At 47.4% G+C, this 72,089-nt stretch overlaps 1 protein-coding gene and 1 long non-coding RNA gene across 2 annotated transcripts; both read left to right on the plus strand.

The window, feature by feature from the left end:
• Positions 1–22,369: 22,369 nt before the first annotated feature.
• Positions 22,370–49,336, plus strand: LOC141234830 (uncharacterized). Its single transcript, XR_012300711.1, has 6 exons — positions 22,370–22,901; positions 47,080–47,181; positions 47,333–47,402; positions 47,977–48,044; positions 48,237–48,322; positions 49,151–49,336. It is a non-coding gene; the product is annotated as an uncharacterized lncRNA (long non-coding RNA).
• A 1,588-nt stretch (positions 49,337–50,924) lies between these two features.
• Positions 50,925–55,708, plus strand: LOC141234829 (microtubule-associated serine/threonine-protein kinase 3-like). Its single transcript, XM_073668047.1, has 10 exons — positions 50,925–50,970; positions 51,297–51,435; positions 51,525–51,657; positions 52,959–53,124; positions 53,231–53,329; positions 53,572–53,694; positions 53,839–53,948; positions 54,050–54,141; positions 54,538–54,674; positions 55,701–55,708. The coding sequence occupies exons 1-10, from the start codon at positions 50,925–50,927 to the stop codon at positions 55,706–55,708; spliced, it is 1,053 nt and encodes a 350-aa protein (XP_073524148.1).
• Positions 55,709–72,089: the final 16,381 nt, after the last annotated feature.

The raw sequence follows: 72,089 nt of genomic DNA on the forward strand, positions 1-72,089 counted from the left end.
GCCTCCTGGACCGGCTGCTCTTCCATCTCTACCTGTTGCTCCGTAGGCACTTGGGATGCTGGTTGGAGGAACGTGAGGACGAGTACCACAACTGCACCATTGACTTGAGTCCAGGATCGAGGGAAGTCTCCGAGCACAGTACTAACCATATCTTCCCTTTCCTCTACGGGTCGAGGGTCTTCTTGCTCTCCTTCTGGGTTCCGTAGCTGTTCGGGACACTTCTTCAGGTGATCCCGGGATACAATGGCTGTGGTTTCCCCTCCGTCTTTACTGATGGTACAAACCTTTGGGTTGTCGTGGCTTGAGGGCAGTACGGTGTACGGGTCCTTCTCCCACTGGTCGTCCAACTTGTGGAGCCGTCTCTTCCTCTTCAAGACCTGCTCTCCGGGTACCAGGGGAACAGCGGGAGCATACTGGTTGTAATTTTTCTCTTGTCTTTCCCTAGCGAGACAGAGACTTCGCTCCACGCTCTCTTGTACTTTCCGGTACTGCTGCTGCCTCTCTGTGTCCCAGTCTGTTTCCGGTGAAGTGTCCTCGGGTGTCAGGACTCCCATTTCCAGGTCTACAGGTAACTTACCAGGTCTCGCCCTCATTAGGTAAGCCGGGGTACAGTTGGTGGAACCTACCGGGATGTGGTTGTATAGGTCCACCAGATCGGGCAGCTTCTCAGGCCACAGACTGCGTTCTTCCAGGGGCAACGTTTTCAGGAGATCCATTAGCACCTGGTTCATTTTCTCACAAAGTCCATTAGTTTGCGGATGATAGGGTGTCGTCCTTATCTTCCGGCAGCCATACAGATTGCAGAATTCTTGGAAGATCTCCGCTTCAAAGGCAGGTCCCTGGTCCGTCAGCACTTGGTCCGGGTATCCGTGTGGACGGCAGAAGTGCTGCTGGAAGGCTCTAGCTGCTGTTTGAGCCGTTAAGTCCTTAACGGGGACGACAACCAAGAACCGGGAGTAATGATCCACAATGGTTAACGCGTAGACGTAGCCACTTCTGCTTGGGGTCAGTTTTACATGATCCAAGGCTACCAGTTCCAACGGCTGCCGGGTGACGATGGACTGCAGGGGAGTCTTCTGGCTGGCACGGTCCTTCCTTCTTAGGTTGCACGGGCCACAGTCTCTGCACCACCTCTCGATGGTTCCCCTCATGCCTACCCAGTGGAACCGCCCACGCAGCAGGAACTCCAGTTTCTTCCATCCGAAGTGTCCAGCCCCGTCGTGGTATGCCTCTGTGGCACCCCAGGGGTCTGGTTTTCCACAGTAATGTAATGTTATGTCTGAGAGCAGGTGGGAGGTCCTTTGGTCAGGGATCCTGTGCATGCCACACCTCCTGCCCAGTCTTGGGAGGGGAAGAACTTCCCCTGTATAAACCCGGGGCTGAGGCAGGGTGAGTCAGACAAGTGGAGTAGAGACAAGAAGCAGCATAGGAAACAGCAGAGTTACAAGGAGTCAGGGGCTGGCAGCTGCAGAGCTCGCCCTGACTAAGAAGACTTCTTTCCGGACCCGGAGTCCGAGGCTGTGGGGACTAACTCCTACCCAGCAGCAGAATCCGTCAGGCAGGGGATTTCAGGTCCTCTGGCCCAGAAGCCCGAAGGCACGGTCACACGCGTGGGACCAGCACCGCCATCGTGGAGCGGAAGCCATTAGAAGGCCCCGAGTCACCGGCCATACGGGTGAGCACCACACGGTACACTCAGGGACGTGGGCTACTTACATCAGCTTCTAGCAAGGTAGCCAGAAGAGTACAGTCAGTTTGGGAGGCCTACAACTACGCCTGGCCAGGGGAGATCCCATCTGCTCAAGGACTGACCAGGCCCCATTCGCTAGCAAGTACTCCGGGAGGGTCTATCGTTGTTACCAGTAAAGACCCTGAACTACACCGTACCGTCTCTGAGTGGTTCCTGCTACCCCCATCATCCACGTCGGCTGCCCTGAGACCATACCCCTCCCGTTGGGGGTTATACTATCACGCTGCATAATCCTACCATCGGCCTCACTGGTCTGCCCCGCAGCAGCAGCTCCCTGGCTGCACTCAACGGGTGGCGTAGTCATCAACTATTTACTACTAGTAGACTGCCGTCCAGTTTGACTCCCTGGGCACGGACCGGGTCACCGCCACGAGACTACAACCCTCCACGGATCCGGCTCCGGGTAAGCCCCCGCGTGCGCACCGCAGCGCGACACAGGCCCAGGGGCGCGTCAATTTTGGCGTAGTCGGCAGGATTTCGTGCCCGCAACCACCGGGTACTGAGTGCCTGAAAAGCAAAGACTGTTCAAACTTACCAGTGGTGAAGATTCCCGCTATCCGTGGAGGTTTCCCGCCATCCGGCGCCATCTTCTACCTTCTTCCCGCCATCCGCGAAGTTTTCCCGCCATCCGGCGCCATCTTCGACCTTCTTCCCGCCATCCGTGGAGTTTTCCCGCCATTGGACGCCATCTTGAGGACGCCGCGCGGGAAGAAGAGGGGCGTGGACTCCGAAAGCGCGCGAGAACTGAAGCCCCGCCTCACGTCCGGACGTTGCGTAAGGTCCTGGAAGGAGCCCAGCAGACGCCGACGTCACAGGAGCGCGACGGAAGGTCCTCAACCCTGACGATCCACTGCGGAGCCGCGGCCTACGGAAGAGGATCATCGCAAGGTAGGCCACGGTCCACTAGGGGGGAGGAAGATGTCGGATACGGAGGAGAGCTTCACTGCCTCAACCCCCGCCAGCGCTACCGCTGCTGCAGTTATGCCCTTCACCATGCCCTATATCCCGGGAGCAGCTTGGCTACCCCAGTACTCAGGGGAGTCACATACCCTGCATGACTTTAGAGAAAAGCTGGATAGCCTCTTCCAGGTGTACCCCCTCACAGAAGAGCAAAAAGTGAGCATCCTGGTGGCCCAACTAACAGGGGCAGCCAAAAGGGAAGTAAAATCCTGGCCACCTGGGAGGAAGACTGTCGCAGGGATACTAACCCGGCTGAAGGACACCTTTGATACCCGCACCTCAGCCGAGATTAAGCTTAGATTCTACGGGTGCAAGCAGCGAGCGCATGAGAGTATAAGGGACTATGCACTAAACCTACAAGAGGCCCTGAGGGCCATAAAGCAGACCGACCCTGATGGGGTGGGAAACGAGGACAGGCTGTTGACTGAACAATTTATAGAGGGTTTATATTGCAATGCCCACCGAACCCAGTTGCGGGCAATGGCCTTACAGGATCCCCATCTGGACTTTGCACAGTTCAAGGACAGAGCCATCCGGGTGCTCCGAGAACCGGCACCGGGTGGCGTTGTGACCCACAGGCGCCCAGCTATCACTTACCACCAGGAGGCGGCGCCCTTGTCGGCAGGGCCTGTGGGAGCTGATGCGCAGGCTTTGGACAATGACCCGGCTCCAGACCTACGCCATCAGGTCCAAGAGCTAGCTAAGAGCGTTGCTGCGCTAACCCGAACTGTGCAGTCTTTACAGGTTTCCACCCCAGGGAAGATCCAGCTGGCATCCGGACCGGAGGACATCCCGTGGCGTCGACCAAGGAGGACCCCACCGGCCAGAGGAAGACCCAGTGACCGATACAGCGAGGACGGACGACCCATCTGCCGCCGCTGCAATCAACCCGGACATATGGAAAGGTACTGTTCTTTAAACGGGCACAACCTGGGGTAGAGGGCCAACCCCCAGGAAAAAGATCACCAGGCCCATCGAACTGGCGCGACAGATATGTGGGAGGACGTCCAGTCTTGCCTGTGGTACTGGATGGCATTCCCATGAGTGCCCTACTGGACACCGGGTCACAGGTCACCACTATCCCGTACGTGCTCTTTAAGCAGTACTGGAATGACTCGGATATTACCCGCTACCCTGACGACGACTTGAGTATCATCGCCAGCAATGGCCAGCCCGTGCCACAGATCGGATTTAAAGAGGTGACCATCAAAATCGGTAGAGTCGAACTGGCAGCACAGGGACTGATCATTGTAGACATTGACAAACATGAGAGCCACCCAAAAATAACTCTAGGAACTAATGTAATTGAGAATTGTCTTGCAGAGGTGATTTTCCTTCTACAGCAGGTTGCCAAGAACGCCAGCTCCGGCGAGCAGCGAGTGCTCCAGAAAGAGATCCGGGCACTGATGCGACGGCAACAGGTGGAACTCTCCGGCGGTGAGATTGGTAGCGTAAGAATGTGTGACCCTTTCCCTATTGCCATGCCCCCAAAAAGTGAAATGATGATTTGGTGCCGGGCAGCTATTGGTCTGAGAGGTAGAGATTACCAGGCAATGGTAGAACCAGTTTACTCAGACAGTAGGCCCACCATTTTGACAGCACGGGGGGTCGTCAATGTACGCCATGGGAGGGTGCCCGTTCGCATAATAAATATCGGGGAGAGGGAAGTGTACCTGCCCCGGTATGCCACGCTAGCCAAATTATATATCACTAATCAAAATTCTATACAATCTGTGGAACCCTTGCCTCCATCTCACCCGGAGGAAGGTAACGGCTCTAAGAAAGACATGGAGGACTGGTGTCAGCAACTACATCTGGGTACTGACTCCACTCCCTCACATCAGAAACAAGGAGTCTATCGGGTGGTTCAAGAGTATGAGAGAGTGTTTAGTAAACACCCGTTAGACTTCGGGCGAGTCAAGGGGGTAGAACATCGCATCCCCACGGGAGATCATCCTCCCATAAAAGAGAGGTATCGACCCGTACCCCCTGCACATTACCAACACGCCAAGGGGATGCTTAGAGACATGAAGGAGGCTGGGGTAATCCGGGATAGTTGTAGCCCCTGGGCAGCCCCATTAGTTTTAGTCAAAAAGAAAGACAACACCATGAGGATGTGTGTAGATTACCGGAAAATCAACCGTATCACACACAAGGATGCGTACCCCTTACCAAGGATAGAGGAGTCATTGGCTGCTTTAAGATCTGCTAACTTCTTCTCTACCTTGGATCTCACTAGCGGGTACTGGCAGGTTCCTGTAGCAGAGGCGGACCGGGAGAAGACCGCATTCACCACCCCGATGGGACTTAGCGAGTTCACCTGCATGCCGTTCGGACTCTGCAACGCACCAGGAACCTTCCAACGCCTAATGGAGTGTTGTCTGGGCCACAGAAACTTCGAGACGGTCCTGTTGTACCTGGACGATGTCATCGTATATTCCAAGACGTATGAGGACCACCTGAAACACCTGGCGGAAGTGTTCGAGGCTCTGGCGAGTTACGGCCTAAAGGTGAAACCCTCCAAGTGTCACCTCCTGAAACCAAAGGTGCAGTACCTGGGACACGTAGTGAGCGCTGACGGAGTGGCTCCCGACCCTGATAAAATCACCGCAATTAAGGAATGGCCAAGCCCCTCCAGCGTAAAGGAAGTGCGGCAGTTCCTCGGGTTGGTAGGCTACTACCGAAGGTTTATTCCCGGTTTCACCAAAAAGGCAGCACCTATGCAGGACCTCCTGATAGGCCAGTCCCGGAAGGCCAAGAACCAGAAGCCGCCCTTCAAATGGGAAGAGCTGGAAGAAGAGTCCTTCCGCCAGCTGAAGATGGCCCTCACGGGGGACGAAATCCTGGCGTACCCGGATTATAGCCAGCCCTTTATCCTCTACACCGACGCCAGTAACATCGGGCTAGGAGCCGTACTGTCCCAGATCCAGCAGGGGAAGGAACGAGTAATCGCCTACGCCAGCCGAAAACTGCGACCCACCGAAAGGAACCCCGAGAATTACAGCTCATTTAAGTTAGAGTTCCTGGCCGTAGTATGGGCAATCACTGAGCGCTTTAAGCATTACCTCGCTTCTTCCCGGTTCACCGTGTACACGGATAACAACCCGCTGACACACCTGGACACGGCAAGACTCGGTGCCCTGGAGCAGAGGTGGATGGCCCGTCTGTCCAACTACGAGTTCACAATTAAATACCGGGCAGGACGCTCCAATACCAACGCGGACGCCCTGTCCAGGATGCCCAACCTGCCGGACGGAGGAGAAGATCCGGAGGGACTGGAAGAAGTTGAACTCCCTGCGTTCCACCGTCATGGGACTATTCAGTATTCCCACCGGGTAAGGAGTAAGCAGGCTGCTACGTTGAACCCTTTACCCCACTACAACTGGGCGGAAACGCAAGACAGCGACCCTGCCGTCCGACTGGTGAAGGAGATGCTGACTCGGCCGGAGGCTCGCCTTGAACCAGACGCTCCGGAGGAAGCCAAACAACTGTGGGCAGAGAAGAGTCGACTGTTCCTTTACAAAGGGAAGTTGTGCCGCAGAATGGTTAACTCCCGGACGCATGAATTACTCTGGCAAGGAGTGGTGCCACGAAGAGACGCAGCCATGGTGATGGAGGCATACCACGACGGAGCTGGACACTTTGGGTGGAAAAAGCTGGAGTTCCTGCTGCGCGAGCGGTTCCACTGGGTAGGCATGAGGGGAACCATCGAGAAGTGGTGCAGAGATTGTGGCCCGTGCAACCTGAGAAGGAAGGACCGAGCCAGCCAGAAGACTCCCCTGCAGTCCATCGTCACCCGGCAACCGTTGGAACTGGTAGCCTTGGATCATGTAAAACTGACCCCAAGCAGAAGTGGCTACGTCTACGCGTTAACCATCGTGGATCATTACTCCCGGTTCTTGGTTGTCGTCCCCGTCAAGGACTTAACGGCTCAAACAGCAGCTAGAGCCTTCCAGCAGCACTTCTGCCGTCCACACGGGTACCCGGACCAAGTGCTGACGGACCAGGGACCTGCCTTTGAAGCGGAGGTCTTTCAGGAATTCTGCAATCTGTATGGCTGCCGGAAGATAAGGACGACACCCTACCATCCGCAGACTAATGGACTTTGTGAAAAAATGAACCAGGTGGTAATGGATCTTCTAAAAACGTTGCCCCTGGAAGAACGCAGTCTGTGGCCTGAAAAGTTGCCCGATCTGGTGGACCTATACAACCACATCCCGGTAGGTTCCACCAACTGTACCCCGGCTTACCTAATGAGGGCAAGACCTGGTAAGTTACCTGTTGACCTGGAAATGGGAGTCCTGACCCCCGAGGACACTTCACAAGAAACAGACTGGGACACAGAGAGGCAGCAGCAGTACCGGAGAGTACAGGAGAGCGTGGAGCGAAGTCTCTGTCAGGCTAGGGAAAGACAAGAGAAAACTTACAACCAGTATGCTCCCGCTGTTCCCCTGGTACCCGGAGAGCAGGTCTTGAAGAGGAAGAGACGGCTCCACAAGTTGGACGACCAGTGGGAGAAGGACCCGTACACCGTACTGCCCTCAAGCCACGAGAACCCGAAGGTCTGTACCATCAGTAAAGACGGAGGGGAAACCACAGCCATTGTATCCCGGGACCACCTGAAGAAGTGTCCCGAACAACTGAGGAACCCTGAAGAGGAACAAGAAGACCATCGACCCGTGGAAGAAAGGGAAGATATGGTTAGTACCGTGCTCGGGGACTTCCCTCAGTCTTGGACTCAAGTCAATGGTGCAGTTGTGGTACCCGTACTCACCTTCCTCCAACCATCATCCCAAGAACCTACGGAGCAACGGGTAGAGCTGGAAGAACAGCCGGTCCAGGAGGCAGAAGACTCCACACAAGCAGAACAGGAGAATCAACCCTCTGCTTATAGTGAGCCTGCCGTACCCCTAGTGAGACAAAGAGCCGGTAGACAGCTGCCCAGTTTACCCTTGACAGCTCCTACACCCTGTAGTTCAGGGCCAGACAGTCAGCTCCGTAGGTCCACTCGGGCCACTAGAGGCCAGTTACCCGCACGCTGGAGAATTTAAAGTGTATAAATTGTTTTATTTATGTTTTTCTGTGTCTTGTTGCTTGTGTATAATTTTGTGTTTCTAGTTATTTTTAGGAATCCTTGGTGGATTTACCGGGAATCCTTGTACATAGTTGGAGCGTAACCCAGGATGGACTAGAGACTGTTAAGGACTCGGGGTAGGACAGACCCCTACCTGGTTACGTCTCCCTGTGTTGGTGAAATGGACACCTTGCTCTCTTCAGAGAATGCACCCGGTTGCGGACACGCCGTAACCATCTTTATATGTTTTCTTATTGTATTATTAATGTTTTTGCCTTGTTATGTTTTTCTAAATGTGTTTAGTCCCGGAGTACTAAATTTCACTAGGGGGGAATGTGGCACCCCAGGGGTCTGGTTTTCCACAGTAATGTAATGTTATGTCTGAGAGCAGGTGGGAGGTCCTTTGGTCAGGGATCCTGTGCATGCCACACCTCCTGCCCAGTCTTGGGAGGGGAAGAACTTCCCCTGTATAAACCCGGGGCTGAGGCAGGGTGAGTCAGACAAGTGGAGTAGAGACAAGAAGCAGCATAGGAAACAGCAGAGTTACAAGGAGTCAGGGGCTGGCAGCTGCAGAGCTCGCCCTGACTAAGAAGACTTCTTTCCGGACCCGGAGTCCGAGGCTGTGGGGACTAACTCCTACCCAGCAGCAGAATCCGTCAGGCAGGGGATTTCAGGTCCTCTGGCCCAGAAGCCCAAAGGCACGGTCACACGCGTGGGACCAGCACCGCCATCGTGGAGCGGAAGCCATTAGAAGGCCCCGAGTCACCGGCCATACGGGTGAGCACCACACGGTACACTCAGGGACGTGGGCTACTTACATCAGCTTCTAGCAAGGTAGCCAGAAGAGTACAGTCAGTTTGGGAGGCCTACAACTACGCCTGGCCAGGGGAGATCCCATCTGCTCAAGGACTGACCAGGCCCCGTTCGCTAGCAAGTACTCCAGGAGGGTCTATCGTTGTTACCAGTAAAGACCCTGAACTACACCGTACCGTCTCTGAGTGGTTCCTGCTACCCCCATCATCCACGTCGGCTACCCTGAGACCATACCCCTCCCGTTGGGGGTTATACTATCACGCTGCATAATCCTACCATCGGCCTCAGCGGTCTGCCCCGCAGCAGCAGCTCCCTGGCTGCACTCAACGGGTGGCGTAGTCATCAACTATTTACTACTAGTAGACTGCCGTCCAGTTTGACTCCCTGGGCACGGACCGGGTCACCGCCACGAGACTACAACCCTCCACGGATCCGGCTCCGGGTAAGCTCCCGCGTGCGCACCGCAGCGCGACACAGGCCCAGGGGCTCGTCACCTCCATCACCATGGCTGCGTCTCTCCGTGGCACCACTACTTGCCAGATTAGTTCATGCGTCCGGGAGTTAACCATTCTGCGGCACAACTTCCCCTTGTAAAGGAACAGTCGACTCTTCTCAGCCCACAGTTGCTTGGCTTCCTCCGGAGCGTCTGGGTCAAGGCGAGCCTCTGGCCGAGTCAGCATCTCCTTTACCAGCCGGACGGCAGGGTCAATGTCTTGCGTTTCCTCCCAATTGTAGTGAGGCAAGGGGTTAAACGTAGCGGCTTGCTTACTCCTTACCCGATGGGAATATTGGATAGTCCCATGACGGTGGAACGCGGGGAGTTCGACTTCTTCCAGTCCCTCTGGATCTTCTCCTACGTCCGGTAGGTTTGGCATCCTGGACAGGGCGTCCGCGTTGGTATTGGAGCGTCCTGCCCGGTATTTGATTGTGAACTCGTAGTTGGACAGACGGGCCATCCATCTCTGCTCTAGGGCACCGAGTCTTGCCGTGTCCAGGTGTGTCAACGGGTTGTTATCCGTGTACACGGTGAACCGGGAAGAAGCGAGGTAGTGCTTAAAGCGTTCGGTGACTGCCCACACCACTGCCAGGAACTCTAGCTTAAATGAGCTGTAATTCTCAGGGTTTCTTTCGGTGGGTCGCAGTTTTCGGCTAGCGTAAGCGATTACTCGTTCTTTCCCCTGCTGGACCTGGGACAGTACGGCTCCTAGCCCGATGTTACTTGCGTCGGTGTAGAGGATAAAGGGCTGGCTGTAATCAGGGTACGCCAGGATTTCATCCCCCGTGAGGGCCATCTTCAGCTGGCGGAAGGGCTCTTCTTCTAACTTCTCCCATTTGAAGGGCGGCTTCTGGTTCTTGGCCTTCCGGGACTGGCCTATCAGGAGGTCCAGCATAGGAGCTGCCTTTTTGGTGAAACCGGGGATGAATCTGCGGTAATAGCCTACCAACCCGAGGAACTGCCGCACTTCCTTTACACTGGAGGGACTTGGCCATTCCTTAATTGAGGTGATCTTATCAGTGTCGGGAGCCACTCCGTCAGCGCTCACCACGTGTCCCAGGTACTGCACCTTTGGTTTCAAGAGGTGACACTTGGAGGGTTTTACCTTTAAGCCGTAGCTTGCCAGAGCTTCGAACACTTCCGCCAGGTGTTTCAGGTGGTCCTCATAAGTCTTGGAATATACGATGACATCGTCCAGGTACAACAGGACCGTCTCAAAGTTTCTGTGGCCCAGACAGCACTCAATTAATCGTTGGAAGGTTCCCGGTGCGTTGCAGAGTCCGAACGGCATACAGGTAAACTCGCTAAGTCCCATCGGGGTGGTGAATGCGGTCTTCTCCCGGTCCGCCTCTGCTACAGGAACCTGCCAGTACCCGCTAGTGAGATCCAAGGTAGAGAAGAAGTTAGCAGATCTTAAAGCAGCCAAAGACTCCTCTATCCTTGGTAAGGGGTACGCATCCTTGTGTGTGATACGGTTAATTTTCCGGTAATCTACACACATCCTCATGGTGTTGTCTTTCTTTTTAACTAAGACTAGTGGAGCTGCCCAGGGGCTACAGCTATCCCTGATCACCCCAGCCTCCTTCATGTCCCTAAGCATCCCCTTGGCGTGTTGGTAGTGTGCAGGGTGTACGGGTCGATACCTCTCTTTTATGGGAAGATGGTCTCCCGTGGGGATGTGGTGTTCCACCCCTTTGACTCGCCCGAAGTCTAACGGGTGTTTACTAAACACTCTCTCGTACTCTTGAACCACCCGATAGACTCCCTGTTTCTGGTGTGAGGGAGTGGAGTCAGTACCCAAATGTAGTTGCTGACACCAGTCCTCCATGGTTTCCTTAGAGCCGTTACCTTCCTCCGGGGAAGATGGAGGCAAGGGTTCTACGGACTGTATGGAATTTTGATTGATGGTATACAATTTGGCTAGCGTGGCATACCGGGGCAGGTACACTTCCCTCTTCCCGATATTTATTATGCGAACGGGCACCCTCCCATGGCGTACATTGACCACCCCCCGTGCTGTCAAAATGTTGGGCCTACTGTCTGAGTAAACTGGTTCTACCATTGCCTGGTAATCTCTACCTCTCAGACCAATAGCTGCCCGGCACCAAATCATCATTTCACTTTTTGGGGGCATGGCAATAGGGAAAGGGTCACACATTCTTACGCTACCAATCTCACCACCGGAGAGTTCTATCTGTTGCCGTCGCATCAGTGCCCGGATCTCTTTCTGGAGCACTCGCTGCTGGCCGGAGCTGGCGTTCTTGGCAACCTGTTGTAAAAGGAAAATCACCTCTGCAAGACAATTTTCAATTACATTAGTTCCTAGAGTTATCTTTGGGTGACTCTCGTGTTTGTCAATGTCTACAATGATCAGTCCCTGTGCTGCCAGTTCGACTCTACCGATTTTAATGGTCACCTCTTTAAATCCAATCTGTGGCACGGGCTGACCATTGCTGGCGATGATACTCAAGTCGTCGTCAGGGTAGCGGGTGATATCCGAGTCATTCCAGTACTGCTTGAAGAGCACGTACGGGATAGTGGTGACCTGTGACCCGGTGTCCAATAGGGCACTCATAGGGATGCCATCCAGTACCACAGGCAAGACTGGACGTCCTCCCACATATCTGTCGCGCCAGTTCGATGGGCCTGATGATCTTTTTCCTGGGGGTTGGCCCTCTACCCCAGGTTGTGCCAGTTTAAAGGACAGTACCTTGCCATATGTCCGGGTTGATTGCAGCGGCGGCAGATGGATCGTCCGTCCTCGTTGTATCGGTCGCTGGGTCTTCCTCTGGCCGGTGGGGTCCTCCTTGGTCGACGCCACGGGATGTCCTCCGGTCCGGATGCCAGCTGGATCTTCCCTGGAGTGGAAACCTGTAAAGACTGCACAGTTCGGGTTAGCGCAGCAATGCTTTTAGCTAGCTCTTGGACCTGATGGTGCAGGTCTGGAGCCGGGTCATTGTTCAAAGCCTGCGCATCAGCTCCCACAGGCCCTGCCGACAAGGGCGCCGCCTCCTGGTGGTAAGTGGTAGTGGGGCGTCTGTGGGTCACAACGCCACCTGGTGCTGGTTCTCGGAGCACCCGGATGGCTCTGTCCTTGAACTGTGCAAATCCCAGATGAGGGTCCTGTAAGGCCATTGCCCGCAACTGGGTTCGGTGGGCATTGCAATATAAACCCTCTATAAATTGTTCAGTCAACAGCCTGTCCTCGTCTCCCACGCCGTCAGGGTCGGTCTGCTTAATGGCTCTCAGGGCCTCTTGTAGGTTCAGGGCATAGTCCCTTATACTCTCATGTGCCCGCTGTTTGCACCCGTAGAATCTAAGCTTGATCTCGGCTGAGGTGCGGGTATCAAAGGTGTCCCTCAGCCGGGTTAGTATCCCTGCGACAGTCCTCCCCCCAGGTGGCCAGGACTTTACCTCCCTTTGGGCTGCCCCGGTTAATTGGGCCACCAGGATGCTCACTTTTTGCCCCTCTGTGAGGGGGTACACCTGGAAGAGGCTATCCAGCTTTTCTCTAAAGTCATGCAGGGTATGTGACTCCCCTGAGTACTGGGGTAGCCAGGCTGCCCCCGGGATATAGGGCATGGTGAAAGGCATGACCGCAACAGCGGTGGCGCTGGCGGGGGTTGAAGCGGTGAAGCTCTCCTCCGTATCCGACATCCTTCTCCCCCCTAGTGGACCGTGGCCTACCTTGCGATGATCCTCTTCCGTAGGCCGCGGCTCCGCAGTGGATCGTCAGGGTTGAGGACCTTCCGTCGCGCTCCTGTGACGTCGGCGTCTGCTGGGCTCCTTCCAGGACCTTACGCAACGTCCGGACGTGAGGCGGGGCTTCAGTTCTCACGCGCTTTCGGAGTCCACGCCCCTCTTCTTCCCGCGCGGCGTCTTCAAGATGGCGTCCAACGGCGGGAAAACTCCACGGAAGGCGGGAAGAAGGCTGAAAATGGCGCCGGATGGCGGGAATCTTCACCACTGGTAAGTTTGAACAGTCTTTTTCAGGCACGCAGTACCCGGTGGTTGCGGGCACGAAATCCTGCCGACTACGCCAAAAGTTGACGCGCCCCTGGGCCTACTTGGTGTAGCGTTGCGTTGCGCACGCGGGAGCTTACCCGGAGCCGGATCTCTTGAGGGTTGTAGTCTCGTGGCGGTGATCCGATCCGTGCCCAGGGAGTCAGACTAAGTGGCGCTGTATCAGCGGTAGATGATGGACGACTACGCCACCCGTTGAATGCAGCTATGGAGCTGCCGCTGCAGGGCAGACCGCTGAGGCCGGTGGAAGGATGGTGCAGCGTGGATGGTATAACCCCCAACGGGAGGGGTATGGCCTCAGGGCAGCCGACGTGGATGATGGGGGTAGCAGGAACCACTCAGACGATGCGGTGTAGTTCAGGGTCTTTACTGGTGACAAAGATAGACCCTCCCGGAGTACTGGCTAGCGGTTGGGGCCTGGTCAGTCCTTGAGCAGATGGGATCTACCCTGGCCAGGCGGAGTTGTAGGCCTCCCAAACTAACGATACTCTTCTGGCTACCTTGCTAGAAGCGAGTATAAGTAGCCCACGTCCCTGAGTGTACCGTGTGGTGCTCACCCGTATGGCCGGTGACTCGGGGCCTTCTAGTAGCTTCCGCTCCACGACGGCGGTGCTGGTCCCATGCGTGTGACCGTGCCTTCGGGTTTCTTGGCCAGAGGACCTGAAATCCCCTGCCGGGCGGTTTCTGCTGCTGGGTAAAGATTAGTCCCCACAGCCTCGGACTCCGGGTCCGGTAAGAAATCTTCTCAGTCAGGGCGAGCTCTGCAGCTGCCAGCCCCTGACTCTTTGTAACACTGCTCCCACAGAGCTCCTGTTGTTTCTTCCTATGCTGCTTCTCTTCTCTACTTCTGGCATGGCCCAGGAGCTGGGCCCAGCCGGAGCCACAGCTCCCTGTCAGCCCTCCTGGCTGAACTCTCCCTCTGAACTCCCTAACCCTGCCTCAGCCCCAGGTTTATATAGGGGAAGTCCTTCCCCTCCCAGGACTGGGCAGGAGGTGTGGCATGCATAGGATTCCTGACCAAGAGACCTCCCACCTGCTCTCAGACATAACATTGCATTACTGTGGAAACCAGACCCCTGGGGTGCCACATTTGCACCGTACTGTGTATAAGGACGTCCTCTGTACAGTAACTTCAGTCTAGTTGTCTTAGTAAAGAGGTGACTAGATCAGAGTTGCTGTACTGAGATTCATAGTTTGTGTGCACTGTACTGTGTATAAGGACGTCCTCTGTACAGTAACTTCAGTCTAGTTGTCTTAGTAAAGAGGTGACTAGATCAGAGTTGCTGTACTGAGATTCATAGTTTGTGTGCACTGTACTGTGTATAAGGACGTCCTCTGTACAGTAACCTCAATCTAGATGTCTCAGTACAGAGGTGACTAGATCAGAGTTGCTGCAGTAAGTTTCATGATTTCTGTGCACTGTACTGTGTATAAGGACGTCCTCTGTGCAGTAACTTCAGTCTAGATGTCTCAGTACAGAGGTGACTAGATCAGAGTTGCTGTACTGAGATTCATAGTTTGTGTGCACCGTACTGTGTATAAGGACGTCCTCTGTGCAGTAACTTCAGTCTAGATGTCTCAGTACAGAGGTGACTAGATCAGAGTTGCTGTAGTGAGATTCATAGTTTGTGTGCACCGTACTTTGTATAAGGACGTCCTCTGTACAGTAACCTCAATCTAGATGTCTCAGTACAGAGGTGACTAGATCAGAGTTGCTGCAGTAAGGTTCATGATCTCTGTGCACTGTACTGTGTATAAGGACGTCCTCTGTACAGTAACTTCAGTCTAGTTGTCTCAGTACAGAGGTAACTAGATCAGAGTTGCTGTACTGAGATTCATAGTTTGTGTGCACCGTACTGTGTATAAGGACGTCCTCTGTACAGTAACTTCAGTCAAGTTGTCTCATTACAGAGGTAACAAGATCAGAGTTGCTGTACTGAGATTCATAGTTTGTGTGCACCGTACTGTGTATAAGGACGTCCTCTATACAGTAACTTCAGTATAGATGTCTCAGTACAGAGGTAGCAAGATCAGAGTTGCTGTACTGAGATTCATAGTTTGTGTGCACCTTACTGTGTATAAGGACGTCCTCTGTACAGTAACTTCAGTCTAGATGTCTCAGTACAGAGGTGACTAGATCAGAGTTGCTGTAGTGAGATTCATAGTTTGTGTGCACTGTACTGTGTATAAGGACGTCCTCTGTACAGTAACCTCAATCTAGATGTCTCAGTACAGAGGTGACTAGATCAGAGTTGCAGCACTGAGGTCTATGATCTCTGTGCACTGTACTGTGTATAAGGACGTCCACTGTACGGTAACTTCAATTTAGATGTCTCAGTACAGAGGTGACTAGATCAGAGTTGCTGTACTGAGATTCATAGTTTGTGTGCACTGTACTGTGTATAAGGACGTCCTCTGTACAGTAACTTCAGTCTAGTTGTCTCAGTACAGAGGTAACTAGATCAGAGTTGCTGTACTGAGACTCATAGTTTGTGTGCACCGTACTGTGTATAAGGACGTCCTCTGTACAGTAACTTCAGTATAGATGTCTCAGTACAGAGGTAGCAAGATCAGAGTTGCTGTACTGAGATTCATAGTTTGTGTGCACCTTACTGTGTATAAGGACGTCCTCTGTACAGTAACTTCAGTCTAGATGTCTCAGTACAGAGGTGACTAGATCAGAGTTGCTGTAGTGAGATTCATAGTTTGTGTGCACTGTACTGTGTATAAGGACGTCCTCTGTACAGTAACCTCAATCTAGATGTCTCAGTACAGAGGTGACTAGATCAGAGTTGCAGCACTGAGGTCTATGATCTCTGTGCACTGTACTGTGTATAAGGACGTCCACTGTACGGTAACTTCAATTTAGATGTCTCAGTACAGAGGTGACTAGATCAGAGTTGCTGTACTGAGATTCATAGTTTGTGTGCACTGTACTGTGTATAAGGACGTCCTCTGTACAGTAACTTCAGTCTAGTTGTCTCAGTACAGAGGTAACTAGATCAGAGTTGCTGTACTGAGACTCATAGTTTGTGTGCACCGTACTGTGTATAAGGACGTCCTCTGTACAGTAACTCCATTCTAGATGTCTCAGTACAGAGGTGACTAGATCAGAGTTGCTGCAGTAAGTTTCATGATTTCTGTGCACTGTACTGTGTATAAGGACGTCCTCTGTACGGTAACTTCAATTTAGATGTCTCAGTACAGAGGTGACTAGATCAGAGTTGCTGCACTGAGGTCCATGATTTCTGTGCACTGTACTGTGTATAAGGACGTCCTCTATACAGTAACTTCAGTCTAGTTGTCTCAGTACAGAGGTGGCTAGATCAGAGTTGCTGTACTGAGATTCATAGTTTGTGTGCACCGTACTGTGTATAAGGACGTCCTCTGTACAGTAACTTCAGTATAGATGTCTCAGTACAGAGGTGACTAGATCAGAGTTGCTGTATTGAGATTCATAGTTTGTGTGCACCGTACTGTGTATAAGGACGTCCTCTGTACAATAACCTCAATCTAGATGTCTCAGTACAGAGGTGACTAGATCAGAGTTGCTGTAGTGAGATTCATAGTTTGTGTGCACCGTACTGTGTATAAGGACGTCCTCTATACAGTAACTTCAGTATAGATGTCTCAGTACAGAGGTGACTAGATCAGAGTTGCTGTACTAAGATTCATAGTTTGTTTGCACCGTACTGTGTATAAGGACGTCCTCTGTACAATAACCTCAATCTAGATGTCTCAGTACAGAGGTGACTAGATCAGAGTTGCTGTAGTGAGATTCATAGTTTGTGTGCACCGTACTGTGTATAAGGACGTCCTCTGTACAGTAACCTTAGTCTAGATGTCTCAGTACAGAGGTGACTAGATCAGAGTTGCTGTAGTGAGATTCATAGTTTGTGTGCACCGTACTTTGTATAAGGACGTCCTCTGTACAGTAACTTCAATTTAGATGTCTCAGTACAGAGGTGACTAGATCGGAGTTGCAGCACTGAGGTCCATGATCTCTGTGCACTGTACTGTGTATAAGGACGTCCTCTGTACAGTAACTTCAATTTAGATGTCTCAGTACAGAGGTGACTAGATCAGAGTTGCTGTAGTGAGATTCATAGTTTGTGTGCACCGTACTTTGTATAAGGACGTTCTCTGTACAGTAACCTCAATCTAGATGTCTCAGTACAGAGGTGACTAGATCAGAGTTGCTGTAGTGAGATTCATAGTTTGTGTGCACCGTACTTTGTATAAGGACGTCCTCTGTACAGTAACTTCAATTTAGATGTCTCAGTACAGAGGTGACTAGATCGGAGTTGCAGCACTGAGGTCCATGATCTCTGTGCACTTTACTGTGTATAAGGACGTCCTCTGTACAGTAATTTCAGTCTAGTTGTCTCAGTACAGAGGTGGCTAGATCAGAGTTGCTGTACTGAGATTCATAGTTTGTGTGCACTGTACTGTGTATAAGGACGTCCTCTGTACAGTAACTTCAGTCAAGTTGTCTCAGTACAGAGGTAACAAGATCAGAGTTGCTGTACTGAGATTCATAGTTTGTGTGCACCGTACTGTGTATAAGGACGTCCTCTATACAGTAACTTCAGTATAGATGTCTCAGTACAGAGGTAACAAGATCAGAGTTGCTGTACTGAGATTCATAGTTTCTGTGCACCGTACTGTGTATAAGGACGTCCTCTGTACAGTAACCTTAGTCTAGATGTCTCAGTACAGAGGTGACTGGATCGGAGTTTCAGCACTAAGGTCCATGATCTCTGTGCACTGTACTGTGTATAAGGACGTCCTCTGTACAGTAACTTCAATTTAGATGTCTCAGTACAGAGGTGACTAGATCAGAGTTGCAGCACTGAGGTCCATGATCTCTGTGCACTTTACTGTGTATAAGGACGTCCTCTGTACGGTAACTTCAATTTAGATGTCTCAGTACAGAGGTGACTAGATCAGAGTTGCTGTAGTGAGATTCATAGTTTGTGTGCACCGTACTGTGTATAAGGACGTCCTCTGTACAGTAACTTCAGTCTAGATGTCTCAGTACAGAGGTGACTAATTGGAAGTTGCTGTACTGAGATTCATAGTTTGTGTGCACCGTACTGTGTATAAGGACGTCCTCTGTACAGTAACCTCAATCTAGATGTCTCAGTACAGAGGTGACTAGATCAGAGTTGCTGCACTGAGGTTCATGATTTCTGTGCACTGTACTGTGCATAAGGACGTCCTCTATACAGTAACTTCAGTCTAGTTGTCTCAGTACAGAGGTAACTAGATCAGAGTTGCTGCAGTAAGGTTCATGATCTCTGTGCACTGTACTGTGTATAAGGACGTCCTCTGTATGGTAACCTCAATCTAGATGTCTCAGTACAGAGGTGACTAGATGGGAGTTGCTGTAGTGAGATTCATAGTTTCTGTGCACTGTACTGTGTATAAGGACATCCTCTGTACAGTAACTTCAGTCTAGTTGTTTCAGTACAGAGGTAACTAGATCAGAGTTGCTGTACTGAGGTCCATGATTTCTGTGCACTGTACTATGTATAAGGACGTCCTCTATACAGTAACTTCAGTCTAGATGTCTCAGTACAGAGGTAACTAGATCAGAGTTGCTGTACTGAGATTCATAGTTTGTGTGCACCGTACTGTGTATAAGGACGTCCTCTGTACAGTATCTTCAGTATAGATGTCTCAGTACAGAGGTGACTAGATCGGAGTTGCAGCACTGAGGTCCATGATCTCTGTGCACTGTACTGTGTATAAGGACATCCTCTGTACAGTAACTCCATTCTAGATGTCTCAGTACAGAGGTAACTAGATCAGAGTTGCTGTACTGAGATTCCTAGTTTGTGTGCACCGTACTCTGTATAAGGACGTCCTCTGTACGGTAACTTCAATTTAGATGTCTCAGTACAGAGGTGACTAGATCAGAGTTGCTGTAGTGAGATTCATAGTTTGTGTGCACTGTACTGTGTATAAGGACGTCCTCTGTACAGTAACTTCAGTCTAGTTGTCTCAGTACAGAGGTAAGTAGATCAGAGTTGCTGTATTGAGATTCATAGTTTGTGTGCACCGTACTGTGTATAAGGACGTCCTCTGTACAGTAACTTCAGTCTAGATGTCTCAGTACAGAGGTAACTAGATCAGAGTTGCTGCAGTAAGGTCCATGATTTCTGTGCACTGTACTGTGTATAAGGACGTCCTCTGTACAGTAACTTCAGTCTAGTTGTCTCAGTACAGAGGTGACTAGATCAGAGTTGCTGCAGTAAGGTCCATGATTTCTGTGCACTGTACTGTGTATAAGGACGTCCTCTGTACAGTAACTTCAGTCTAGATGTCTCAGTACAGAGGTGACTAATTGGGAGTTGCTGTACTGAGATTCATAGTTTGTGTGCACTGTACTGTGTATAAGGACGTCCTCTGTACAGTAACCTCAATCTAGATGTCTCAGTACAGAGGTGACTAATTGGGAGTTGCTGCAGTGAGGTCCATGATTTCTGTGCACTGTACTGTGCATAAGGACGTCCTCTATACAGTAACTTCAGTCTAGTTGTCTCAGTACAGAGGTAACTAGATCAGAGTTGCTGCAGTAAGGTTCATGATCTCTGTGCACTGTACTGTGTATAAGGACGTCCTCTGTATGGTAACCTCAATCTAGATGTCTCAGTACAGAGGTGACTAGATGGGAGTTGCTGTAGTGAGATTCATAGTTTCTGTGCACTGTACTGTGTATAAGGACATCCTCTGTACAGTAACTTCAGTCTAGTTGTTTCAGTACAGAGGTAACTAGATCAGAGTTGCTGTACTGAGGTCCATGATTTCTGTGCACTGTACTATGTATAAGGACGTCCTCTATACAGTAACTTCAGTCTAGATGTCTCAGTACAGAGGTAACTAGATCAGAGTTGCTGTACTGAGATTCATAGTTTGTGTGCACCGTACTGTGTATAAGGACGTCCTCTGTACAGTATCTTCAGTATAGATGTCTCAGTACAGAGGTGACTAGATCAGAGTTGCTGCAGTAAGGTTCATGATCTCTGTGCACTGTACTGTGTATAAGGACGTCCTCTGTACAGTAACTTCAGTCTAGATGTCTCAGTACAGAGGTGACTAGATCAGAGTTGCTGTAGTGAGATTCATAGTTTGTGTGCACCGTACTGTGTATAAGGACGTCCTCTGTACAGTATCTTCAGTATAGATGTCTCAGTACAGAGGTGACTAGATCGGAGTTGCAGCACTGAGGTCCATGATCTCTGTGCACTGTACTGTGTATAAGGACATCCTCTGTACAGTAACTCCATTCTAGATGTCTCAGTACAGAGGTAACTAGATCAGAGTTGCTGTACTGAGATTCCTAGTTTGTGTGCACCGTACTCTGTATAAGGACGTCCTCTGTACGGTAACTTCAATTTAGATGTCTCAGTACAGAGGTGACTAGATCAGAGTTGCTGTAGTGAGATTCATAGTTTGTGTGCACTGTACTGTGTATAAGGACGTCCTCTGTACAGTAACTTCAGTCTAGTTGTCTCAGTACAGAGGTAAGTAGATCAGAGTTGCTGTATTGAGATTCATAGTTTGTGTGCACCGTACTGTGTATAAGGACGTCCTCTGTACAGTAACTTCAGTCTAGATGTCTCAGTACAGAGGTAACTAGATCAGAGTTGCTGCAGTAAGGTCCATGATTTCTGTGCACTGTACTGTGTATAAGGACGTCCTCTGTACAGTAACTTCAGTCTAGTTGTCTCAGTACAGAGGTAAGTAGATCAGAGTTGCTGTATTGAGATTCATAGTTTGTGTGCACCGTACTGTGTATAAGGACGTCCTCTGTACAGTAACTTCAGTCTAGATGTCTCAGTACAGAGGTAACTAGATCAGAGTTGCTGCAGTAAGGTCCATGATTTCTGTGCACTGTACTGTGTATAAGGACGTCCTCTGTACAGTAACTTCAGTCTAGTTGTCTCAGTACAGAGGTGACTAGATCAGAGTTGCTGCAGTAAGGTCCATGATTTCTGTGCACTGTACTGTGTATAAGGACGTCCTCTGTACAGTAACTTCAGTCTAGATGTCTCAGTACAGAGGTGACTAATTGGGAGTTGCTATACTGAGATTCATAGTTTGTGTGCACCGTACTGTGTATAAGGACGTCCTCTGTACAGTAACCTCAATCTAGATGTCTCAGTACAGAGGTGACTAGATCAGAGTTGCTGCACTGAGGTCCATGATTTCTGTGCACTGTACTGTGCATAAGGACGTCCTCTATACAGTAACTTCAGTCTAGTTGTCTCAGTACAGAGGTAACTAGATCAGAGTTGCTGCAGTAAGGTTCATGATCTCTGTGCACTGTACTGTGTATAAGGACGTCCTCTGTACAGTAACTTCAGTCTAGTTGTCTCAGTACAGAGGTAAGTAGATCAGAGTTGCTGTATTGAGATTCATAGTTTCTGTGCACCGTACTGTGTATAAGGACGTCCTCTGTACAGTAACTTCAGTATAGATGTCTCAGTACAGAGGTGACTAGATCAGAGTTGCTGCAGTAAGGTTCATGATCTCTGTGCAATGTACTGTGTATAAGGACGTCCTCTGTACAGTAACTTCAGTCTAGATGTCTCAGTACAGAGGTAACTAGATCAGAGTTGCTGCAGTAAGGTCCATGATTTCTGTGCACTGTACTGTGTATAAGGACGTCCTCTGTACAGTAACTTCAGTCTAGTTGTCTCAGTACAGAGGCGACTAGATCAGAGTTGCTGCAGTAAGGTCCATGATTTCTGTGCACTGTACTGTGTATAAGGACGTCCTCTGTACAGTAACTTCAGTCTAGTTGTCTCAGTACAGAGGTAGCTAGATCAGAGTTGCTGTACTGAGATTCATAGTTTGTGTGCACTGTACTGTGTATAAGGACGTCCTCTGTACAGTAACCTCAGTCTAGTTGTCTCAGTACAGAGGTGACTAGATCAGAGTTGCTGCACTGAGGTTCATGATCTCTGTGCACTGTACTGTGTATAAGGACGTCCTCTGTACAGTAACTTTGTTAAATGGTTAATTATGGAAATTCATTTGGAATGTTAATTAATAATCGATATTCATTTTTCTTAAATCTGAGTTCTATGCCTCAGCCATTGTGTCTAGTTGACATGCGCTATTTGTGTGTGTATTTTTGGTTTACTACCATATGTAGAACAGGTGTCCATACGACTGGCTATAAAAGCCCATGGTACAGAAAGGGGGGACTCTCTTGCTCTTCCCACCACACAAAAGAATCTTCATGCTGAGAAGCAGATGACATGTAGGCCTGGACACGTGCTGGACAAAGACATGATTTACCAGCCAGGATCCAAGGAAAGATGGGTGAATCTCAACAATTAAGCTAATTATGGACAATTACTTTATAACTAATTATTATATGTACCTGCTGCAATCTGATTCTTTTTAATGGACAATCCAAGAATAAATAGATACATTTTTTTATAAGAATATCGTGATATTGATACTTTGAGAAGTCCTCAGTAGAAAAAATAATACAGAGAAGAGTATTATTTTACAATGGTGAGCCAGCCAGCCCTGTTTTTTCGTTTTTTTAAATTAAGTAAGTGAATTTCTTCCCGTGAACAAGGGGGGAAGTCCTGACGAGCTGAACAGCTGTTGTTCACGTGTCAGTAAATTCACTAATTTGTCACGAGAAGCAGAAAGGAGCCTACAGACTGAGGACTAACGGGAAGCAGAGGTACTAACAAGGAACAGAATCAGACGAACTGAAGACAGGACGTGCTGATAAAGAAAAGCTAAGGAATCTTAAGGTAAGCAAAATATGGATATAATTTCTTCTTTTGCTAAACAAAGTAATATTAATTTTCAAATTAATGTAGGAAATGACTTAGACGTTTTGTGGCTCAGTTTATACAAAGAATGTGAATTGCAGAATTTACAGTTAACTTCTAAATTGGTAAATAGAGACAAACAGAAATTGAGAAATATTCTACATTTGGTAGATTTTTTTCATAGTCTTGTGTCAGAGATTTTTAAGCAGAAAAATAGTGCAGAAGTGTCAGATGGTGACAATGATTCTGACTGTAATGTGGAAAATGAACAAGAAGTGAGACACGTGTCTGTAACTGAAGGAGACCTTGGGTCTGACCAAGAGACGGACATACAGAAACCTGACATGGGAGGAGACATGACTGACATACGAGAAACTGACATACTAGGTGATGTGGGAGTAGACGTGAGTGACGTAGGAGGAGCGGACGTACAAGAGCCACTAAAAATATCAGAGAATTCAGGAATTACCCAGGCTCAACTGCAAATTAAAAGGAGGAAAAATTTGCTGAAATTATACAAAATCATGTCAAGATATGATGTCAAAATCCATGCCTGTAGAAATTCAGAGACATTTGAGAGCTTCTCTGATAAGTTTGATTTATCCAATGAGGAGAGGAATCAATTATTTAAAATATGGATTCCTGTGACATTGTCCAGATGTTACTCTCCTAATGGATGGGAAAATGATTCGGACAGGTTAAGATATTTGATTTATTGTGTCACAAAGGATTTTCCCAACATAGAAGATCTGCAGAAACTAAGGATTGGTAGGAAGGAATGTACATATACATTCATATCCATATTTGAACGGTTGTACAAAGCTCTCATCAAAAATGGAAAAGTACAACAAATGATAACAACTTTTGTACAAAAATTCAAATTCCTAGATCCAGTATCTAGAGTTATAGCGTCACAAAAAGAATCCCTATTCAAATGTGTGCAGTTGCTGGATTCTGTTAGAAAACATGAGAATCGTGAAAAGAAAAGAAATCAAGTTAAATTTATAAAACCAGGAAAGGTAAAATCTTACCAAAAGCCAATATCAAACTCTTCTAGACTGAGTCATCCCCATAGTGAACTCTATCAAATACGCAGGAGATTTCATATCTGTTATAAGCCATATCAGATGATTCAAAACTCCATATCTCCACACAAAGAGTTAAAAATCCAAAGCTGTGACTTTTCCCTAGAAAAGAAAATGGCCGAAATAGATGGACAGAGACAGGTGAGACGACCGGCTGAGAGTGACGTCAGGGAATGTGGACAGAAGGACAGGCAGTTCTCTGAGGTTTTGAAGGATAGAAAAATGTCTTTCCTAAATAGGACGTTCCTGGAGATATTTGAGAGAGACAGAAGATTTGGTTTAGGGAGTGGCTAAGGAAAAACTGTAATTATAATGTAGCATAGAAGTGTTACAATGTCTCAATATTTATTTATAATCTTATACAGTAAAATTGTAGTTACATAGTTTCTAATAGTTCATATATATATATATATATATATATATATATATATATATATACATACACTTGTCTAAGTAGAGATTGTGTATAATTGTATTTATATATATATATTTATAAAAAATATATATATATTAATTAATAAATTAGAAATTCATATATAAATTTAAGTAGCAATATTTTGAATTACATTAGAACCAACCAATATATGTATAAGATATTTAAATAATTCTGTTTCTGTATGAATTTGATATTTAATTTTATTTTCTTATATTTCCTTAGAGCTTTCATTCCAAAGCAGGATTTGATCAAACAACTCTAAAATGGATTTATTTCTTTATTCACACAGGAAGTTGAAAAATTGCATGATTTTATGTGTATAACATTTTAAAATAATAACAATATAACTAGTTGGATTATTATTAGTGTTGAGCCACCCCCGTAGTGTTCAAGTTGGGTTCGGTTCGTCGAACACCCGTGTGTTCGCCGAACTGTTCGTCGAACTGTTCGTCGAACACCTTCGAACACCGTTAAAACCAATGGCAGGCAAACAAAAACACATAGAAACACATAGAAAACACCTTCAAAGGTGTCCAAAAGCTGACAAACTGCTCAGAAGACACAACTAACACATGGAAAAGTGAAAAGTACATATAGTCATGCGAAAAGAAAAGAGGTGGAGGAGTAAAAGGAGGGGGAGACACAGATATAGGCATGTCATGCCCTTCTAAAATCCAAAAAGTGAGAAGCCGACACGTTCAGTCCGCTCCTGCCCGTGCCACCTCCGTGTCGCCGGGTTTGTGCCAGAGCCGCGGTGAACCCTGACGGCCAGCCCCCCTCTCCCAATACTGGTGCCTGTCCGCTGGTGGGTCGAGCGAGCCCCCCTGTGGTGGAGGCAGCTCTAAGCTTTTTAATTTAAATTGTCTCTCTAATTTGAATGAATACACTTTAAATCCATTTACAAGGATCTATTGGAGGGCAAGTCTCATGCCAGCAGCCACGTAATTCCAGCTCCAGTAGCGTCCACTAAAGCTGCTGCAGTTAAAAAGCTTTTATAAGGATCGAGCTCGGCTGTCCACCGCAAGGCATCTTACTGCCAGTCCCAGCCCCTATGCCTTGGGGTGCCTCCTGATGCTCTTCACTGAGTATCCCGTGGTCCCGAAGCATTTCCTTTGAAAAAATGAAGTGTCCAAACTACAGGTGGTGTAGCTTGCTTAACAGCCGGGATAATCCGCTGACTAGCAGACACTGCTACTAGGCACAAAGTATTTCCTGGGCGAGATGCAGTTAAAAATTTGTAATTAGATACTCTCGTTGGATGCTGAGAAAGCATTCCATAGAGTCTCCTGGCACGCCATATATGATTCTCTTAAAAAGCTTGGGGTAGGGGTCTAGGGGACCCTTTTATAGCCAAAATCACGGCCCTGTATCGCAATACGTCACCTAGGCTGAAGATAAATGGAACTGTAGCACCCTGAGGGCTCGGTTGCTACAGAGGTATTGCACCTCACCCAGAGGTGTGATATCTCACTCTCAGGTAAGGATGTAGTGTGGATCAGGACCCGACACCTGCATGCATTACACCACATTGCCGTGGGGCAGGGCGACCAATATGCCCCTGAGATGGGCACGACAGTCCCTGTCCCTGGCTGGAGTGGGGGGAGGGAACACTGAGGAAGGGGAACCCTGTAGTGCAGGAGCAGGGAGGAAGCAGTTCCTGGGTGCATTGAGAAGGGAGTATAAAAGGTGGGCACCATCTTAGTTCAGTGCAGAGAAGTCTGAGCAGAAGTGGCAGGGAGCAGGGGCTCTGCATGAGCTCTGCTCCGGAGGCGGGCCTAGTAACAGAGGCCCAGGCCTGGAAGAGGGAGAAGGAAGGAAGAGGAGCGGAGAAGGCTCCAGGAACGAGGAATGAAGGGATCCCAAGGGTGCGGACGGGCGAGTCGCCACCGCACGCCCGAATCCACCTGCGTGGAGGGGTCAGGCCAAAGGGGGAGACCGGTCCCCGAAACTAGTGGAGGCAGGAAACGACCCTCAGCTAGAAACAGGAGGCTGTGACATTTTATGTGGCGCAACCCCTCGCTACACCCGCTAGGAAGGCACCACATAGGGTCAGGGAAACTGGCGCCAAGTTTAACAAGAGGAGGCCCGAGGCAGCCGGACAGAAGTGTTGGTAAGAAAGGCCAGACAAAGGACACACAAAGGGGGTCCTGTGAAGCGCTCCAAAGTTATCTGGGAGTTGTCTGAGCCCCTCACCTGGTGAGCACAGTACGACGTGGGCAGCCGTTACCTGCAGACGTGGCCTGGATAATAAGAACTGTGAGTAAAGGCCCTGGACTGCATCACTGACTCCGTGTCGTTACTGCTGCTGCCCTGCACCATCACCCCCATCCTCCGCATACACTGCCCTGAGGCTATACTCCTCCCGTGGGGAGTTATGCTACGCTCTGCTGCACCCACAACACCAGCCTCAGCGGTCTGCCCTGGAGCGGCGGTTCACTCTGACCGCAATCCACAGGTGGCGTAGTCGGACATTTAAACATCAAAACCACATAAATAGTTCCGCCACTGGTTTGACCGCCCTGAGCCACGGAACCGGGTCGCCGCCACGGAGACTACAACCACCAGCATCCACCAAAAAGGGTCCGGCTCCGGGTGTCCCAAGGCCCAGTGGGCGCGTCAGAACATTTTCATCACCTTTCACAATCACCAATGGGACAAGGCAGGGATGTTCTCTGTCCCCTCTCTTATACATCCTAGTGACGGAGCACCTGCTCTCATCAATTCGCCATAACCCCATTATTAGGTGGATTGAGGTGGGAGGCACCGAGTACAAGTGCTCTCTATTTGCTGATGATGTCCTAGTATATATCACTCAATCACATATATCCATCCATGCTGTTATGGCTGAAATAGATCACTTTGTTACATGGTCAAATTTTAAAATCAATGCAGCGAAGTCTGAGGCCCTCGATGTCTCCCTCCCCAAATCCATATAGGATTCCATCCAGTCCAACTTTCCCTTTGCCTGGCCCTCACAGGGTATCAAATACTTAGGAATTCCTATTCATAGAGACCTCTCCCATCTATGTTATCTTAATTTTGGGCCCTTTATTGAACAACTCCATACAGACCACGGTTGGCAAGTTAGAACTGTAAGATTCACTACGTGAACCACTGGTGTTTTGTGGAAAAGCACATGTACACTGTGTTCCAAATTATTATGCAAAAAGTGTTTAGGAGTGATAAGGGAAGAATTTGTTTGTCAGTTAAACTCATTGATGGTGATGTGTGTCAGGGCTCTTTATATCACTGTAAGCAATTGCAGACACCTGTGCTAATTAGTTTGGCAGGTGTGTCCAATGAAAGGCAAGACTACTTAAGAAGGCTGTCTCACATTATTAAGCAGCCTACATTTTCTGCCAAAATGGGAAAGAAAAAGGATGTGTCGGCTGCTGAGAAGCAACAAATTGTGGAGTGTTTAGGTCAAGGCATGACTACAATCAACATTGTGCGATGATCAGGATGAAGTGTCTTGGCAATCAAGAGGTATGTAGCTGATTCACAGTACACACGTGTGCGTGCTGATAAGGGCAAATTGAGGACTCTTTCCTACAGGCAATTACGTCAGGTTGAAAGAGCAGCGGCAAAAAAGCCTTGTCATAGCAGCAGACAAGTTTTTGAAGCTGCTGGTGCCTCCAACGTCCCCCGAACAACAAGATGCAGGGTCCTTCAGAGGTTTGCAGCTGTGCATACGCCATCCTGTCGACCTCCTCTATCCACTTCACACAAGCAGAAACGGCTCCAGTGGGCCAAACATTACATAAAGACTGATTTCAAAACTGTTTTGTTCACGGATGAGTGCCGTGCAGCGCTCGATGGTCCAGATGGATGGAGTAGAGGATGGCTGGTTGATGGACACCCCACGCAAACATGGCTACAGCGCCAACAAGGAGGAGGTGGAGTAATGTTTTGGGCTGGAATCATGGGGAGAGAGATTGTCGGCCCCTTTAGGATCCCTGAAGGCGCTAAAGATGAACTCCATAATGTATGTGGATTTTCTCAAACAGCACTTCCTGCCATGGTTCAAGAAGAAGAACCGTGTATTTCACAGCAAGATCATTTTTTTGCATGATAATGCACCATCTCATGCTGCACATAAAACATCTGCATCTCTGGCTGATATGGGCATAAAAGGCGACAAACTTATGGTGTGACCCCCATGCTCCCCTGACCTCTACCCCATTCAGAACCTTTGGAGCATCATTAAAAGGAGTATCTATGATGGCGGGAGGCAGTTCACATTTAAGCAACAGCTCTGGGAGGGTATTCTGTCCTCATGCAAAACAATTGAAGCAGAAACCATCCAAAACCTGACAAATTCAATGGACGAGAGAGTTCAGAAGCTCCTTTCGAACAAGGGGTCCTATGTGAAAATGTAACATCACCTAGAATAAAGTTTTGAGTTGAAAACTGTTTGATTTCAGTTTCTAACAACCTGCTAATGCTTATAATTTCAAAAATGACCATTTTTTTGGTCTTTATTAAAATGAAAAGGTTGATCGAAAAGTTTGGGGGATCTAAGAGTGTGGCAACCCAGTAGTCATGATTACTTCGAATTCTGACAATATGAGGGTCATGCTGCAGGTAGTGCAGCAAGAAGGCACTTATGTGTCTTGCGCATCTCGGAGCCCCAAAATTATTTTCCGGGCTAGATGCAGCTAAAAATTATTATTAATTTTAAATCTGGTGAAGCTTTAGTATAGATGGCCTAATAGGATCAGTGCTGCACACTGCTACAAAGCCCAAATTATTTTCCAGTCAAGATACAGATAAACATGATTAGTAATTTTAAATCTGGTGGAGCTTATTATAGATGGCCTAATAGAATCAGTGCTGCACACTGCTACAAAGCCCAAATTATTTTCCAGCCAAGATACAGATAAACATGATTAGTAATTTGAAAGCTTAAAACGGTTGGTAGGGTGATTTTAACCAATCATCAAGCTTTTACTCTCCCCAGGATGACACAGGGGTAGAAAAGTCGTTTCGGATCCATGATTTGTTCATCTTTATGAACGTGAGTCTGTCTACATTATCAGTGGAGAGCCGCGTGCGCTTATCTGTCAGCACACCACCAGCAGCGCTGAACACACGTTCAGACAGAACGCTGGCTGCGGGGCATGACAAGATCTCCAAGGCGTAAGTGGCTAGCTCCGGCCATTTATCCAGATTGGAAGCCCAAAAAGAGCAAGGGTCCAGTGACACAGTCGTGGCTTCAATGTTTACTTGGAGATACTCCTGTACCATCGTCTCTAGGCGTTGACTATGTGTCAGACTTCTTGTCTCCTGTGGCCTTGCAAAGGATGGGCTAAAAAAGTGGTGAAATGATTCCGCAAAATTGATGTTACCAGCAGATACTGTGGTTCTGTTACGGTTTGAGTGCTGAACACTTGACGGTCCCACGGTTGGCAAGTTGGAACTGTGAGATTCACTACGTGCACCACTGGTATTTTGTGGAAAAGCACATGTAAGATTCTGCAACAGTCTCTGCTGATACTCCTGCATGCGTGCATCCCTTTCTATGGCAGGAATAATTTCTGCAAATTTACTTTTGTACCGGGGATCTAACAGTGTGGCAACCCAGTAGTCAGGATTATTTCTAATTCTCACAATTCGAGGGTCATGTTGCAGGTAGTGCAGCAAGAAGGCACTCATGTGTGTTGCGCATCCAGGAGCACCAAGTCCCTGTTGTGTTGGTGGCGAGGTAACAATCATGCTTCCTTCCTCTGTCCTCTCCCCCCAACCTCGCACAACAGAAATGTGATCAAGGTCTCCCTCATCTGATGAGTCTTCCATCAGTTCGTCCTCCACTTCTTCCTGGGCTCCTGCACCTTCCTCACTAGTTTGGCTGCTACCATGCGCCCTGGTAAAACCATCTCCCCCACCCTCACATGCCTGCCGCCTTGGTGCTGCCGACCGTCTGGACCTTGCAGATGTTAGCCCTTCCGCATACAACTCCTCCTCCTCTACTTCCTCCACCTCCTCTTGTGCCACCACCTGACTCCGAATTCTGTTTAACATGTGCTCCAGCATGTAAATCACCGGAATAGTCATGCTGATAATGGCATCGTCAGCACTAAACATCTTCGTCGCCATTTCAAAACTGTGCAGAAGGGTGCATAGGTCCCTGATCTGAGACCACTCCTCCAGCGTGATTTGCCCCACCTCTGGATCTTGTTGGCCCAGGCTATACGTCAGAACGTATTGCACCAGGGCTTGTCGGTGCTGCCACAGTCGCTGCAACATGTGCAGAGTTGAATTCCACCGGGCAGGCACATCGCATTTTAGCCGGTGAAGTGGCAGGCCCAACGACTTCTGTAGAGATGTAAGTCGCTGAGCTGCGGGATGCGAACGGCGGAAGTGAGCACACAGCGACCGTGCCCTCTGCAGAAGGCCATCTAGTCTGGGATAGTGGGCTAAAAATTGCTGGACAACCAGGTTCAACACGTGAGCCATACAAGGCACGTGTGTGACATTGCCCCGGCGAAGGGCCGCACCCAGGTTTGCAGCATTGTCGCACACGGATTTCCCTGGTTTCAGGTCCAGTGGAGACAACCATTCATGAAATTGGTTCTCCAGAGCTGACCACAACTCCTCAGCTGTGTGACTCACATTTCCCAGACATTTCAATGTAAAAACTGCCTGATGACGTTGAGCCCTACTGCCAGCATAGTAAGGAGGTGTGCAGGATCCCTTCTGCGCAGTTAGAAAGCTTGTGGCATGACCAGACAGGCTTTGGGTGCAGGTGGAAGACCGAGAGGAGGTTGAGGAGGCAGAAGCAGTGGAGGAACTTTGACATAAAGAGGATTGACGCACAACTCATGGGGACGGCAAGACTTGGACAGCAGCCCCTTGTCCTGCTGTCACCATAGTTACCCAGTGCCCAGTCAGCGACATGTAACGCCCCTGTCCATGCCTACTCGTCCAAGTGTCTGTGGTGAAATGCACCCTGTCACACACAGAGTTTCTCAAAGAAGCGGTGATGTTGTGTGCGACATGCTGGTGGAGCGCAGGCACACCTTTCTTTGAGAAGTAGTGCCGACTGGGCATCTGGTACTGGGGCACTGCGACGGACATAAGGTCTCGAAAATCCTCTGTGTCCACCAGGCGGAAAGGCAGCATTTCTGTAGCCAAGAGCTTGCAGATGGTGAAATTCAACCTCTTAGCTTTCTCATGGCTAGGAGGAAATGGTCTTTTACTTGTCCACATCTGAGGGACCGAGGGCTGGCTATTGTGCTTAGACGGGGTTGATAAGGGTGTCCCCGGCAAACTGCCGGTCTGTGAGGAAGATGCAGGCGGACGTGTTAGGTTGCCTTGATCCAAAGGTGGTGCTATCGATGTCGGACAGCGCTCAACACCAGCTGGTGTTACCACCTCCAAAGAAAATGATGACCTGCCAATCACGCTGGCTGTTGCGGGTAAAGAGGTGGCAGGTCTGCGCCCCAAAACAGGTGTGACTGCTGTCCCCCCAGTCACAGAGGATGAAGAGGCCGCAGATGCACAAGATATGGCAGACGGTGGTTGGCCCGGCCGGCTAGGCCGCATTGTAGCACACTGAGCTTCCCACTGCAACTTATGCTTCATGTCCATGTGCCGGTTCATGCATGAAGTACTCAAACTATGTATTTTTTGGCCTCTACTTAGCTTTTGCTGACAGATGTTACAGATAACACGAGTTGGGTCATCTTTATCGATCTGAAAAAATGCCCAGGCTATGCAAGGCTTAGCACCCATGCGACCTGAAGAGCCACCACGACTTGTGGTGAGAGGCAGAGTTGTGTTTGAGGATGCAGTTGTTGACGTGCTTCCAGTACTACGTCTCTGTCCAGAAAGGCGCAACCTGACCTCGTCGTCACTAGCATCTTCCTCCTCTGCTGACCTCATCTCTTGGCTGACTGTGGGTTGACAGTAAGTGGGATCTCCAACCTCATCATCATCACCCTGTGCGTTATCACACCCGTCGTCCTCAGAGCCAACCTGTTCCTGCCCTGACAAAAAACTAAAGTTGTCGCTCCAATCAGGTATTTGAGTCTTATCATCGTCTTCCTCATTGTCTCCACCAACAGGAGTTACAGTTTGGGAATGAGGGTTGTCTCCACCAACAGGAGTTACAGTTTGGGAATGAGGGTCTACATTATGGTCAGAACCTTCTGCGTCTGGTCCTGGATCCGACTCATAAAGATTCTGGGCATCAGTGCAGATCATTTCCTCGTCTGGATTCACAGAAGCGCTGGAGTCGACCTCTGATTCCCAGGCTATAGTATGAGTAAACAGCTCTGCAGACTCAACCATCTGTTCTACCTCATACTCAGACGGGCAGCTGGAGATTTGGGAGCTGTGAGGAAGCAAGTGCGATTGGGGTGACACCTTTGAGGACTGGAGTATTTGTGATGTTGAAGTTGATGTGGAGGAGAGCCCACTTAAAGGAGCACTTGATATCCGTTGAAGCACCTGCTGTTTTTGTGCCTCATCTGGAATTTGTAGCGATTGGCGTGGCCGTAAGAAAGGGATCTTATCACATTGTCCGCTAAAAGAAGTAGACATTTTAGTTTGGCTGGAAGATGGTCTTTCTTCTGCAGATGTTACTGTTGCTTTAACACCTACCCCACGGACACAACCTTTTTTCCCCTTCCCAACACGCCTATTCCCCTTTCCACCAGCAGCAGGCCTTTTTCCACTCATTTTGGTGGTTAACTAATTCACAACTCTGGAGTTGTTTGCACAAAAAAACAATGGATGGGAACCGAGCAGAGCTGAGTGGCCAAACTGTGGTATTAGGCCAAAACTATTGGCTGGGTTAGATGCAGAAAAAAATTATATTCAGTTTGCAACCTGATGGAGGTCTGTATAGATGGATTAATAGAACAAGTCCCACACACAGCTACAAGCCCAATATTTTTTCAGAGGTAGATGCAGAAAAAAAATATATTCAGTTTGCAACCTGATGGAGGTCAGTATAGATGGACTAATAGAGAAAGTCCCACACACTGCTAGAAGGCCAAATATTTTTTCAGAGCTAGATGCAGACAAAAAATTATTTTGAATTTGCAACCTGATGGAGGTCAGTATAGGTGGACTAATAGAACAAGTCCCACACACTGCTAGAAGGCCAAATATTTTTTCAGAGCTAGATGCAGAAAAAAATTATATTCAGTTTGCAACCTGATGGAGGTCTGTATAGATGGATTAATAGAACAAGTCCCACACACAGCTAGAAGCCCAAATATTTTTTCAGAGGTAGATGCAGATAAAAATTATTTTTAATTTGCAACCTGATGGAGGTCAGTATAGATGGACTAATAGAGAAAGTCCCACACACTGCTAGAAGGCCAAATATTTTTTCAGAGCTAGATGCAGATAAAAATTATTTTTAATTTGCAACCTGATGGAGGTCAGTATAGATGGACTAATAGAGAAAGTCCCACACACTGCTAGAAGGCCAAATATTTTTTCACAGCTAGATGCAGAAAAAAATTATATTCAGTTTGCAACCTGATGGAGGTCAGTATAGATGGACTAATAGAGAAAGTCCCACACACTGCTAGAAGGCCACATATTTTTTCAGAGGTAGATGCAGAAAAAAATATATTCAGTTTGCAACCTGATGGAGGTCTGTATAGATGGATTAATAGAACAAGTCCCACACACAGCTAGAAGCCCAATATTTTTTCAGAGGTAGATGCAGAAAAAAATATATTCAGTTTGCAACCTGATGGAGGTCAGTATAGATGGACTAATACAACAAGTCCCACACACAGCTAGAAGCCCAATATTTTTTCAGAGGTAGATGCAGAAAAAAATATATTCAGTTTGCAACCTGATGGAGGTCTGTATAGATGGATTAATAGAACAAGTCCCACACACAGCTAGAAGCCCAATATTTTTTCAGAGGTAGATGCAGAAAAAAATATATTCAGTTTGCAACCTGATGGAGGTCAGTATAGATGGACTAATACAACAAGTCCCACACACAGCTAGAAGCCCAATATTTTTTCAGAGGTAGATGCAGAAAAAAATATATTCAGTTTGCAACCTGATGGAGGTCTGTATAGATGGATTAATAGAACAAGTCCCACACACAGCTAGAAGCCCAATATTTTTTCAGAGGTAGATGCAGAAAAAAAAATATTCAGTTTGCAACCTGATGGAGGTCAGTATAGATGGACTAATACAACAAGTCCCACACACAGCTAGAAGCCCAATATTTTTTCAGAGCTAGATGCAGAAAAAAATATATTCAATTTGCAACCTGATGGAGGTCAGTATAGATGGACTAATAGAATGATGCTATGCCCAAAAGATTTTACTTCACTAGGTGCAGTAAAAAAATTGGTATTCTATACACAGGTGGTATATCTTGCAACACAGATAGGCTACTCCACTGACTAACACACTCTGCAATAGGCCAAAAAGGATTAGCTTTGCTAGATTCAGCCAAATGCTGTGAAAAAAACTTGCACAGCACTGGCACAGACCTGCCTGGCAAAAACTGATAGGAACTGATGTAACCTAGTCCTGAAAAGGACTGCAATTACAATTAGTCTTTACTCCCACAATCTATCTATTTAAGAGCACAGACCTGCCTGATAAAAGTCGTAGGAAATGCTGTAACCTAGTCCTTAAAAGGACTGCAATCACAACTATTCCCTACTCCCAAGCTAGCTGTAGATTTGTGCGAAAATTGGCTTGAAATTAACAAGGTATAGCGCACACAGCAACAGCGGTGCCGTCTAACACGCAGCTGCAGCAGTGAGAAAATGGTGGCGACGGGGAAAATGGCTTGGTCTTATAGGGCAAGGACATGTGACATACACTGCCAATGACACATTCCCTTGCTTGTGTGAAAAAAAGCACTTCGCTCCGTGTGTGCACTGCTGATAGGCTGACAGATTGCACCTCCCCACTGTAAATGCGGGAAAGAGAAAAAAAAAATGGAGATCTTCATTGTTCCTGCAGAGATCCATCCCCTGCCCCTCCCTCCACCCCGCTGTACACTCAAACTGCGTATTAACATTAATTTTCATCATTACTGAGAAAAAATCCAGTTATGATTTTGGTGCACGAACAGTTATCGAACATAACCTCGAACAGCCAAATTTTTCTCAAATTGTTCGTGTTCGCCGAACGGCTCGAAGACCGCCCAAAACAGCTCGAATTTGAGATTGGCGAACAGTTCGAGTAGAACAACGCTCATCTCTAATTATTATGTGTAGCACTTATGAATTAATATTTTCTGTGCATGAAGTGTTCGTTATAACAAGTAGCTTTACAGCATGACGTGTGACAGCTGAGGCCTTTGAACTTTGAGCTAATAGTATAGATCCCATTCATTCTATTTTCAGCTGATGTAACCTAAAACCTGGCAGCCAGTGAAAAAAGAATCTAAGTCAAGAGTTTTTTCAAGTGTCTGAAATTCCAGTGACTTACTCTCATATTATATAATATGTACTTGGGGAATATTCAAAGAAATATAAAGATATTCAATTTAACTGATAGTTTACAATGCGCATTAATAAATTGGGATACAATTTTGGGTTAAATATATATATATAAAACTTCATATGTGGAATGTTTGAGTTGAACAGATCTGTGAATGTCAGAGTGAAGGTGACAGATGAGTAAATCAGCAGCTGCTAAGTGTGATTGATGTGTCAGAGGCCTCGTATGTTTGTATGTTTGGAAAAAAAAAAAATGTTTCTTTATGTGAAGGTACAAAAATATATTTAATTCTGAGGAAATTATAATACATAATTAGGTATTATCTACATATATATATTTCTATATTTCTTTAATAATTATTATTTCTTGATTTAACTAATAGTGGATAAGGGCAACCACACATCAAAATGGTTTACAAAGCAAATTTACATTTAGAATAATTTTTCCACATGATAATATTCTTGAATAACTATAATATTATTTTTAATGGTTACCTAAATAGGTACACACCTCTCTTTAGACAAATCTATGCTACTCATCGATATGAAATTTATGCAAAATATTTCTAGAAGAATAATTATTTTAATTTGGTTCTGATATATACATAAATTTTATAAAATAATATTTTTTGGTATTAAGGGGGAAAATGTGTTTTTGATCCTGATTACATAATCACTTTTGATCAATACTTATTTTCCACACATTTTAATAAAGGTAAAACAATAATAAGGTACAATGGTATAATTAAGAAGGGTATTACATGCAAAGTTGCATAGTTTAATAATTTTTTGGTGATACAAGGTTATGACAAATATGAAATCATCCAGATAATGGAGATATAAGGGTATTTTTTATGGAGAATATAATTACTCTGCATTTGTCATTACAATTTAAAGGCCTTATTTTTATTTTTATTCTTATTTTTACTCTTAATTTTATTTTTCATTTTTAAAATTTTATTCTTACTTATTTTCTTATTTTTCCATTTTTCATTTTTAATTCTCAATTTTTGATTTTAATTCAGTTCAAGATTTCAATTGAGAAAACACATTAATATTTAATGGGGTAATGTCAAGTACAAGAATATTGCTTCATCAAATATAATGATGATATGAATTAATATAAGAAAAATGTTTACATTTTCTGAGTAAACACAACAATTCATTCATTCATTCTTACATTCATATATTTATTCATTTTAGTTCATGAGTATACATTCTTTGGTATTATTGGTTTAATAAAGATAAAAACACTTGTTTCAAAACACACTGACACCTATGGGTTGGAAAAGGTAATTACCCCTATGACATAAAAATGTTCTATCATATGGAGAACTTGATTAATAATGAATTATTATCTATTATTGTTTATTATTCCAAACATAATTTATTTTAATATTTTGATAATAATTAGATGGATATTATTGATTGCTATGGTACGCTGTGATATTATAGGTTAGTAAAGTTGCCAGATTTGGTATCAGATTAGGGAATGAAGACTTCAATCAAGACAACACAATTATGAATTCTATCTTAATAAAGACTTTTCATATTTATAAATCAAAGAGACTCTCAAAGGTTACAAGAAGAAGCAACCGATATCCGGAAGTCTCAGAAGGTAACAGGTGTGAATGCTGAGTGATAATAGACTGTGTCAGATACAATTCACACCACTGATCACCAGGACGGCAGAGGACGATGATCCTATATGAACTGTGTTGTGTTCAGGTTTCATCACGTTCCAGTGGTTTCTTATCACCTGCAACGCTTCAATGAAAGCTGGTGAACAGGTAATACCTGACATATGTGTCCTGTATATAAAGGACTGAGTACTGGTTATGGGGCTATATAAAGCAGGAAAGTGTCAAGTTAACCCTTGCTTTACTGACCAAAGACGTCACATCTGTTCCAAAAGTGACACGAGACCAGTGCGGACGACACGGAAGATTATCTGAAGACGATCCAACGTAAGTCCAGGTGACATCGCACAGATATTAAAGCTACATTTCATCCATGGACTTTGTCTTCTTATCATCTGACACACATGATCTTTCTAATAAAGAGCACAGTTTATGGACTGCACAATGATGAATACAATTATGGACTGTACAATATCTACACGCTATCATTTATTTCAAAGGAGTTTTCATCTAAAGACTGTTATAAAAGAACCAAGACGAGATGACGACCCGATGACATCAGACGATGACGATTGAACCCGCGATTACTTCAATTTAGATATAGGGAAGTATAATTATACATATTAAATGAATATTAGTCACGGCTTACCATAACATGAATTCACATCATTATATAACAATAATCCGATATTGATATTAATAATAATAATAATAATAATAATAATATCAATATTATTATTATGGAAATTTAATAATATTGCCAAGGAAGAAGAAAAGGAAAAAAATGATTGTTATCCTAATGATAAACCTGTCTTCTTTTGAGGATTTTTCAGTCCTTTTTATCCTCAAAAAGGGGGGAATGTTAAATAATTAATAATCGATAATCATTTTTCTTAAATCTGAGTTCTATGCCTCAGCCATCGTGTCTAGTTGACATGCGCTATTTGTGTGTGTATTTTTGGTTCACTACCATATGTAGAACAGGTGTCCATACGACTGGCTATAAAAGCCCATGGTACAGAAAGGGGGGACTCTCTTGCTCTTCCCACCCCACAAGACACAGAAGAAGAATCTTCATGCTGAGAAACAGATGACATGTAGGCCTGGACACGTGCTGGATAAAGACATGATTTACCAGCCAGGATCCAAGGAAAGATGGGTGAATCTCAACAATTAAGCTACTTATGGACAAATGGACAATTACTTTATAACTAATTATTGTATGTACCTGCTGCAATCTGATTCTTTTTAATGGACAATCCAAGAATAAATAGATACATTTTTTTTATAAGAATATCGTGATATTGATACTTTGCGAAGTCCTCAGTAGAAAAAAATAATACAGAAAGAGTATTATTTTACAGTGTTACAGGGGCCCACTGAGACCCTTTCGCCCAGAGCCCACAAAAACCTGGAGCCGGCCCTGGTTGAAAGCAGTGATGGAGGAGGGAGCTTCATGTGACACTCCCTCTCCCATCATTCCTCCTCTGCGTCTGACGCAGCGGCATGATGACGCGCCACGCTGTGTCAGACAGTGGAGCTGGCAGCTGCTGAGGTGATCAGCTGCAGAGACTGAAGCAGCAGGGAACGAGGAGCGGTAAGTATGGATTTATTTATAAATCAGTGTGTACTGATAATACTGGAGGACTGGGGCTGCATTTTACCCTATGGTGGGGGACCGCATTTTACCCTTTGGGGGGCTGCACTATACTGCATACAGGACCATGGGGAGTGCATTATACTGTGTGCAGGACCATGGCGAGTGCATTATACTGTGTGGAGGACCATGGGGTGTGCATTATACTGTGTGGAGGACCATAGGGTGTGCATTATACTGTGTGGAGGACCATAGGGAGTACGTTATACTGTGTGGATGACCATAGGGAGTGCATTATACTGTGTGGAAGACCATAGGGAGTGCATTATACTGCGTGGAGGACCATAGGGAGTGCATTATACTTAGTGGAAGACCATAGGGAGTGCAATGTACTGTGTGGAGAACCATAGGGAGTTCATTATACTGTGTGGAGAACCATAGGGAGTTCATTATACTGTGTGGAGGACCTTAGGGAGTGCATTATACTGTGTGGAGGACCTTAGGGAGTGCATTAATCTGCGTGGAGGACCATGGCGAGAGTCTTACACTGTGTGGAGGACCATGGTGAGGATCTTACACTGTGTGCACTTTCTGCTGCTCACGGCACTTTACTAAAACTGTGGATGGATGTTAGCAGAAATAACCATATCAAACCCACTAAAATGTAACGCTAATTCCCAGGTGCCGGTACGTGTGATCCTGATGCGGCACACTGTTGCCACACGTGTGACAAACAGGGACACACGGGACACGGATATCTCTGGTACCGTTTTTTCCTTTCCGGTACTGGAAATAAATGGACGTGTGAAACCGGCTTTATAGGGAGTCTGGCCGACTCTGACAGCGGCTCACCGCTCCTGCAGCTGCACGATCTCGCGACCTAAACACAACAAGGTAAAGGATTGAACTTTATAAAGACACAACGATCAATGACAATGATGTAAATGATTTATCACTTTTTATTAATTCTTCAATACCTTCAATATTTGTCACAGTTGTTAATAGTAAACTAAAATGTTCTATGGAGAAAAAAAAAGACAAATGAGGAATAAACCTACACATTATTTCCCATATGACTGAGTATATCTTTTGGGTGTGTTCACAATTGGCTGTTTTTCTGCGGCAATAACACTGCACTTTAAAGTACGAGCTTAGTGTATGAGATTTCTGAAGTCTCATTCACATGCTGCGTTTCTTTTCTAGTGTTTTTTGTATTCTGCAGCTTGTCAATCCTTTTAGGGCCGTTGCAGCGTTTTTCACCAATTCAAATGAATGAGAAAAAAAACAATTAAAAACACAGCAAAAACGTGCGTATTTTACTCTGTGTTTTTCCTGCCACCAGTTTGGTTTTTGTTGAACAAAAAATGCTGCAAAAATGCAGCGTGTGAACATACCCTTATACTGGTTGTGTTCTAACTGGAAATAAAAGAGAACGGTCATGATAACATGGAGATGGATTTTATTCTATGGAGTTTCCACTGTACACATTGCTCGGCAGCATCTGTTTGTGCAGAGTCGCCTCATGAAGATTCTATCACAAGATTCCATCATGACATCACTGGTGATGCTCGCCCATTATGACATCACAGCTCACAGTCACTACTTCTACAATGTACACAGGGTAGCGGGTGCCATTTTGGCTCCATAGCTAGTTACTGAGCGCACTTACAGTTTCTCACTATGGCCGGATTTTTTCTGGATAATTTTCAGGTACAAGCACTATGGGGTATTCTTATCAACAATCGCCCTAACATTGTGCTTCTACCACCCGATGGCGTTCTCAGCTTCACTCACCGGCTGGTGGTGCAGCTAGTAAGGAACTGCCTGACCAAACACCAACAAGGTCATCTCACCTCAGAGTATGTGACGGATTTACTTCATAACATCAGGACATTACTGCAGCAGGTAAATAGCGGACGCTCCGCACAAAACTTCTCCATATAGATAACTAGCTATTGAACCCGTTCTACACCCTGGTGACAAGCATTTTTATTGGTACAATTTCGGCACCATTTTTTTAAAGACACTGTGTCTGCGAATTCACACATAGAGTTTCTTCAATAAAATGCAGCCGGATAGCGTAGTATGCGCACACGCAAACCCCCATAGCCTCCCCACGTCCAGCAGGAGACCCCCATACCCTCCCCACGTCCAGCAGGAGAACCCCATAACCTCCCCACCTCCAGCAGGAGACCCCCATAGCCCCCCCACCTCCAACAGGAGACCCCCATAGCCTCCCCACGTCCAGCAGAAGACCCCCATAGCCTCCCTACGTCCAGCAGGAGACCCCCATAGCCTCCCTACGTCCAGCAGGAGACTCTCATAAACTCCTCACGTCCAGCAAGAGACCCCCATAGCCACCCCACATCCAGCAGGAGACCCTCATAGCCTCCCTACGTCCAGCAGGAGACCCCCATAGCCTCAATGCATCAAGCAGGAGACCCCTATAACCTCCCCACGTCCAGCAGGAGACCCCTATAGCCTCCGCACGTCTAACAGGAGACCCCCATAGTCTCCCCCGGTCCAGCAGGAGACCCTCATAGCCTCCCCACGTCCAGCAGGAGACCCCCATAGCCTCCCCATGTCCATCAGGAGACCCCCATAGCCTAAACACGTCCAGCAGGAGACCCCCATAGCCTCCCCACCTCCAACAGGAGACCCCCCATAGCCTCCCCACGTCCAGCAGAAGACCCCCATACCCTCCCCATGTCCAGCAGGAGAACCCCATAACCTCCCCACCTCCAGCAGGAGACCCCCATAGCCCCCCACCTCCAACAGGAGACCCCCATAGCCTCCCCACATCCAGCAGAAGACCCCCATAGCCTCCCTGCATCCAGCAGGAGACCCCCATAGCCTCAATGCATAAAGCAGGAGACCCCTATAACCTACCCACGTCCAGCAGGAGACCCCTATAGCCTCCACACGTCTAGCAGGAGACCCCCATAGTCTCCCCCGGTCCAGCAGGAGACCCTCATAGCCTCCCCACATCCAGCAGGAGACCCCCATAGCCTCCCCACGTCCATCAGGAGACCCCCAGAGCCTCCACACATCCAGCAGGAGACCCCCATAGCCTCAATGCATCGAGCAGGAGACCCCTATAGCCTCCCCACGTCCAGCAGGAAACCCCCATAGCCTCCGCAGGTCTAGAAGGAGACCCCATAGCCTCCCGTGGTCCAGCAGGAAACCCTCATAACCTCCCCACATCCAGCAAGAGACCCCCATAGCCTCCCCACATCCAGCAGGAGACCCTCATAGCCTCAATGCATAGAGCAGGAGACCCCCATAGCCTCCCCATGTCCAGCAGGAGAACCCCATAGCCTCCCCACGTCCAGAAGGAGACCCCTTTAGCCTCCACACATCCAGCAGGAGACCCCATAGCCTCCCCATGTCCAGCAGGAGAACCTCATAGCCTCCGCACATCCAGCAGGAGACCCCCATAGCCTCCCCTGGTCCAGCAGGAGACCCTCATAGCCTCCCCACATCCAGAAGGAGACCCCCATAGCCTTCCCACGTCCAGCAGGAGACCCCCATAGCCTCCACAAGTCCAGCAGGAGACCCCCATAACCTCCGCACATCCAGCAGGAGACCCCCATAGCCTCCCCACATCCAGCAGGACACCCCCATAGCCTCCATACATCCAGCAGGAGACCCCCATAGCCTCCGCATGTCCAGCAGGAGACCCGCATAGCCTCCCCACCTCCAGCAGGAGACCCCCATAGTCTCCATACATCCAGCAGGAGACCCCCATAGCCTCCACACGTCCAGCAGGAGACCCCCATAGCCTCCGCACATCCAGCAGGAGACCCCCATAGCCTCCTCACGTCCAGCAGGAGACCCCCATATCCTCTGCATGTCCAGCAGGAGACTCCCATAGCCTCTGCACGTCCAGCAGGAGACTCCCATAGACTTCTCACGTCCAGCAGGAGACCCTCATAGCCTCCACACGTCCAGCAGGAGACCCCCATAGCCTCAATGCATTGAGCAAGATACCGCATAACCTCCCCATGTACAGCAGTAGAACCCCATAAACTCCTCATGTCCAGCAGGAGACCCCCATAGCCTCCCCACATCCAGTAGGAGACTCCTATAGCCTCCCCACGTCCAGCAGGAGACCCCATAGCCTCTGCACGTCGAGCAGCAGACCCCCATAGACTCCCCACGTCCAGCAGGAGACCTCCATAGCCTCCACCCCTCCAGCAGGAGACCCCCTTAGCATCCGCATGTCCAGCAGGAGACTCCCATAGCCTCCGCACATCCAGCAAGAGACCCCGATAGCCTCCCCACGTCCAGCAGAAGACCCCCATAGCATTTGCACGTCTAGCAGGAGACCCCCATAGCCTTCCCCGGTCCAGCAGGAGACCCTCAAAGCCTCCCCACGTCCAGCAGGAGACCCCCATAGCCTCCCCACGTCCAGCAGGAAACCCCCATAGCCTCTGCACGTTCAGCAGGAGACTCCCATAGACTCCCCATGTCCAGCAAGAGACCCCCATAACCACCCCACATCCAGCAGGAGACCCTCATAGCCTCAACGCATCGAGCAGGAGATCCCCCATGGCCTCCCTACGTCCAGCAGGAGACCCCCATAGCCTCCGCACGTCCTGCAGGAGACCCCCATAGCCTCTGCACGTCCAGCAGGAGACCCCCATAGCCTCCGCACGTCCAGCAGGAGACCCCCATAGCCTCCGCATGTCCAGCAGGAGACCCTCATAGCCTCCGCATGTCCAGCATGAGACCGCCATAGCCTCCTCACGTCCAGCAGGAGACCCCTATAGCCTCTGCATGTCCAGCAGGAGACCCCCATAGCCTCTGCATGTCCAGCAGGAGACCCCCATAGCCTCCGCACATCCAGCAGGAGACCCCCATAGCCTCCCCACATCCAGCAGGAGACCCCCATTGCCTCCCCACGTCCAGCAGGAGACCTCCATACAGGGGCGTACATAGGAATCATGGGGCCCCATAGCAGAAGCGCTAAATGGAGCCCCTCCAAAAAAGTGAAAATTGTCGGGGGTCAAGGAAGAGCATATCTCATAACTTTCCAGCCTTTACACAGTAATTTTTCTCCTGCTGAAGTCCTAGATTCCTCTTTTATTTCCCCATAAGGTATGATGCCAACAACAGTGCCCCCCCTAAACACAGTATGTTACCCCCATGGTAAATTCCTCCACATGCACAGTATAATGACTCTACCGTACCCCACCTCAACTCTCAAGGCAAAGTATGGTGACTCCAACACAGTATGATCCCTCAACTGTGACCCCCACACAGCCCTCCATGTAGCATAATGGCCCCACACCTCTCCACACAGTATAATGCACTCGCCATGGTCCTCCACACAGTATAATGCACTCGCCATGGTCCTCCACACAGTATAATGCACTCGCCATGGTCCTCCACACAGTATAATGCACTCGCCATGGTCCTCCACACAGTATAATGCACTCGCCATGGTCCTCCACACAGTATAATGCACTCCCTATGGTCCTCCACGCAGTATAATGCGCTCCCTATGGTCCTCCACACAGTATAATGCACTCCCTATGGTCCTCCACACAGTATAATGCACTCCCTATGGTCCTCCACACAGTATAATGCACTCCCTATGGTCCTCCACACAGTATAATGCACTCCCTATGGTCCTCCACACAGTATAAGACATTCTTCATACAGAATACTGGCCCCCATATAGTCCTCTCCATACAGTATACTGGCCTGCATATAGTCCTCCATACAGTGTACTGGCCCCCATATAGTCCTCCATACAGTATACCGGCCTCCTTATAGTCCTCTATAGAGAATACTGGCCTCATATAGTCCTCCACACAGTGTATGGGTCCCAATATAGCCCTCCATACAGTGTATTGGCCCCCATATAGTCCTTCATACAGTATACTGGCCCCCATATAGTCCTCCATACAGAATACTGGCCCCCATAGAGAATACTGGCCCCCATATAGTCCTCCATACAGTGTACTGGCCCCCATATAGTCCCATATAGTCCTCAATACAGTATACTGGCCCTCATATAGTCCTCCACGCAGTGTATGGGCCCCCATATAGTCCTCCCTACAGAATACTGGCCCCCATATAGTCATCCATACAGTATACTGCCCCTCATATAGTCCTCCACACAGTGTATGGGCCCCCATATAGTCCTCCATACAGAATACTGGCCCCCATATAGTGCTCCATACAGTGTACGAGCCCTTATATAGTGTATGGGCCCCAGGCCTCCATACATTAAAAAAAAAAAAAATGACATACTCACCTCACCTGCTGCCGCTGCTCTGCTCCGGACTCCTCAGCGTCGCTGTCTTCCCGCTCTGCACTGTGACTGCTCAGCAGAGGGTGTGGTGGAAAGACGTCATCCCACCCTCTAACCTGAGACGTCACAGCACAGGACGCGGAAGACACCGGAGCTGCGGAGGCACGGGGAGAGGTAAGTATTGTGCCGGGGCCCTGAGCGGAGTGGGGCCCCCTGCCTGCTCAGGGACCTGGCACTTGCCCGGGTGCTAACGCCAGGCCTGGGAGCGGAGCCTGTTGCAAGGGCCCCGATGCGGGGCATACACGGTGCAGGCGACTGCTATGGGCCCCCCCTCCCCGGCTCACGGGCCCCATAGCAGTGGCGTGGCCTGCCGCCATTGGCGGTACGCCACTGCCTCCATAGCCTCCCCACTTTTAGCAGGAGACCCCCCATAGCCATGATGAAATGATGCATACCTCTATTTCTGGCACCACACTCCTCCTCCATCCCCGTCCGCCTCCCGGTCTGGATGTGTTCTTCTGTCTGCGGCCACATTGTGCAGGTACAGTGCGCTTGCGCAGTCTATAGAGGCTTCGGAAAGAAGGACCCATCCCTGGTTATATTATAGATAATGGTGGGATAGAAGTGACGCGCCCCTGGGCCTGTGTCGCGCTGTGATGCGCACGCGGGAGCTTACCCGGAGCCGGATCTCTTGAGGGTTGTAGTCTCGTGGCGGCGACCCGGTCCGTGCCCAGGGAGTCAAACTGAGCGGCGATGTACTAGCAGTAGATGGTTGGTGACTACGCCACCCGTTGAATGCAGCTATGGAGCTGCCGCTGCAGGGCAGACCGCTGAGGCCGGTGGAAGGATAGTGCAGCGTGGATGGTATAACCCCCAACGGGAGGGGTATGGCCTCAGGGCAGCCGACGTGGATGATGGGGGTAGCAGGAACCACTCAGAGACGGTGCGGTGTAGTTCAGGGTCTTTACTGGTGACAAAGAAAGACCCTCCCGGAGTACTTGCTAGTGATAGGGGCCTGGTCAGTCCTTGAGCAGATGGGATTTCCCCTGGCCAGGCGGAGTTGTAGGCCTTCCCAACTAACTGTACTCTTCTGGCTACCTTGCTAGAGGCGGGAATAAGTAGCCCACGTCCCTGAGTGTACCGTGTGGTGCTCACCCGTATGGCCGGTGACTCGGGGCCTTCTAATGGCTTCCGCTCCACGATGGCGGTGCTGGTCCCACGCGTGTGACCGTGCCTTCGGGCTTCTGGGCCAGAGGACCTGAAATCCTCTGCCGGACGGTTTCTGCTGCTGGGTAGGAGTTAGTCCCCACAGCCTCGGACTCCGGGTCCGGTTAGAAATCTTCTCAGTCAGGGCGAGCTCTGCAGCTGCCAGCCCCTGACTCGTTGTAACACTGCTCCCCACAGAGCTCCTGATGTTTCTTGCTATGCTGCTTCTCTTCTCTACTCTTGTTCTGTCTTCTTTCTCACTCACTCTGCCTCAGCCCCGGGGTTATATAGGGGAAGTCCTTCCCCTCCCAAGACTGGGCAGGAGGTGTGGCATGCACAGGATCCCTGACCAAAGGACCTCCCACCTGCTCTCAGACGTAATATCTCTATCACTGTGGCAACCAGACCCCTGGGGTGTCACAGAAGTTTCTTTCCTCCATTGTGACCTTTCTCATCTCAAAATTTTCCTTTTTGTTTCTTTTCCTCTTTTTAGGCTGAAGAAAGATCTCAATATGGAGATTTGGCTTTTATTAAAGACCTGGCCGAAAAAGTCCTGTGTGTACTGGAGCGTCCGGCTCGCTCATTGGAACGCCTGGTAAGGAGCCGTCATCTTCTCTAGCACACGTCTGATTTGTACAGTTACAATTGGCTGTATCTGTAAATGCAGGTTTAGTCCTTCCTGATTTATCTATGTGATGATTTAGTGTAAGGTTCCACATGTTAATTATATATATTATATCTACCAGGAAACAGCAGAAGGCGACACCAAAGACGAGCAAAATCTAATCCCGGGACTGAACAGCGATCTGACTACAGGTAAGCCGATCACCCGACCTCCTACAAGAAATATCCAGATGTTATACAGAACAGGGAATAATCTTACATTTACTCTGTATATTCTGTGTAATGGGAACCTGTCAGCACATTTTTGCATATTGTGGAATGACTGTACTGGCCATTTCTCTGTAATAATTTTTTGCAGAAATCCAATGTCTCAGTCAAGGGAAATCTAATGTAGAAGCCGTATACAAATCAGCATGGAAGTGCACTGGGGGCGTGGAAGAAGAAATCCATACTGTGACACGCCCCCAGTGCACTTCCAGGATAATCTGCATATGGCTCCTACGCTTCAGCTCTCTTACCATCACTCACATGTACAGCGAGGGTGGGGGGTTCCTCATTCATGTGATGATTGGGGGAGTCCTTCATCATTTCCATTACGTTTATTCATGGATGCTCCGTACGTTCTCATATTTAGAATCCCTATATAATAAGTATTGTTCCCATTTACAGACATCTTGTCATGTCTGAGTTATATTGTTGTAATATATATGTAGGATTAATATCGTCTAATACATTTTATTTCTTCATCATTTTTTCACTCTTTTAGAAACAACTGTGTTGGCGGATGCTGACAGTAGAATCTGTGAGATCCCGGAGATCCAAGAATCTGACGGTGTAAGTATCATGGAGAGAGATGACGGTGTATCACCAGATTATGGGGTGTGAATGACACCTCCAGTATTGTCCCCCATATAACCATGGGATGTCTCTATTCTAAGAGGAGATGACAGAAGGGAGATGTTTTTGCATCTGGAGCTTTTTTCCAGCAGCTTCTATATCTTTATATAATTTCTTATTCTTTTATAGAGCGTGATCAAATCATTGACCCCGTCAAGACAGCCGCATAAGAGCGACTATGGGACATCCAAACTGATCAGCAGTGGAAGTTTTGGGTGAGTTTTCTGTTGGCATAATCCACATTTCTCAAGGTTCCCAATGACAATGCTCCAGACTCTGTGCTCTTCCCTTCAGTGTTATCATAGGGAAATTATATGATCTGTAGGAAAACAAACTATTAAGGAAAGGGATTAAAATAGAATAATATATTACACCTGCCTGTCCTAGACCCTCAACTGTTCTTACACTGCCACCCCCATCAGAGCTTCCCCCTCCTCCGCACCGGTCTGTTCTTTTCGGAATCCATTAGCGAACTGATAAGAGTAATTGGCAACACATGGTCAAGTGAGGGGGTGACACGAAATTTCATCAATGACATCTGCACCCCCCAACCTCCACCATGACCATGTGAGTCTACTCCCTGGTCTCAGCAATAAAGACTGGCACAGAGGACAAGTGGCTATAATGGGTTTCATTTTTTGTAGCTCCTTCGCTCCCCTCCATTTATTATGTTGTTATGTCTTGGGGTATGCGGGAGCATAATTAACGTCATGTTATGGCAATTGGAGCACTTTTAATTTGGACCAACTTTTATTTGCACTGAATCGTATCTACTGGTCTAATGTAGTGAATCTGCCCAAGAATAATTTCAGTAGATTCTCTCATCTGTAATGTGACCTGGGTGAGGGCTCCGGCGGACGTGGCATTGTGGACACCTCCCATAGGTGATCTATGTAGTGATCTTTTATCAAATTCTAGACATGGATTTCCAGTGACGGACAGACTTCTAGCATTAAACATTAGTACAAAACATTATATAATGACTTCTATAGATGTTCTTGTAGTAAAGATTCATTCTAACCATTGATTCTCTTTCTCTCCAGTGCCGTCTACTTAGCGCACCATAAAGACTCACACCAGATCTTTGCTTTGAAGAAAATGTTCAAGCGAAACCTGAACACTCCAAAAAGAGTGGCATTGGCCTTTCTGGAGAGGGACATCCTAACATTCGCAGATTGTCCCTTCGTGGTCTCCATGCTCTGCTCCTTTCCAACAAAATCTCACCTGTGTATGGTCATGGAGTATGTAGGAGGTAGGACATGTATATTGTAGTATATTCAGCCCATGTCTGCTTACATCTTATCACTGCTCTTATAATTAGGATAATTAGGACAGTTACATCCTCACAGTGCGTTTACTGTAGGTTTTCTATTACCAAGATGCCTGGAAATTCATTGATCTGTGTGCAGGGGTGCTATGGTGCCAGTGAGTCAGATCGGGCCTAGCACCGCTCGGCACTGGGCCCCATTCCACCACCTGTCATCACAATTTCAGTGGTATTCACATTGTCAGAATATGAATACCGATGAAAACAATGGTGGATCAGGGAGCCAAAGGTTCCTAAATCCACCATTCAGCCTCCGCAGATGGGTCCGAGACTCCGTGTACTGCAGGTTCTTCGATGTCGCCACAATATTGCATCTGTAGTGTGGAGTCTCAGTACTTACACTGCACAGGTGGGGCTGGTGGGGGCCATAACACTGAGTGATGGGGCAGGTGGAGACCATATGCTGAGTAGTAGGGCTGGTTGGGGCCATAATACTGAGTGGTGAGGCTGGTGAGGGCGATAATTCTAAATGGTGAGGCTGGTGGGGGCCATAACACTAAGTAGTGGTGGGGGCCATAATACTGAGAGGTAGGGCTGGTGGGGGCTATAGTACTGAATGGTGGGGCTGGTGGGTGCCTTACTACTAAGTGGTGGGGCTGGTGGGAGCCATAACACTGAGTGGTGGGGCTAATAAGGGCCATAATTCTGAGTAGTGGGGTTGGTGAGAGCGATAATACTGAGTGTTGATACTGGTGGGGGCCATAATACTGAGAGGTGGGGCTGGTGGAGGTGGTAGTACTGAGTGGTGGGTGCCTTACTACTAAGTGGTGGGGCTGGTCGGGGCCGTAACAATGAGTGGTGGGGCTGGTGAGGGCCATAATACTGAGTGTTGAGGCTGGTGGGGGCCATAATACTGAGTAGTGGGGCTATTGTGTGCCTTACTACTAAGTGGAGGGACTGTTGGGGGCAATAACACTGAGTGGTGGGGCTGCTGAGGGCCATAATACTGAGTGATGGGGCTGGTGAGAGCAATTATACTTAGTTGTTGGGCTGGTGGGGGCATAATACTGAGTTGCGAGATTGGTGGAAGCCATAATACTGAGAATTGAGGGTTGTGGGTACCATAATACTGAATGGTGTGCCGTGTGAGGGGCTATAGGGGACTGTGAATGCCGCTATATTGAGTTGGTGACTGTACATGCCCCTACACCCCCTGGGGGTCCTCATATTGAATGGTGTGCAGTGGGGGTCCTTATTCTGTGTGGGGATCCTAATTCTGTTTGATTGGCTTTGGGGGCCATCATACTGAGTGGGCAGTGGTGGAGACCATTATATTGTCTGAGGGGCTATGGGGGCCATTATATTAAGTAGGGGGGGCTGTGGGCACCATTATACTGAGTAGGGGGCTGTGACTGGCCTCATACTGAGTGGGGACATTATAGACAGGCGCTACATTATATCTGTAAGGTGAAATTGGATTAAGATTTCACTGTGGGGATATCTAACTCAGTCTGTGGGTGGGGGCATTTTTGGGAGCATCATATGCTAAAATGGCTATAAAAGGTGTATTGCTGTTGAGAACATCGATTGACTTCAGTAAGGGTTTTTTTTGAAGGGGCGTGCAGTTAGAACTTTTGCTATGGGGCCCTGAGATTTCTCTGTCCGCCACTGTCTGTGTGATCTCCCTGTAAGTCCGCACTGAGCATGTCAGTATCTCCAGCTGTAGACGAGATGTGACATCACTTTATGTTATTAGTTACATGGACGACATTTCTCCATCGATTCAGACTAATATTATGTGCACTATACATTATATCTGTTTATATTCTCTCCTATCCCAATGTCTCCGCTCACTTCCCATTATACATCATGGTGATCTGCTGTATAAACCACTCACCGGTCATATTTCCTTTCTTCTATAGGTGGCGACTGTGAGACCCTCCTAAGCACCAGGGGTCCTCTATCTGTCCCCTTGGCCCGCTTATACTTTGGAGAAGCGGTTCTTGCTGTGGAATACCTCCATAGCTACGGTGTGGTGCACAGAGACCTGAAGCCGGATAAGTAAGTGCCCCTCGTAGTATAATAAAGGGGGGAAGTTATCATTTATTATCATACGGTCTGTGAGGCTAAAACCATCTTCTCTTCCACAGCCTCCTGATTACATCTGCTGGACACATAAAAGTTACCGATTTTGGGATTTCAAAAGTTGGTGTCATGATACCAAAAACCAACACCTACAAGGAATTAGCGGAGGACATCACCAGGGAGTTCCTGGACCGTGAGGTGGGTAACACTTACAGGAATTTAGCTTGTTCTTTACAAATCTCCAAGGACCAAAGCAAAGAAAGACCTTAAATATAACTTTTAATAGATACATTTAAAAGCACCCATATCAATATATAAAGACAAAATCCATAAAATGTGGCGGCAGCAGTATTCTCCGATCGGGGTGTATTTATCTCCCGCGTCTGTCCACTGACTCATTGTGGCTATCTCCTAATATGATCCCCTGATGAACCCCAAATTAGGAGGGGGAGAAACGTGTTGGGACAATTTACAGATAAGTCCTCTGGTTACTGCTGACTAAAATGCTTTTTTGGCAACTTTTTTTTGTAATTCGCACACTGGATAATGCTCTGTCCCAACATTTGGACGTGTCCTGTGTAGATCAGTCCTGACTATAGATTAGCCAGGGTGGTTTTGAGGTTGTCTATATGTACCGTCTGTCCTAGACTATTATCTTCATGCTCAATGTCATTATATAGGTGACTTGTTACTACTTTGGACATATTTATGTTCCTATGTTTACCGTTAATTGAGCACACGTGCTTTTATAATATTGTTCTTGTTGCCCGTAATTGCCAGCACTAATGTACTTTATGTATCTATAATAGGCTTCTGAATGATGGTTTATATATCATACTGAATTGTGTATAGATTGGTGCATTTGATATCCTATCTGTACTAGTGGAACTACATTATATCAGCTTCCCTGTTTCCATATAATTGATACATTGAATATTGCCTTTTTTTCATTCAGCATGTTAGCAGCGACATGACTGTCTGCCTTTCATCATTATCTGTATATGTGTATGTCTGTCTAGGGGTGGATAGGGTCACGGAGGGAGTGCCGATGTGGAGGGGGGCGCCAAACCGATTAGCTAGGGTGTCAACCTCCACTGGCATGCGGCATCTCAGCCCATTTGGGATCTCTAGGGCAAGCCTGCATGTCAATTATCCTACGTTTATCCCACTACCCATATATTGTACATTTTATGCATTTTGTCTTCATATATTGATATGGGTGCTTTTAAATGTAGCTATTAAAGATTATATTTTAAGGGGTTTTCTTTGTTTCGCTTTGGTATTTGGTTAACTAATATACCCCATCTGTTCACCTTGCCTTTGGCATATGTTTTTTTTTTCTTTACAAATCTCATCACACTATTGTGTCTTCTCTACATTCTTCATTTCTAGAGAACGTTTCCATTGATATTTTATCTTTTGTCATTGTGTTTTTATGGCGAGAACGTGTTATAATAACCATTTTATCATTTTCATCTTTATCTTCTATTGTTTTCCAGTTATGTGGCACCCCATATTACATCGCCCCAGAGGTCATCCTCAAAGAAGGCTATGGAAGACCTGTTGACTGGTGGTCAATGGGGATAATCCTACATAAATTTCTCAAGGGATCTGTACCATTTGATGGAGATTCTGTAGCTGAGCTTTATGACAGGATTGTCATTGGTAAGTGGAATGATCCGACCATTGCTTTGATCAGTTACATTGGTTTAGGTGTTTACTTTGCTTTAGCTTACAGTCCAGTAAAGAGATTTTATTTTCTGTATAACAGGTGACATAATTTGGGATTGTAATTCCGCTCCTACTCCCAATGCACAGAACCTGATTACTGAGCTGCTCAGAACAAATCCTGCAGATAGACTTGGGACAGGTAAGAGATATAATACTATTCATATTAGTATTAATATTCACCTATCACACTTATCACTCATGTCCTTGAGGATCAACACTTCTCTATCAGATTGTCCATTTCTAGTTCTCCACACTATGACTTTCAGTCTTCTTCCTTCATGTTGGCTCAGTTATGTCATTAATTCAGATTAAGTTAAACTGTTCAGATGTGAAGCAATCTCTGACAATGTCCACATCACTTTTGTTTTGTTCTTTTTCCAGGAGGATCACTTGAGATCAAGAGTCATCCATTCCTGAGTGACTTAGATTTTAACAACCTTCTAAGTCAGAAGCCAGAGTACATTCCTCAGCTTGCCTCAGATGTGGACAACAGCTTATTTATCGGTAAGTAGAAGAAGACATCATCTAGACTAAGCGGCTGTTTGTCTTGTCTTCCATAAAATGTAATAATCAGTACCCACTAATATTGTGATAAATGACGCCTGTTTTATACTAACAACCTCTAATAATACTTCATTACTTTTGTAGATCACTCTGAAATAGACCATTCGGTCTCAGAGGATGAGGAGGGTACAAGTGAGAACAATGAGAACCTTGACTTCCAAAATTTTACATCATCTTCTGAAAGGCTTTCTAAAGTAAGTACCGTATGTGATCAATAAATCCAAAATATGTGAAACAAAAAAGACCTCTAAAAGTAAAAAAAAGTATTTCATATCTTGTTTTTGTCCATGTTTAGCTCTGTACCATCACTACCAGAACGATGAATGATGAGGACCAGAAGTCTCCTCCAGAGTGTACGCCAGCAACCAATACAAATATCTCAGAAATGTGAGTAGATTATGGGGTCATTAATGGGAGTTCCAGGCTGATATATATGCACAACATATAATATAGGACATAAATACCATAATATCAAATTCAGCCTCAATGATTGGCGGTCATTGTGCTTTTGGCTTCAGAAACCGTTGGTGATAATAGCCCGTAATTGCAGCCATTCACGCGTATTAGAGCTGCCCATACTGTAGGAGAGATGTAGTATTACATGCCAGCCATTATTGCTAGTTGTTTTTCGCTCTGATCCATAGAAGGTAGATTGGAGCATAAAACCTTCCTCACTATGACTGTCATATGTCCTATTAGGCCCTCTAGTCGGTGTTCTTCTAGTGAGACCACCCCTTTTATTCTGCATTGACTTGTGATTTACATGTTTTTCTTAAATCATAGAATGGGAGAGTTGGAAGTTACCTCCTGGGTCTTCTGGTCCGACCCCCTGATTCTTCCTGACAGGCAGAAAGAATCGTTTTCTGAATCTGATAGCGACAATGCTATAAACAGCTTGCCCTCCTCGTCCCCATCATCAGGTATGTATATACAGCATCAAAAGGTGAATCATAGAATGGTAGAGTTGGAAGGGACCTCCTGGGTCATCTGGTCCAACCCCCTGCTCAAAGCAGGATTCACTAGATCATCTCAGACAGATGTCTGTCCAGCCTCTGTTTGAAGACTTCCATTGAAGGGGAACTCACCACCTCTCGTGGCAGCCTGTTCCACTCATTAATCACCCTAACTGTCAAAAAGTTTTTTCTAATATCTAATCTGTGTCTCCTCCCATTTAGTTTCATCCCATTGCTTCTAGTCTTTCCTTGTGCAAATGAGAATAAAGATGATCCTTCTACAATGTGACAGCCCTTGACATATTTGTAGACAGCTATTAAGTCTCCTCTCAGTCTTCTTTTTTGCAAGCTAAACATTCCCAAATCCTGCAACCGTTCCTCATAGGACATGGTTTGCAGACCAGTCACCATTCTGGTCGCTCTTCTCTGAACTTGCTCCAGTTTGTCTATGTCTTTTTTAAAATGTGGTGCCCAAAACTGTACACAGTATTCCAGATGAGGTCTGACCAAAGAGGAGTAAAGACCGATAATGACTTCACGTGATCTAGACTGTATGCTTCTGTTAATACATCCCAGAATTGTATTTGCCTTTTTTGCTGCTGCATCACACTGTTGACTCATGTTCAGTCTATGATCTATTAGTATACCTAAGTCTTTTTCACATGTACTGTTGCTTAGCTCTATTCCTCCCATTCTGTATATGCTTTTTTCATTTTTATTGCCCAGATGTAGTACTTTGCATTTTTCCCTGTTAAAAACCATTCTGTTGGTTGCTGCCCACTGCTCCAGTTTATTTAGGTCTTTTTGAATCCTCTCTCTCTCTTCTCTAGTATTAGCTATCCCTCCTAGCTTTGTGTCATCAGCAAATTTAATCAGTTTACCCTCAATTCCTTCAAGGCTCAAATATTTGTTTTTTCTGTATTAGGTCTCCTATGTTGTCCAGGTTTCATGGATCCCAATTATATTTTCCATGGGCCCATACTGTATTTCTAGTTCCTTAATTTTATCCAGGAATTGTTTTCATGGATTCTGTAAAATACGTTTTAGCATCCAGGAACTCACTTCAATATAAGAAGACATCGTCTCCTATAGTAGAATATCGCTCATTAGTGATGCACCACGTGGCGGCACACAGGGCGCTTACTGCTCCATATCAGTGATACATCTAATGCCCCTCAGATTAGATCATGAACGGTATATAGGACTTATTCTGCCCTATAATAATGCAATGCCAGATTATCAGGACTATAGGGGACAGGACTAGAACAATTCTTCTATATACAGTACACAAAGCAGATCCTATAAGAATATTTCTTTACTGAGTTTTTTTTACTTTCTGATCAGAATTTACAACTGAAGAGGAAAGAAAATCTGAAATGAATCTGAGTATAGACCAACAAAACTCAGAAAATGGGAAAAAGGGGAAAAAGAGACGAGGTAAGTGTGAGAATCATCTCCATGTTGTGTGATGTTAGTGATGAGAATAAGTCATGGGGAGCAGATGTCATCTGTCAGTGATGGGATTGTCACATGTATGATGGCTGACAATGACCCCGGACATCTGTGTGAATAAGATTCCTCTGCTGTCCGGCCGGCCACACTGACCGCACAGTAGCATCATGTAATATGGAGTCCCATCACTTACATTGTATGTATTTCTCTTCTCTTAGGTTCCATCTTCCGCCGGATCTTATCATCCTGCCGGCGTGGACTATCCAGGGCAGCTCGCGCATTTGCATGCTGTCGCTGTTGCCCAAGTGTCATCTAAAAGACGGAAAAGCTCCGCATCTAGCGGAGTACAGCCGATCCACCATCACTGCTGGACCTGTAAAGAAGGACCTTCACCATCTACCTGTGGCCTTCTAACTGTAACACCTCTACCCGGACTTGTTTCGGTAATGCCTCTGTCACCAGGCTCCGCTCTATCCATACTGCTCGCCTGACTTGGCTTTTTTACTGATCACCTGGTATCTGATCCGGATTTCTTCCTGACTATGATTTTGTCTACTGATTCTGTCCCTGATTTTGTTCATCCCTTATCCTTCTACCCTATCCCTAATAAAAAAAAAAACAACTTCTATATTTATTGAGATTTTCTTATATCTATCAAACTTCACTCTGCATTCTGCTAAGCGATAAAAAATACATATTAACACTTCTGCTTTTAAAAGAATTTTAATTATATATATATAGAGAGAGATCGGGGCTGGAATGGGATGAAAAATGAAAAAGCACGCCTGTCACACAAACCCCACCAGCCCACATACCAAATCACCGCCCCCCTCATCCCATTGAGGCACAATGAAAAGTTCAGCACATTTTGCTTTCTTGTTCATGCCCCTCACCACTCCATTATAGGGGATGTTTATTAAGCCACGTGTGAATGGAGCTGCAATGCGAATGATCGACTACCGCTCCATTCACCCAGAGCTCTTCAGATCCCTGGTTCTCGGAAACAGTGGGGGTCCCGGCTGTTGGACTCCCAGCAATCAGAAAATTATTCCATATCCCAATGATAGAGGACAATTTCCAAACTTCAGATAACCCCTTTAAACAAGTTGTTCAGGATTAATTTATATTTAACCATAGGATTGTAGACATAGAAAATAATAAACCCATCAGTACTGACCCTCCCCAAAGCCAATGCCACCTCTTCTTCAGCAGAACAGGAGAAGTGGTACTGTGCAGTGTATATATACAGAATAATACAGATAGTGAGAATTACACCCAGTATACAGGACAAGAGAAGTGGCACTGTGCAGTGTATATATACAGAATAATACAGATACTGAGAATGACACCCAGTATAATATACAGAATAATACAGATAGTGAGAATGACACCCAGTATACAGGACAAGAGAAGTGGTACTGTGCAGTGTATATATACAGAATAATACAGATACTGAGAATGACACCCAGTATACAGGACAAGAGAAGTGGCACTGTGCAGTGTATATATACAGAATAATACAGATAGTGAGAATTACACCCAGTGTAATATACAGAATAATACAGATACTGAGAATTACACCCAGTATACAGGACAAGAGAAGTGGTACTGTGCAGTGTATATATACAGAATAATACAGATACTGAGAATTACACCCAGCATACAGGACAAGAGAAGTGGTACTGTGCAGTGTATATATACAGAATAATACAGATAGTGAGAATGACACCCAGTATACAGGGCAGGAGAAGTGGTACTGTGCAGTGTATATATACAGAATAATACAGATAGTGAGAATGACACCCAGTATACAGGGCAGGAGAAGTGGTACTGTGCAGTGTATATATACAGAATAATACAGATAGTGAGAATTACACCCAGTATACAGGACAAGAGAAGTGGTACTGTGCAGTGTATATATACAGAATAATACAGATACTGAGAATTACACCCAGTGTAATATACAGAATAATACAGATAGTGAGAATTACACCCAGTATACAGGACAAGAGAAGTGGCACTGTGCAGTGTATATATACAGAACAATACAGATACTGAGAATTACACCCAGTGTAATATACAGAATAATACAGATACTGAGAATGACACCCAGTATACAGGACAAGAGAAGTGGCACTGTGCAGTGTATATATACAGAATAATACAGATACTGAGAATGACACCCAGTATACAGGACAAGAGAAGTGGTACTGTGCAGTGTATATATACAGAATAATACAGATACTGAGAATGACACCCAGTATAATATACAGAATAATACAGATTGTAAGGCAGCGCTAGTCATCATACTGGGGGTTACTCGCTTCGCTGCGTCAATCAATGCACACGTGCAATGTCTTTACGTTTTTCTCACATTGTTGCAGTTTATTACATCATAAGCCACAGTTCACCAGGTCCAACTCCGTGGCACGCCGACACACATATCTACAACATTCATGAGACAAGTGGCACACAGGCCCACTTGCTCCAGGTTACAGCCTACGGCAAGGTAATAAATTATCAATGACCATAACACAGTCCATGTAACAAAGTGTATTACCTTTGCTGGGTTTAGTTGCTGCAGTCCATTTTAATCCGCCACCACTGTGGCTTTGTGGCTTCCCAGGTAGGGGTCTCCAGCCGTCGTTCCCTCAAAGGCCACTGACATCCACACAGGATCCAGGCTCTGCCTTTCAGGACTCTTCCTCAATAATCCGCCACCACTGTGGCTTTGCGGCTTCCCAGGTAGGGGTCTCCAGCCGTCGTTCCCTCAAAGGCCACTGACATCCACACAGGATCCAGGCTCGACCTTTCAGGTACCAGGCTTCACTCCAAAGCCGCTGCCTTCCAAGGCCACTAGCATCCGCACAGGATCCAGTCTTTGCCTTTCAGGCTGCCAGGCTTCACTCGGCCTCACTAGGCCTCTCACAAACGGTGTCCCACACACACGAAGCACAGGCCTCACGCCTCACACCGAACACACCTGTCTCCAATTACCGGGGTTTATATATCCTGTGCACACATACACCCATACTGACAGGACCTTGCTGATGTCACAGTCATGTGATCAGTCAGCTGTGTGTATAGGTCCTGTGTGCTGTCCCAGTCATGTGTACAGACCTTTACTGTGCATACAGGACCTGTGTGATGTCACAGTCATGTGACCAGTCAGTTAAAGGGGAAGGTACATGGTCAGATAAAACACATCCTGGACCATTTACAGTAATGCTAGCAAGCTGCTGCATTACAAGATACTGAGAATTACACCCAGTATACAGGACAAGAGAAGTGGTACTGTGCAGTGTATATATACAGAATAATACAGATACTGAGAATGACACCCAGTATACAGGACAAGAGAAGTGGCACTGTGCAGTGTATATATACAGAATAATACAGATACTGAGAATTACACCCAGTATACAGGACAAGAGAAGTAGTACTGTGCAAAGTATATATACAGAATAATACAGATACTGAGAATGACACCCAGTATACAGGACAAGAGAAGTGGCACTGTGCAGTGTATATATACAGAATAATACAGATACTGAGAATGACACCCAGTATACAGGACAAGAGAAGTGGCACTGTGCAGTGTATATATACAGAATAATACAGATACTGAGAATTACACCCAGTATACAGGACAAGAGAAGTAGTACTGTGCAGAGTATATATACAGAATAATACAGATACTGAGAATGACACCCAGTATACAGGACAAGAGAAGTGGTACTGTGCAGTGTATATATACAGAATAATACAGATACTGAGAATTACACCCAGCATACAGGACAAGAGAAGTAGTACTGTGCAGAGTATATATACAGAATAATACAGATACTGAGAATGACACCCAGTATACAGGACAAGAGAAGTGGCACTGTGCAGTGTATATATACAGAATAATACAGATACTGAGAATGACACCCAGTATACAGGACAGGAGAAGTAGTACTGTGCAGAGTATATATACAGAATAATACAGATACTGAGAATGACACCCAGTATACAGGACAGGAGAAGTGGTACTGTGCAGTGTATATATACAGAATAATACAGATACTGAGAATGACACCCAGTATACAGGACAGGAGAAGTGGTACTGTGCAGTGTATATATACAGAATAATACAGATACTGAGAATTACACCCAGTATACAGGACAGGAGAAGTGGTACTGTGCAGTGTATATATACAGAATAATACAGATACTGAGAATGACACCCAGTATACAGGACAGGAGAAGTGGTACTGTGCAGTGTATATATACAGAATAATACAGATACTGAGAATGACACCCAGTATACAGGACAGGAGAAGTGGTACTGTGCAGTGTATATATACAGAATAATACAGATACTGAGAATTACACCCAGTATACAGGACAAGAGAAGTAGTACTATGCAGAGTATATATACAGAATAATACAGATACTGAGAATGACACCCAGTATAATATACGGAATAATACAGATACTGAGAATGACACCCAGTATACAGGACAAGAGAAGTGGCACTGTGCAGTGTATATATACAGAATAATACAGATACTGAGAATTACACCCAGTATACAGGACAGGAGAAGTAGTACTGTGCAGAGTATATATACAGAATAATACAGACACTGAGAATGACACCCAGTATACAGGACAAGAGAAGTGGTACTGTGCAGTGTATATATACAGAATAATACAGATACTGAGAATGACACCCAGTATACAGGACAAGAGAAGTGGCACTGTGCAGTGTATATATACAGAATAATACAGATACTGAGAATTACACACAGTATACAGGACAAGAGAAGTAGTACTGTGCAGAGTATATATACAGAATAATACAGATACTGAGAATGACACCCAGTATACAGGACAAGAGAAGTGGTACTGTGCAGTGTATATATACAGAATAATACAGATACTGAGAATTACACCCAGCATACAGGACAAGAGAAGTAGTACTGTGCAGAGTATATATACAGAATAATACAGATACTGAGAATGACACCCAGTATACAGGACAGGAGAAGTGGTACTGTGCAGTGTATATATACAGAATAATCCAGATACTGAGAATGACACCCAGTATACAGGACAAGAGAAGTGGCACTGTGCAGTGTATATATACAGAATAATACAGATACTGAGAATTACACCCAGTATACAGGACAAGAGAAGTGGCACTGTGCAGTGTATATATACAGAATAATACAGATACTGAGAATGACACCCAGTATACAGGACAGGAGAAGTAGTACTGTGCAGAGTATATATACAGAATAATACAGATACTGAGAATTACACCCAGTATACAGGACAGGAGAAGTGGTACTGTGCAGTGTATATATACAGAATAATACAGATACTGAGAATGACACCCAGTATACAGGACAGGAGAAGTGGTACTGTGCAGTGTATATATACAGAATAATACAGATACTGAGAATGACACCCAGTATACAGGACAGGAGAAGTGGTACTGTGCAGTGTATATATACAGAATAATACAGATACTGAGAATTACACCCAGTATACAGGACAAGAGAAGTAGTACTATGCAGAGTATATATACAGAATAATACAGATACTGAGAATGACACCCAGTATAATATACAGAATAATACAGATACTGAGAATTACACCCAGTATACAGGACAAGAGAAGTAGTACTGTGCAGAGTATATATACAGAATAATACAGATACTGAGAATGACACCCAGTATACAGGACAAGAGAAGTGGCACTGTGCAGTGTATATATACAGAATAATACAGATACTGAGAATGACACCCAGTATACAGGACAAGAGAAGTGGCACTGTGCAGTGTATATATACAGAATAATACAGATACTGAGAATTACACCCAGTATACAGGACAAGAGAAGTAGTACTGTGCAGAGTATATATACAGAATAATACAGATACTGAGAATGACACCCAGTATACAGGACAAGAGAAGTGGTACTGTGCAGTGTATATATACAGAATAATACAGATACTGAGAATTACACCCAGCATACAGGACAAGAGAAGTAGTACTGTGCAGAGTATATATACAGAATAATACAGATACTGAGAATGACACCCAGTATACAGGACAAGAGAAGTGGCACTGTGCAGTGTATATATACAGAATAATACAGATACTGAGAATGACACCCAGTATACAGGACAGGAGAAGTAGTACTGTGCAGAGTATATATACAGAATAATACAGATACTGAGAATGACACCCAGTATACAGGACAGGAGAAGTGGTACTGTGCAGTGTATATATACAGAATAATACAGATACTGAGAATGACACCCAGTATACAGGACAGGAGAAGTGGTACTGTGCAGTGTATATATACAGAATAATACAGATACTGAGAATGACACCCAGTATACAGGACAGGAGAAGTGGTACTGTGCAGTGTATATATACAGAATAATACAGATACTGAGAATTACACCCAGTATACAGGACAGGAGAAGTGGTACTGTGCAGTGTATATATACAGAATAATACAGATACTGAGAATTACACCCAGTATACAGGACAAGAGAAGTAGTACTATGCAGAGTATATATACAGAATAATACAGATACTGAGAATGACACCCAGTATAATATACAGAATAATACAGATACTGAGAATGACACCCAGTATACAGGACAAGAGAAGTGGCACTGTGCAGTGTATATATACAGAATAATACAGATACTGAGAATGACACCCAGTATACAGGACAAGAGAAGTGGCACTGTGCAGTGTATATATACAGAATAATACAGATACTGAGAATTACACCCAGTATACAGGACAAGAGAAGTAGTACTGTGCAGAGTATATATACAGAATAATACAGATACTGAGAATGACACCCAGTATACAGGACAAGAGAAGTGGTACTGTGCAGTGTATATATACAGAATAATACAGATACTGAGAATTACATCCACTATACAGGACAAGAGAAGTGGTACTGTGCAGTGTATATCTATATATATAATCATCTTATCCCGTCTGTCTGTCTGTCTGTCTGTCTGTCTGTGTGTTTGTCGGTGTGTCTGTCTGTCCAGGAAATCCCGCGTCGCTCATTGGTCCGGCAGCGGCCAATCAGCGCCGGGGGATTTCTAAAAAAAGATGGCGGCCGTTAGCGGCTCATCTGCGGGACGGAGCTGAGCGGCGATGCAGCCGGGAGATGAGTGCCGCGAGGCGCTCATCTCCCGGCCGGCAACAGCAGAAGGAACCCGACCGCCGGACCCATCTGCGGGAAGGAGATGCAGCCGGGAGATGAGCGGCGCGAGGCGCTCATCTCCCGGCCGGTAGCAGCGGAAGGACTGCCGGCGCCGCTGACCTCCATGTGGAAGGGAGGACCGGGGACCAGCGCTGCAGGTCGGGATACTTCTGCTGCGAGCGCCCGCGATGTCCCGGGTTCTCGCAGCGTAAGTAGCCGCACAGGCAGCGCCGCTCCCCGGTCCTCACCAAGACGATTCGATGATTGGTCGGGGTCTTCGGACCCGACCAATCACTGATCTTAGCGCAAAACTTAAACACCGCTGTGCTGATTGGTCGCCGACGCTGCCCGCGACCAATCACCGATTTGGGCGCCAAATTTAAATATCGGCCGCGACCAATCACCACAGCGGTGTTTAAATGTGGAGCCAAGATCGGTGATTGGTCGCGGCCGATATTTAAATTTGGCGCCCAAATCGGTGATTGGTCGCGGGCAGTGCCAGCGACCAATCAGCGATTTTTAACACAAATGTCCGGACCTTTGTAACACCATGCGGATACTGTGGGGACATCAGCGGCTAGGGTGTGAAGGGAGGACCGGGGAGCGGCGTTGCGGGTCGGGATACTTCTTCTGCCAGCGCCCGCTCATGTCCCGGGTTATCGGAGCGGAACTATCCGCACAGGCAGCGCCGCTGACATCCATGCGGCTATGGTGTGAAGGGAGGACGGGGGAGCGGCGCTGACATCCAATTGGTCTCGGACGCTATTTAAAAGTGCCGCACAAATCGGTGATTGGTCGCGGTCTTGTCCCACGACCAATCACGGATCTTGCCGCAAAAGTTAAACACTACGGTGCTGATTGGTCGCGGATGCTGCCCGCGACCAATCACCGATTTGGGCGCCACATTCAAATATCGGCCACGACAAATCACCGATCTTGGCTCCACACGGCTGTGCGGATTGGTCGCGGACGCTATTTAAATCTGGCGCCAAAATCGGTGATTGGTCGTGCCCAGCGTCGGCGACCAATCAGCACAGCGGTGTTTAAATGTGGAGCCAAGATCGGTGATTGGTCGTGGCCGATATTTAAATTTGGCGCCCAAATCGGTGATTGGTCGCGGGCAGCGTCCGCGACCAATCAGCACAGTACTGTTTAACTTTGGCCGCAAGATCAGTGATTGGTCGCGGGCCAAGTCGGCGACCAATCACCGATTTGTGCGGCACATTTAAATAGCGGCCGCGACCAATTGGATGTCAGCACCGCTCCCCGGTCCTCCCTTCACGCCCTAGCCGCATGGATGTCAGCGCCGCTGCCTGTGCGGATACTTCCGCTCCGAGAACCCGGGACATGAGCGGGCGCTCGGAGCAGAAGTATCCCGACCCGCAGCGCCGCTCCCCGGTCCTCCCTTCACACCCTAGCCGCTGATGTCCCCACAGTATCCGCATGGTGTTACAAAGGTCTGGACATTTGTGTTAAAAATCGCTGATTGGTCGCTGGCGCTGCCCGCGACCAATCACCGATTTGGGCGCCAAATTTAAATATCGGCCGCGACCAATCACCGATCTTGGCTCCACATTTAAAAACCGCTGTACTGATTGGTCGCGGACGCTATTTAAATGTGCCGCCAAAATCGGTGATTGGTCGCGCACAGCGTCGGCGACCAATCAGCACAGAGGTGTTTGAATTTGCCGCCAAGATCGGTGATTGGTCGCGGCCAGCGCCAACGACCAATCAGCGATTTTTAACACAAATGTCCGGACCTTTGTAACACCATGCGGATACTGTGGGGACATCAGCGGCTAGGGTGTGAAGGGAGGACCGGGGAGCAGCGCTGCGGGTCGGGACACTTCTGCTGCGAGCGCCCGCTCATGTCCCGGGTTCTTGCAGCGGAACTATCCGCACAGACAGCGGCGCTGACATCCATGCGGCTAGGGTGTGAAGGGAGGACCGGGGAGCGGCGGTGACATCCAATTGGTTGCGGCCGCTATTTAAATTTAAATGTGGCGCCAAAATCAGTGATTGGTCGCGCCCAGCGTCGGCGACCAATCAGCACAGCGGTGTTTAAATGTGGAGCCAAGATCGGTGATTGGTCGCGGCCGATATTTAAATTTGGCGCCCAAATCGGTGATTGGTCGCGAGCAGCGCCAGCGACCAATCAGCGATTTTTAACACAAATGTCCGGACCTTTGTAACACCATGCGGATACTGTGGGGACATCAGCGGCTAGGGTGTGAAGGGAGGACCGGGGAGCGGCGCTGCGGGTCGGGATACTTCTGCTCCGAGCGCCCGCTCATGTCCCGGGTTCTCGCAGCGGAAGTAGCCGCACAGGCAGCGGCGCTCCCCGGTCCTCACTAATACAATTCCGCTCCCCGCTCCTCACCAATACGATTCGCTGATTGGTCGCGCTCTCCACACCCGACCAATCAGTGATCTTGGTGCTAAAGTTAAACACCGCTCTGCTGATTGGTCACGGCCGCTGCCCGCAACCAATCACCGATTTGGGCGCCACATTTAAATACTGCTGTGCTGATTGGACGCGGACGCCGGACGCGTCCAATCAGCGAGATTGGCGCCAAGTTTAAACAATGCTCTGCTGATTGGTTGCGGACTCCAGCCGCGACCAATCAACGAGATTGGCGCCAAATTTAAGCAACGCTCTGCTGATTGATCGCGGTCGCTGGCCGAGATCAATCAGCAGTATTGGCGCAAAATTTAAACACCGCTCTGCTGATTGGTCGCGGTTGTCGGCCGTGACCAGTCAGCAGTATTGGCGCCAAATTTAAACCTCACTCTGCTGATTGGTCGCAACCACCGGCCTCGACCAATCTGCGTTTTTTGTGCCAAATTTAAACAACGCTCTGCTGATTGGTCGCGGTCGCCGGCCGCGACCCATCAGCATTATTGGTGCCAAATTTAAACCCTGCTCTGCTGATTGGTCGCGGCCGCCAGCCGCGAACAATCAGCGAGATTGGCGCAAAATTTAAACACCGCTCTGCTGATTGGTCGCGGTTGTCGGCCGTGACCAATCAGCAGTATTGGCGCCAAATGTAAACCTCACTCTGCTGATTGGTCGCAACCACCGGCCGCGACCAATCAGCACTATTGTCGTCAAATTTAAACACCTCTTTGCTGATTGGTCGCGGTCGCGACTAATCAGCGATTTTGGTGCCAAATTTAAACACCGCACTGCTGATTGGTCGCGGCCGCCGTCCGCGACCAATCATCGATATTGCCGCCAAATTTAAACACCGCTTTGCTGATTGGTCGCGGTTGCCGAACGCGACCAATCAGCGATTTTGGCCCCAAATTTAAACACAGCTCTGCTGATTGCACCCGGTCGGCCGCATACCTATTCTAGAATACCTGATGCATTAGAATCGGGCCACCATCTAGTCTATATATATAATCGTCTTATCCCGTCTGTCTGTCTGTGTGTCTGTGTGTCTATGTGTCTGTCTGTCCAGGAAATCCCGCGTCGCTCATTGGTCCGGCAGCAGCCAATCAGCACCGCGGGATTTCTGAAAAAAGATGGCGGCCGTTAGCGGCTCATCTGCGGGACGGAGCTGAGCGGCGATGCAGCCGGGAGATGAGCGCCGCGAGGCGCTCATCTCCCGGCTGGCAACAGCAGAAGGAACCCGACCGCCGGACCCATCTGCGGGACGGAGATGCAGCCGGGAGATGAGCGGCGCGAGGCGCTCATCTCCCGGCCGGTAGCAGCGGAAGGACCGCCGGCGTCGCTGACCTCCATGCGGAAGAGAGGACCGGGGAGCGGCGCTGCAGGTCGGGATACTTCTCCTGCGAGCGCCCGCTCATGTCCCGGGTTCTCGCAGCGGAAGTAACCGCATAGGCAGCGCCGCTCCCCGGTCCTCACCAAGACGATTCGATGATTGGTCGCGGTCTTCGGACCCGACCAATCACCGATCTTGGCTCCAGATTTAAATACCGCTGTGCTGATTGGTCGCCGACGCTGCCCGCGACCAATCACCGATTTGGGCGCAACATTTAAATATCGGCCGCGACCAATCAGCACAGCGGTGTTTAAATCTGGAGCCAAGATCGGTGATTGGTCGCGGCCGATATTTAAATTTGGCGCCCAAATGGGTGATTGGTCGCGGGCAGCGTCCGCGACCAATGAGCACAGTAGTGGTTAACTTTAGCCGCAAGATCAGTGATTGGTCGCGGGCCAAGACCGCGCCCAATCACCGATTTGTGCGGCACATTTAAATAGCGGCCGCGACCAATTGGATGTCAGCGCCGCTCCCCAGTCCTCCCTTCACACCCTAGCCGCATGAATGTGCGGATACTTTCGCTGCGAGAACCCGGGACATGAGAGGGCGCTCGCAGCAGAAGTATCCCTACCCGCAGCGCCGCTCCCCGGTCCTCCCTTCACACCCTAGCCGCTGATGTCCCCACAGTATCCGCATGGTTTTACAAAGATCCGGACATTTGTGTTAAAAATCGCTGATTGGTCGCCGGCGGTGCCCGCGACCAATCACCGATTTGGGCGCCAAATTTAAATATCGGCCGCGACCAATCACCGAACTTGGCTCCACATTTAAACACCGCTGTACTGATTGGTCGCGGCCGATATTTAAATTTGGCGCCCAAATCGGTGATTGGTCGCGGGCAGCGGCCGCGACCAATCAGCAGAGCGGTGTTTAACTTTAGCGCCAAGATCACTGATTGGTCGCGTGCGGAGAGCGCAACCAATCAGCGAATCATATTGGTGAGGAGCGGGGAGCGGAATCGTATTAGTGAGGACCGGGGAGCGCCGCTGCCTGTGCGGCTACTTCCGCTGTGAGAACCCGGGACATGAGCGACTGCTCGCAGCAGAAGTATCCCGACCCGCAGCGCCGCTCCCCGGTCCTCCCTTCACACCCTAACCGCTGATCTCCCCACAGTATGCGCATGGTGTTACAAAGATCCGGACATTTGTGTTAAAAATCGCTGATTGGTCGCTGGCGCTGCCCGCGACCAATCACCGATTTGGGCGCCAATTTTAAATATCGGCCGCGACCAATCAGCACAGCGGTGTTTAAATCTGGAGCCAAGATTGGTGATTGGTCGCGTCCGATATTTAAATTTGGCGCCCAAATTGGTGATTGGTCGCGGGCAGCGCCAGCGACCAATCAGCGATTTTAACACAAATGCCGCGACCAATCAGCAGTATTGTTGCCAAATTTAAACACCTCTTTGCTGATTGGTCGCGGTCGCGACTAATCAGCGATTTTGGTGCCAAATTTAAACACGCTCTCCATTCCTCACTAACACGGTTCGCTGATTGGTCGCGGCCGCCGCCCGCGACCAATCAGCGATTTTGGCGCCAAATTCAAACACCGCTCTGCTGATTGGTCGCGGCCGCCATCCGCGACTAATCAGCGAGATTGGCGCCAAATTTAAACAACGCTCTGCTGATTGGTCGAGGCCGGCGACCGCGACCAATCAGCAGAGCGATGCAGAGCGGGGTTTAAATTTGGCCCCAAAGTCACTGATTAGTCGCGTATGACGGCCACGACCAATCAACAGAGCGTTGTTTAAATTTTGCGCCAAAATCGCTGATTGGTCGCGGCCGTCAGACGCGACTAATCAGCGACTTTGGGGCCAAATTTAAACCCCGCGCTGCATCGCTTTGCTGATTGGTCGCGGTCGGCGGCCGCGACCAATCAGCAGTATTGGCGCCAAATTTAAACACCGCTCTGCTGATTGGTCGCGACTAATCAGCGATTTTGGTGCCAAATTTAAACACGCTCTCCAGTCCTCACTAACACGGTTCGCAGATTGGTCGCGGCCGCCGCCCGCGACCAATCACCGATATTGCCGCCAAATTTAAACACCGCTTTGCTGATTGGTCGCGGTTGCCGAACGCGACCAATCAGCGATTTGGGCGCCAAATTTAAACGGCGCTCTGCTAATTGCGCCCCGTCGGCCGCATACCTATTCTAGAATACCCGATGCGTTCGAATCGGGCCACCATCTAGTATACAGAATAATACAGATACTGAGAATTACACCCAGTATACAGGACAGGAGAAGTGGTACTGTGCAGTGTATATATACAGAATAATACAGATACTAAGAATGACACCCAGTATAATATACAGAATAATACAGATACTGAGAATTACACCCAGTATACAGGACAAGAGAACTGGTACTGTGCATTGTATATATACAGAATAATACAGATACTGAGAATGACACCCAGTATAATATATAGAATAATACAGATACTGAGAATTACACCCAGTATAATATACAGAATAATACAGATACTGAGAATTACACCCAGTATACAGGACAAGAGAAGTGGTACTGTGCAGTGTATATATACAGAATAATACAAATACTGAGAATTACATCCACGATTCAGGACAGGAGAAGTGGTACTGTGCAGTGTATATATACAGAATAATACAGATACTGAGAATTACATCCACTATACAGGACAAGAGAAGTGGTACTGTGCAGTGTATATATACAGAATAATACAGATACTGAGAATGACACCCAGTATACAGGACAAGAGAAGTGGTACTGTGCAGTGTATATATACAGAATAATACAGATACTGAGAATTACATCCACTATACAGGACAGGAGAAGTGGTACTGTGCAGTGTATATATACAGAATAATACAGATACTGAGAATTACATCCACTATTCAGGACAGGAGAAGTGGTACTGTGCAGTGTATATATACAGAATAATACAGATACTGAGAATTACATCCACTATACAGGACAAGAGAAGTGGTACTGTGCAGTGTATATATACAGAATAATGCAAATACTGAGAATTACATCCACAATTCAGGACAGGAGAAGTGGTACTGTGCAGTGTTTATATACAGAATAATACAGATACTGAGAATTACATCCACTATAAAGGACAAGAGAAGTGGTACTGTGCAGTGTATATATACAGAATAATACAGATACTGAGAATTACATCCACTATACAGGACAAGAGAAGTGGTACTGTGCAGTGTATACACACAGAATAATACAGATACTGAGAATGACACCCAGTATAATATACAGAATAATACAGATACTGAGAATTACACCCAGTATAATATACAGAATAATATAGATACTGAGAATTACATCCACTATACAGGACAGGAGAAGTGGTACTGTGCAGTGTATATATACAGAATAATACAGATACTGAGAATTACATCCACTATTCAGGACAGGAGAAGTGGTACTGTGCAGTGTATATGTATTTCACCCAAAATTGGACTAATAAAAGCATCATCTAGCCAAGGCAAAAATAAGCCATCACACAGCTCCAGTATATAGAGGAAATGTCCAGTGCGCTGTAGTATATAGAGGATGTGTCCCGTGTGGTGTAGTATATAGAGGATGTGTCCCGTGTGGTGTAGTATATAGAGGATCTGTCCCGTGTGGTGTAGTATATAGAGGATGTGTCCCGTGTGGTGTAGTATATAGAGGATGTGTCCCGTGTGGTGTAGTATATAGAGGATGTGTCCCGTGTGGTGTAGTATATAGAGGATTTGTCCCGTGTGGTGTAGTGTATAGAGGATGTGTCCCGTGTGGTGTAGTATATAGAGGATCTGTCCCGTGTGGTGTAGTGTATAGAGCATGTGTCCCGAGTGGTGTAGTATATAGAGGATGTGTCCCGTGTGGTGTAGTATATAGAGGATGTGTCCCGTGTGGTGTAGTATATAGAGCATGTGTCCCGTGTGGTGTAGTATATAGAGGATGTGTCCCGTGTGGTGTAGTATATAGAGGATCTGTCCTGTGCGCTGTAGTATATAGAGGATGTGTCCCGTGTGGTGTAATATATAGAGGATGTGTCCCGTGTTGTGTAGTATGTTATGCACACACCTGGGCTGACTGGCATGTCCGTGATTTAGTGATTCCACTGTGCCATGAACCGGAGAGTGTCTGGAGGGGCGTAACTAAGTATCAACCCGATCCGACCAAGTTCGCACGACGGCTAACGACGCCAGTGCACCAGGGAGGAACCGAGCAGTGGGACCAGGTGCTACTCCAGGCCAGATCCCGGACACGGCTGTTGACCCACACCGGGGAATACAGGAACAGGCGGGTTAGGCTTGCACACAGACAGGTGGGTATTGGCATGCACGGCTGGAGTGCAGACAGGAGGATACTGGCAGGCACGGCTGTTATGCAGACAGGAGGGTACTGACCAGTGCGGCTGGCGTGCAGACGGGGAGGAACTAGCAGGTTGGACCACAGGCTGGATAGAGTCCAGTACAGACTGGGATACAGGAACAGAACCGCAGATGCGGTAGACAAGCAGAGCAGAGAGGTACCGCCGGAGTGGTGGGAAAGGTGGAGCAGAGAGGTACCGCTGGAGCTGTGAGCAAGCAGAGCAGGGAGAAACCGCCGGAGCGGTGAGCAAGGCAGAGCAGGCAGGAACCGCCGGAGCGGTGAGCAAGGCAGAGCAGGCAGGAACCGCCGGAGCAGTGAGCAAGGCAGAGTAGGCAGGAACCGCTGGAGCGGTGAGCAAGGCAGAGCAGGCAGGAACCGCCGGAGTGGTGAGCAAGGCAGAGCAGACAGGAGCCGCCGGAGTGGTGAGCAAGGCAGAGCAGGCAGGACCCGCCGGAGCGGTGAGCAAGGCAGAGCAGGCAGGAACCGCTCGAGTGGTGAGCAAGGCAGAGCAGGCAGGACCCGCCGGAGCGGTGAGCAAGGCAAAGCAGGCAGGAACCA

Source organism: Phyllobates terribilis, unplaced genomic scaffold (assembly GCF_046119375.1).
Source record: "Phyllobates terribilis strain yellow unplaced genomic scaffold, ASM4611937v1 Scaffold_640__1_contigs__length_901019, whole genome shotgun sequence".
Classification (NCBI taxonomy): domain Eukaryota; kingdom Metazoa; phylum Chordata; class Amphibia; order Anura; family Dendrobatidae; genus Phyllobates; species Phyllobates terribilis.

Coding starts and splice junctions, on each gene's coding strand:
- LOC141234829 (XM_073668047.1), top strand. CDS start 50,925: ATGGCTATAAAAGGTGTATTGCTGTTGAGAACATCGATTGACTTCA. Junction 50,971..51,296: donor GAGAACATCGATTGACTTCA/GTAAGGGTTTTT, acceptor TTTCTTCTATAG/GTGGCGACTGTGAGACCCTC. Junction 53,330..53,571: donor TGCAGATAGACTTGGGACAG/GTAAGAGATATA, acceptor TTCTTTTTCCAG/GAGGATCACTTGAGATCAAG.